Raw genomic sequence first — 72089 nt, forward strand, 5'->3', positions numbered from 1 at the left:
GCGGTGTCAGCTTGTTTGGGTACACGAGCTTCCCTAGAAGGAGATACCAAAGGACCCCCAAACTGGAGACATTTCCAACAGTCCCACACGCAGCCCAGGAACTGAAGGAGAATGAAACCAACTCTTGACTAACCAAGGGTGTTAGGCATTTGACTGCCCCTCTCACAGAATCAGCCCGGTGGGGAACACCAACCTGGGCAGCTTTGGAGCATGAGCTTTACGAAGTAAAGCATGGCTGCTTTTTGCAAAGCAGTTTGGCAGTCTGAATCAAGATTCTGACACTTGTGTATGTTTTGAGACAACAGTTTTAGTTCTCAGAATCTATCCTGATCAACAGTACAAAGATTCACAGGCCAGGATGTTTATAAAGGGAAAAAGAAAATAATAGGGGAAAGAAACTAAACTGCAGCAATAAGGAAATAGTTAAATTATGGTCTGTCTATTTATAAAATGGTGTGCAGACATTAAAAATCATGTATTTGAGAAGTAAGGGAAGATGTTCACAAAAGAGTGTTAAATTAAAAAAACACAGCCTACTAAATCACACAAACGTTATAATACCACAATGAGTACATGGGGGGAGAGGAGTAAATTCTGAGGAATCAAATTAAGGCAGCTTCCTTCTTCATATTTTTAGGAACTTGCAAATTTTTCTGCAAGTATGTATTAACAACAGCAATAATAATTATGGAAAGCTTACTGTGTGCCAGAACATTGCATAACATCAACCCACTTAATCCTCATAACTCTACAAAACAGGCACAGTTATCAAACCCATTTTACAGCTGAGGAAATAGAGGCTTGGAGACAGTTTCTCTGCTCAAAGTTATCTGGCCAAAAAAGGGTGGAGGCAAGACTTAAAGTCAGACCCCTGGGCGCCCGCATCTGCCTACACTGATCTATCACATTACCTCTCCTCCGTGATCAGCAAGTATGTAGGGTGTGTAATGCTTCTAATTAAAATTGTCCTTCTTTTCCCTCTGCATTTCATGGTATAAGGCAGTCTAGGGTGTTGAGTAGAGGAGATCATGGCCCCAAGGAATTGGACTTTGCTTTCCTGCCAAGTAATTCACCTTCTGTGCCAACGTCACCAAAACACTGGTGATCGGAACTTCTTTTCTGTGGGAGGGACATGGATTATAAAAGGTCAAAGAAAACTACTTTCCATTGTTAACGATTAGCTAATTCAGTAAATTATGTTCAGTACTTAGCACAAGGACTGGTCATTAGCGTTTATAAGGAGATTAAGCAAATAAGAATGTGTTTTTTTACTTTGGAATAAAACGAAATGGGAAAGAACTGCCCATTTCCCCCCCCTCCCACCCCCGACCCGCTGGGAAATCTAAATGTGTTTCTTTGAGAGTTGAAGCAATGCTCTCGGATGCTCTCCTGGGCCTGGGTGCCAGACCAGACAATGACCAGCTGTGTGAGGACTTGAGTGTACCACTCAGCTTCTTGGGATTTCAATTTCCTCATCTATAAAACAAAGGAGCTGGTCTAGACGATGTTTTAGTTCGTGTCTTGCTCTGATTGTCAATGTTTCTATGACAAAATCAGTTTAGAGGATAAGCCTATACCGTAAACCCCTAATATGAACCTTCAATGGCGAGCTTTCAAAGATGCAAACATGTGTGCCAGACCCTGTATGCCAGCATTGTACTGTACTGCTGTACTTTTCGGGGTACTGTACTGTCAGATTAAATTTTTTTTCTTTATTTTCTGTGTTTATTTGTTTTTATATACATATTATTTGTATGAAAAGTATTATAAACTTTTACAGTACAGTATTAGTGGCTCTCCTGCCAATGCAGGAGACTTAAGAGACCCAGGTTTGATCCCTGGATCATGACGATTCCCTGGAGGATGGCATGGCAACCACTCCAGGATTCTTGCCTGGAGAATCCCATGAACAGAGGAGTCTGGAGGGTTATAGTCCGTGGAGTGACAAAGCATCAGACATGACTTAGCACGCATGCAACCATGCACAGTACAGTACTATATAACTGATTGCATTAGCCGGGTGTTCACTGTCGTTGTTCAATCTCTAAGTCGTGTCGGACTCTGCAGTCCCATAGAGCATGCCAGGCTTCCCTGTCCTTCACTATTTCCCGGAGTTTGCTCAAACTCATGTCCATTGAGTTGGTGATGCCATCTAACAATCTCATCCTCTGTCATCCCCTTCTCCTCTCACCCTCAATGTTTCCCAGCAGAGTCTAGGCTAACTTTGTTGGACTTATGAACAAGCTGGACTTGAGAACATGCTCTGGGAATAGAACTCATATGTAGGTAGGGGACTTACTGAATCTGAAAAGCCAGGGAGACTATCAGACATAGGAATCCACCCCTTTCCATGAACCTTCCTCCTCTAGAAAGCAAGAGTCCCTTCCCTTCTCCCCAGCCTGCAGCCCCAGCTGAGATCACAAGCCTTAACCAAAGCTTGGTAGGCTAAAGCAGTCAAAGTGGGGTGATATGAAGGAGAAAAAGTGGAATCAGGGTGAGTGAAGAATTCTTGGGTGCTGTAAAGATGCTTGGGTTTCCCAGGTGGCACTAGTAGTAGGAAATGTGTGCTCTGCTTGGTCCTGTCTGACTCTTTGCGACCCCAGGGACTGTAGCCTGCCAGGCTACTCCTCACCTGCCAATGCAGTAGATGCAAGAGATGCAGGTTCGACCCCTGGGTCGGGAAGATCCCCTGGAGGAGGGCATGGCAACCCACTCCACTATTCTTACCTGGAGAATCCCGTGGACAGAGGAGCCTGGCAGGCTACAGTCCATGGGGTCACAGAGTCAGACAGGACTGAAGCATCTTTGCACACACACACACATAAAGAGGGTCAGATCACATTCCTACGGCAACCAGCTTGCTTTTCCTCCACATCGATTGATATTCTACTCACAGCGCAGAACACAGAAGAGTCAAGGCCAAACCCAAATGATGCTCCATAGAAACAGGCCAAGCGTGGGCCATTTGCTGGGCGACAGATCCCGTTATCCTTAATGTTTGGGGACAGGAGGGTACAGAAAGAGCAGCAGGGCCTCTGCAGTGTCTTTAAGGCACAAACACCCTTGTCAAATCTCTACAGGGTCCACCTGCAGGGACCTCAAACTGCCTAGAGAGCACTCTGAGCTGCCTGGCCCCTGCTCCACCAAACACTCTCTCCGCTCCCTATGTGAAGTCATTCCCTCAATCAGCAGCAACAATTGCGTGCTGAGCCAGCCAGGGCAGGTGCACACGAGACCCTACACAGTATACGAAGTTGGGTGAGTTGGAACTAAATGAAGGACTGAAGGCACATTTCCTTAACCAGAAGAGCACATGTTCCTCTTGTGCAAGTCCCTCCTGCTCAACTTAAAGGCTCCTTTTTAAAAAATTGAAGTATAGTTGATATACAATGTTGTGTTTGTTTCAAGTGTATAGCAAAGTGCTTCAAATATATATATTATATTCAATATATATAACTAAAATGTATATATATATTTGAATCTATATTTATATTTGAGTTCAGTTCAGTCACTCAGTCGTGTCCGACTCTTTGCAACCCCATGAACTGCAGCACACCAGGCCTCCCTGTCCATCACCAACTCCTAGAGTTTACCCAAACTCATGTCCATTGAGTCAGTGATGCCATCCAACCATCTCATCCTCTGTCATCCCCTTCTCAACCTGCCCTCAGTCTTTCCCAGCATCAGGGGCTTTCCAAATGAGTCAGCTCTTTGCATCAGATGGCCAAAGTATTGGAGTTTCAGCTTCAACATCAGTTCTTCCAATGAACACCCAGGACTGATTTTCTTTAGGATGGACTGGTTGGATCTCCTTGCAGTCCAAGGGACTTTCAAGAGTCTTCTTCAACAACACAGTTCAAAAGCATCAATTCTTTGACACTCAGCTTTCTTTAAGGTCCAACTCTCACATCCATACATGACCACTGGAAAAACCATAACCTTGATTAGACAGACCTTTGTTGACAAAGTAATGTCTCTGCTTTTTAGCCTGCTGTCTTGGTTGGTCATAACTTTCTTCCCGAGGAGCAAGCGTCTTTTAATTTCATGGCTGCAGTCACCATCTGCAGTGATTTTGGAGCCCAACAAATAGTCGGTCACTGTTTCCCCATCTATTTGCCATGAAGTGATGGGACCGGATACCATGATCTTACTTTTCTGAATGTTGAGTTTTAAGCCAACATTTTCACTCTCCTCTTTCACTTTAATCAAGAGGCTCTTTAGTTCTTCTTCACTTTCTGCCATAAGGGTGGTGTCATCTGCATATCTGAGGTTACTGATATTTTCTCCCAGCAATCTTGATTCCAGCTTGTGCTTCCTCCAGCCCAGCATTTCTCATGATGTACACTGCATATAAGTTAAATAAGCAGGGTGACAATACACAGCCTTGACATACTCCTTTTCCTATTTGGAACCAGTCTGTTGTTACATGTCCAGTTCTAACTGTTGTTTCCTGACCTGCATACAGATTTCTCAAGGGGCAGGTCAGGTGGTCTGGTATTTCCATCTCTTTCAGAATTTTCCACAGTTTAGTGTAATCCACAGTAACGCTGAAGAAGCTGAAGTTCTATGAAGACCTACAAGACCTTTTAGAACTAACACCCAAAAAAGATGTCCTTTTCATTATAGGGGACTGGAATGCAAAAGTAGGAAGTCAAGAAACACCTGGAGTAACAGGCAAATTTGGCCTTGGAGTACAGAATGAAGCAGGGCAAAGGCTAATAGAGTTTTGCCAAGAGAATGCACTGGTCACAGCAAACACCCCCTTCCAACCAACAACACAAGAGAAGACTCTACACATGGACATCACCAGATGGCCGACACTGAAATCAGATTGATTATATTCTTTGCAGCCAAAGATGGAGAAGCTCTATACAGTCAGCAAAAACAAGACTGGGAGCTGACTGTGGCTCAAATCATGAACTCCTTATTGCCAAATTCAGACTTAAGTTGAAGAAAGTGGGAAAAACCACTAGACCATTCAGGTATGACCTAATTCAAATCCCTTATGATTATACAGTGGAAGTAAGAAATAGATTGGAATTTTGTGACATTGTACAGGAGACAGGGATCAAGACCATCTTTGTGACATTGTACAGGAGACAGGTATCAAGACCATCACCAAGAATAAGAAATGCAAAAAAGCAAAATGGCTGTCTGAGGAGGCCTTACAAGTAGCTATGAAAAGAAGGGAAGTGAAAAGCAAAGGAGAAGAGGAAAGATATTCCCATTTGAATGCAGAGTTCCAAAGAATAGCAAGGAGAGATAAGAAAGCCTTCCTTAGCAATCAACGCAAAGAAATAGAGGAAAACAATTGAATGGGAAAGACTAGCAATCTCTTCAAGAAAATTAAAGATACCAAGGGAACATTTCATGCAAAGATGGGCTCAATAAAGGACAGAAATGGTAGTCCTAACAGAAGCAGACGGAGAAGGCAATGGCAACCCACTCCAGTACTCTTGCCTGGAAAATCCCTTGGATGGAGGAGCCTGGTAGGCTGCAGTCCATGGGGTCGTGAAGAGTGGGACACGACTGAGCGACTTCACTTTCACTTTTCACTTTCATGCATTGGAGAAGGAAATGGCAACCCACTCCAGTGTTCTTGCCTGGAGTATCCCAGGGATGGGGGAGCCTGGTGGGCTGCCGTCTATGGGGTCACACAGAATTGGACACAACTGAAGTGACTTGGCAGCAGCAGCAGCAGCAGCAACAGCAGCAGAAGATATTAAGAAGAGGTGGCAAGAATACACAGAAGAATTGTTCAAAAAAGATCTTCATGACCCAGATAATCATGATGGTGTGATCAGTCACCTAGAGTTAGACATCCTGGAATGTGAAGTCGAGTGGGCCTTAGGAAGCATCACTACGAACAAAGCTAGTGGAGGTGATGGAATTCCAGTTGAGCTATTTCAAATCCTAAAAGATGATGCTGTGAAAGTGCTTCACTCAATATGCCAGCAAATTTGGAAAACTCAGCAGTGGCCACAGGACTGGAAAATGTCAGTTTTCATTCCAATCCCAAAGAAAGGCAATGCCAAAGAATGCTCACACTATTGCACAATTGCACTCATCTCACACACTAGTAAAGTAATGCTCAAAATTCTCCAAGCCAGGCTTCAGCAATACGTCAACCATGAACTTCCAGATGTTCAAGCTGGTTTTAGAAAAGGGAGAGGAACCAGAGATCAAATTGCCGATATCCACTGAATAATCAAAAAAGCAAGAGAGTTCCAGAGAAACATCTATTTCTGCTTTATTGACTATTTATATTTGAATCTACATTTGAATGTATATTTATATATTTCATATATACATTAATTATATATAATATATATTATATATTATTATCATATATATATATATATATACTTGAAACCTATTTTGAACTGTGGTGTTGGAAAAGACCCTCGAGAGTCCCTTGGACAGTAAGGAGATCCAACCAGTCCATCGTAAAGGAAATTAATCCTGAATAGTCACTGGAAGGACTGATGCTAAAGCTGAAGCTCCAATACTTTGGCCACCTGATACAAAGAACTGACTCACAGGAAAAGACCCTGGTGCTGGGAAAGATTGAAGGCAGGAGAAGGGGATGACAGAGGATGAGATGGTTGGATGGCATCACTGACTCAATGGACATGAGTTTGAGCAAACTCAAGGAAATGGCGAAGGACGGGGGAGCCTGGTGTGCTGAGTCCCTGGGGTCACAAAGCATCGGACACGACTGAGCGGCTCAACAACAACAACAGTGTGTGTGTGTGTGTGTGTGTGTGTGTGTGTGTGTGTGTGTGTGTGTGTATGTGTGTGTGTGTGTAAAGGTTTCCCCAGTGGAAGAAGCTCCAACCTTCACAACTGGAGCTAGGAGCCGATGTGACAGTGACCTAGTCCCACTTTGAGTACCTCTGTCTCAGGATACCTCTGCCACACAGCCACATCTCCAGCATCATTGTTGTTCAGTTGTTCAGTCGTGTCTGACTTTTTGCGACCACGTGGACCGCAGCATACCAGGCCTCCCTGTTCCTCACCATCTCCCAGAGTTTGCCCAAGTTCATGTCTGTTGAATCAGTGATGCCATTCAACCATTTCATCCTCTGCTGCACTCTTCTCCTTTGCATTCAATCTTTCCCAATCTTCCCCCAGCATGTGGTACAAGAAAAGCCACATTCAGGCCACCAGACCATCAGCAGACCAGCCTAGGAGGGCAGTTTCCCTGATGCTCCTCCATGAGGCCACCAAGATGAGCATTGGTGTTGAGTGAGCCTCGGAGCCTAGAGAGGGATGAGGGAACCTGTGTTCCGTCTAGATCAGCATCACTATGAAGCTTGATTGGTTTTCCCAATCGACTCAATATTTCTGCTTGTCACTTAATTGCTGTATGAAAGTAGAAATATGTGTCTCTTTGCTGCTTCTTCCCAACAAGTAAAAAAGAGAAAAAATAATTAAATGAAGAGATTAAATAAAAGAGACAAAACAAACGATGTTTTCCTATGAGATGACTATGGATAGGGTGACTGTATGATTGTCAAACTAGAACCTTCTGAGAATGAAAGGGTGTCACTATTCACAATCACAGGAGGGCAACAAGCATAAGCCGACCAGCCCTCGAAAAACAAGCTGTGCAGAGAGAATGTGAGCCTCAGTGACCACGGTCCACATCTCTACTCTTTTCAGTGCAGCTTGGAGCATATTGGAAGGTGGTCAGAGTGGTGGTTGTCGGTTTTAATTGTTGTTGTTTAGTGCTAAATCTAAACTGTTAAAGCTGTGTCCAACTCTTTTGCGACTACATGGACTGTACCCTGCCAGGCTCCTCTGTCCATGGCATTCTACAGGCAAAAAAACTGGAGTGGGCAGACATTCTCTTCTCCAGGGGATCTTCCCGGCCCAGATTCGAACCTGAGTCTCCTGCATTGCAGGCAGTCTCTTCACCAACTGACCTACCAAGGAAACCCAATAATACTGGAGTGGGTTGCCATTTCCTTCTCCAGGGGACTTTCCTGATCCTAGGGATCCAACCTGCGTCTCCTGCTTTGGCAGAGAGATTCTTCACCACTGAGCCACCTGGGAAGACATTGTTTTTAATACTATCTATAAAAACAAGAAGAAAAAAGCAGGAGTTTTCCCTGGTGGGGGCAGAGGGAGGGTCAGTAAATGTATTAACAGGCAAAGTGGCTTCCTGCCATTTTCTCTCCTTTCCACATCCTGTAAGCTGTCAGAGACTCCTTTAGCTGGCTCAGAGGTTAAAGTGACTGGTTGCAATGCAGAATACCTGGGTTTGATCCCTGGGTTGGGAAGATCCCCTGGAGAAGGAAATGGCAACCCACTCCAGTATTCTTGCCTGGAGAATCCTATGGATGGAGGAGACTGGTGGGCTACAGTCCACGGGGTCGTAAAGAGTCGGACATGACTGAGGGACTTCACTTTCATTTTCACCCCCACCTTTAAAGTCCTCAAGCTCCCCGTTCCTCAGACCTTTCAAGCAAGGTGTCAAAGCAAATTCTCTTGGCCAAATCCTTTGCATTTTAACTGAGAACAAATCCCTAAGGCACTGAGTGACCTTGAGCAGCCTGAGGCCTCCGAATCCTACAAGGCACAGCTATACCCACCCAGGTCTCTGGGCAGGTGAGGCTGGTTCAGAATGAAAAAGCACCTCCTGTTCCTCACCTTGTCCGAGGGCTTAAACTGTCACTCTTGAGGACTGAATCTCTAGGATTAACTGGCTCTGGATTTTGTCGATTCAGGGTCAACAGGAGCCTGACACTGGGAACGGGATGATGTGTGGGCTTGCCATCCTTCCCCACACAAGAAGGAGCCATGGAAAGCATCAGCTCTGAAAAGCACCACCTCTGAGACCTCCCAGCGCTGCGAGGCCCACTCCACATTCTCCTCTCTCCTGTTGACGAAAAGGAAGCTTCTCTCGCTGCAGGCCGTGATGACAGCTGGGCAAACGGGAGCTCTGCTGCTGGCCCGATCTGCAGCCAAACGACAGGAGAGCAGCACCAAGAGAGAGCTTCCAGGATACTTCCTAATTGGGTGCTCGGAATCCAGAGTCTGCTAATAGCCGTTTACATACAACACCATTAAGTTGCATCGCTATAGAACTACCCGCCAGATGCAAAACAACCAGATTCACTGGTCTGTTTGCATCTGGTTGTACCTTCTCCGGGGCTCATGCCCCATTCGTTCAAATGGCTGTTTCCCCATCTGCTTAAAGGCAAGCGTGCAATACAGCCCCGAGGCCCTGGGGTGCCCTGTGCTCCCGCACGATGCCCAGAACAGGGTCGGGAGGGAGGGCGGAGCGGAGGTCAGATGGCTGCGGCTCTCTGCTTTTTATTAAAAACAACATTTAAAAAGAACAACCGTTCTATGGCCACCAGAGCATTTTATTTTTCTGCTGGGAGAAGACAAGCTCTCCAAATGTTTTATTCAGCAGAAAGTAGAACACTGTTATTATAAACTTTCTTTCCCAAACAAATTCCCTGAGCTTTATGCTGCCAGGAGCCCTCCTCTCCAGGGTCGCTCTGCCTTCACTCCCTGACTCCTGAGACCCTGCTGGGAAGCCTGCCGCCTGGCTCCAGCCAGCGGCAGATGATCTCCGGGGGGCAGGGGGGAGCTGCAGAACTCAGCCCTTCCCAGGAAGGTTCTGAGAAAACCCACAGCCTGTGTGGTACCCTTAGAAGGAAGATCCTGTTACCGTACTCACACCTACCAGGATTCTCTTCAGCAGCAGGTCAGAGTCTATTGAAGGCCCTGGGTGTCCCTATCTGCCCTGTCACCTCAGAAATTCTGAGTCAAACATCACCTCCCAAAAGCAGCCCTTAAGCTCGAGGACCCCTGGGTCCGCCAGGGGTCAGGGGGGAGTATTGGTCAATACTTCAGGGATGACAGATGGGGAAAAATAAGGAACATGGCTTACCCCAAATTCTGGAAGTTTCTGGATGGTTCCACTAACAGAAAAGAGGGCTTCCCAGGTGGCCCTATTGGTAAAGAATCTGCCCGCCAATGCAGGAGACTCAGGAGACTCGGGTTTGATCCCTGGGCAGGGAAGATCCCATGAAGGAGGAAATGGCAACCCACTCCAGTATTCTTGCCTGGAGAATCCCATGAACAGAGGAGCCTGGTGGGCTACAGTCCAAGGGATCGCAAAGTGTCAGACACAACTGAGCAACTGAGCACACATACACCATAGAGAGATCCTTGTTCTTAGCCTCAAAAGGGAAATGAAGAGCCTAAGCCTTTTTTAGAGGACTGGTGGGTCAACAGATGGATTCACCATGGGTTACCATTCCAACATCTCTGATAGAGTCTGGTAGAGGAACTATAAAGTTAAAAAGTCACGTCACGTCTCCTTCTTAAGCTCCTTCAGAGTGAGCTGTTGGAGGAGAAACTTTCATTATCGCAGCATTGTGCAAGGCCATCACTGGGTTTGAAAGCAAAAAAGAAAAATAGTGATGAATGATCTAGAGGGAGGATGTGCTAAAAGAAGTGGTCACCAGAGACAAAATGGGAGCATCAGAAATGGTGTAAGCCAGAAGTCCCTGGTTGCCCAGTGGTTAGGACACCCCACTTTCACTGCCAAGGGCGCAGGTTCAATCCCTGACCAGGGAACTAAAATCTGACAAGCCACGTGGTACAGTAAAAAAGAAAAGTGGTGACAGCGGTGATCACCAAATGAGATTCCATGTCCGAAGCTTTTCTATCATCTTCCCTGTATCACAGGGGAAGGAAGAGTAAGCTACATTTCTCAGCATCTCGTGTAGACACAGTTCTGGATTCATGTAGGGTCTGGGAAGACAGAAGGCTTTCCTGGTTGAGTTGGCAGTAAGTGGACTCCATTTCACAATGTCTGGTACCAGTTTGAAGGGCTTCCCCGGTGGATCAGATGGTAGAGAATCTGCCTGCAGTCCAGGAGAATGGGATTTGATCCCTGGGTTGGGAAGATCCCCTGGAGAAGGGCATGGCAATCCACTCCAGTATTCTTGCCTGGAGAATCCCATGGACAGAGGAGCCTGGCGGGCTACAGTCCATGAGCTCACAAAGAGTCGGACACGACTGAGTGACTAACACACAGGGTACCAGTTTGAAGGGCGCAGAGATATCACCAGTGGCTTCCTGATTTCTGTGGTTGATATGGTAGTAGATGTGTGTTCTCGATCTCTGTGTGATTGGTAGAGGCATGACCTCAAAGCTAAACACTAAAATGGCAGCTTCTGGCTCAGTTGGTAAAGAATCCGCCTTCAATACATGAGACCCTGGCTCGATTCCTGGATCGGGAAGATGCCCTGGAGAAGGAATAGGCTACCCACTCCAGTATTCTCGGGCTTCCCTTGTGGCTCAGCTGGTAAAGAATCTGCCTGCAATGCGGGAGACCTGGATTTGATCCCTGGGTTGGGAAGGCCCCCTAGAGAAAGGAAAGGCTACCCAGTCCAGTATCCTGGCCTGGAGAATTCCAAGGACTGTATGGGGTCGCAAAGAGTTGGACGTGACTGAGCCCCTTTCACTTTCGCTGGTTGTCATGCCTCCAGCCTTTCCAGGGATTTTGGAAAGTAACTAAATCCTTTTCTCCTTGCAATGCCATTTTCTTTTCTCCTGTGTACCCAGCTGCACGCTTTGTTTTCCAGCTTCCCTCGCAGCTGGCTGTGGCCTGTCCGCTGGGTGTGGCTCGGCGGGAGGTGAGCCATCGTGGACATCAGACCTGAGCCAAACCGCCGCCATCCAAGGCCCTCCATTCTGCTCTCCCTTTGTTTCTCTGCCTCAGGCAAGCGCCATGACCGTGGAAGCCATGGGTGGGGACACTGGAGCCCCAGGTGGGGGTGGGGGAATCTGCATCCCTGAGTCACGGTTTGGAAGAGAGGCATCTTGGAAGAGAAGCTCCGCCACATCAGGGCACAACCACCACTGCACGCTGGGGGTGGAGAAAGTGATGTTGCAGATGAGGAAGATGTTAGAGATGGAATAGCCAAGAATAAAATAGCAAAAGCAGTGTCCCCAAAATGAGGGAGGGGAAACCTGCTCTTGTGCTGCATTCCTAAAGCTGTGAGGTTTATCTAATATTGGCATTAGCATCAGCCAAGTTAGAAGAGGTTGTTATGTTTCTGCACTAAACTCTGACTGATAACAGCCACCGGGGTGAAAGCCAGAGTAAGTCACTGGTAATACTGACATGAAAACAATATATGCCACAACCAAAAGCAAACGAAGCAAAAAGTGTAAGCAAACAAACCAAAAGCAGCACATAAGCTGGCAGAATTCAACCAAAAAAGAGAGAGAGAGAGTTGGAGATCAGCATAAATTTCTCAGGTGGAAGGCTCAGGAATGAATTTCCCTTGATGTCACATAAACCCCACCCCTGCTCATTGCTCCATCCTCATCCTTTGTCACCCACCATATACACTGAACTGCAGAAAAAGTCCATAAAAGCCTCCACATAAACTTAGGTTTCTTAGCCCTTCAGTATTCCTGCAGGGATGAGGTCTAGAGAACCATCTCGCAGAGGAACACCTGGTTCCCAGGTGTCCAGGGAGGGCACCCAAGCAGAAGCCCCCTCTCTGGATGGAGTGGAGTCCATCTTTCTCCACAGTGGACCTCAATAACAGGGGCTGTTCCCTCAAAGGATTCAGGAGCAGATGCCGATCTCAGAGACGAGTGGGCACATCGCAAGTTACAGATGTGAGGCCTGGCAGCCCAAGTGACAGCTCAAATAGCATCGCCATGGATGAGCCAGGCCAGCTGGTCTGTTCCCCTGGCTGGGAGCAGGCCTCAGAAATGAGCCTGCTTCTCATTTTCTGATGCATCACAATTTACCCTTTTGTTGTTCCGGAACATTCTGAAGCACAGGGGGCTCATCATCCATCGTGGTGAGACATCTGCTTGTGATGACCGAGGGCTCAAGCCCAGAACATCCCAGCATCATCCTGGAGGCGGCCACACGCTCACCCTCCGCCTGTTCATGATCGTTGCCCTTTCACTGGTTCACAAATCAAGAAGAGAGGAAAACGCACTCTTAAGTCTGGCAGTGACAACAAATCCCAAAAGATAAATTCGTTTTATTAAGAGTGAAGCACAAAATAAATACTAACCCATGTTCTGAGAAGACAAATGTGCTTATTGACTCCAGCAAAAACTGGGTTTCCATTCCCTTCTCCAGAGGATCTTCCTGACCCAGGGATCAAAACCATGTCTCCTATATTGCAGGCAGATTCTTTACCATCTGCGCCGCCAGGGAAGCCCCAAGCAGGAGAGCACATCCATCTATGTTGGCCCCATCCGTGGGGCTTGACGACAACCAGCTTTCACTTAGGTTTTCAGTGGCTCAAAAGTGAAGGGAGGCAGTCTCAATTTCTGCTGCTCCTGTCAGTGTGGCTCGTGGAGTCCAAGGATAGAAAACATCAGCTCTGAGGACTGACCTTGAACATGAGGAGAAACAGAGTCCCAACAGATGGGGCTCCTCTAAGCCAAAAGGGCACCTGCTCAAAGAGTTACTTTGCCACAGATTTGTAGGGGAGAGGATGTAAACTCTAATCCCAATAAGCATTGTATCTTGTCAACCAATGACCACTTTGAATCTAAAATCCAAGAGGATAAACAGGGATAATAACTTTTAGTTGAAGGAAGTGTGTTAAGTCGCTCAGTCATATCCAACTCCTTGCAAACCCACCAGGCTTCTTGTCCAAGGAATTCTCCAGGCAAGAATACTGGAGTGGGTTGCCATTCCCTTCTCCAGGAGGTCTTCCCAACCCAGGGATCTGGGTCTCCTGCATTGCAGGCAGGCAGATCCTTTTCTGTCTGAGCCACCAAGGAAGGCTGCATGTGCCCAAAATGGAACTGAACGTTTTATATACTCAGTATCTTTTAATTCACCCAACAGGACTCTGAGGTAGGTGGTTTTATCCCATTATGCAGAAAATGACATTGAGTGTCAGAAAAATTAAGGAACTTGCCCAAAACCATACCACCTATGAGCAGCAGAACAGAGTCAAATCCAGTTTGGCTTGACTACAAATCGTGTCCTGTTAAACACATTGCTCCCACTATCCATCATTCTCAGGGGTCATCTGGATCCACATGCTGGTGACACAGGGGTAGACATTAGAGAACAAATCCCAAAAAGGGCTGGTGGAAAGCCAACTTCCAAGCTTGGGGGGCGAGGCCAGGTGGGTTTGATTGACGCTCTGAGCTAGACGCCTCTGCGTGCCGATTTCAAGCCATCCACCAGGGAACACATAAAGGCAGGAGCTCACCATAGCTCTTCACAATGCCCTGTGCAACCTCCTCCCAAATAAGAAAACACAGGGAATCCCGAGAACCACTGATAATGTCCAGCCAGGGGATATCCCTGGATATCAAACTAATTTGACCCCATTAGTTTTCTTTCTCAAGAGGAAACCGAAGAAACCGAAGACTCAAAATGCTTCTATGGTGCAGCTCCACAGAGACAGAAAGCAGCTCAGTAGTTGCCAGGGGCCAGGAGCTGAGGGGAAGAGCTGGCTACGAAAGGGTGCCAGAGAACCTCCGAGAGATGACGGAAATGTTTTCGGTGGTAATTATCATAGCCTTCGCACAACTGTATACATTTGTCAAAACTCATTTAATCACATACTTACCGATGGCAGATTTTACTGCATGTAAATTGCTTCTCAATAAAGTAGATTTAAATATACAACACACTCCCCCCCCCCCCCACACCCCCCGGAAGGATGCTGGCTGGTGAACTTCAGCTAAAATTTCCATTGTGTAGCTGCATTGCAGTAAACCCTTGATCCAGAATCCCTAGGTTGTTCAACCTACCCAGCAGGGAGATTTCCTGCAGGCTGATCACACTAGGTCCAGTGACAAGAAGGGTTAGAGCAGTATTTTCATGCAAACGCTTCTGTTGCCTTTTAAATAAGTAACTGTTTGCTAGCATTACCTTGGCTTCCTGCCTCCTTTCCTGAATCTTCAGAGGTCATCCTGTGTACTCAGTAAAAACATTCATCTGGAAAATTGCCTAGAGCCAGATTAAATATAACATCACTGTTTTTAACTTCTATCTCACATGACATACCTGTCTTTATCTTCATATCTTGTTGCATTTTGAAGGCCATACCTGTCTCTATGCTCAATCCTGAAAGATACAAAAAAATTCTTGCTAAAAATACTCACAACGCTTGGCATGGATTAAAAATAAGCCTTTCAGTTACACTCACTCCTCTCTCCCAGCCTATGTGTCCTTTCAGCTCTAGGTCACTCATGCCCCAACACATTCTTTTTAGTAAAAATATTTCTTTCCCCAGTGTGGCCAGTTAGGCTCTCTGCTCTCTATCCAAGACCTCCTATTTGGGGGAAGATCTGGCAGCTTCTGACCCAGGTTAATAGCCCAATCGGAAAAGGAGCATAAGCCACACAAATACAGTCTAACATTGGAAATAATCAGATCAGTCATGCAAATTAATAAGTACATAAGGTTATATCCCAGAGGAAAAGAGTGCAGGCTCATACAACAAAAACTGCCAGAGAGAATGGATTTTAAAGGGAAATGAAAACTTAAGAGCCGGCCCGGACTTTGGAGTCTTAAAAGCTATTGATGTTCTCTGCTCTTAGGTGTCCTGGCTTTTGGGAGGAAACCATTCTCTGAACCTCACAGCAAAGTGTGGACTGGTCAGAGGTTTCTTGGTAATAAAATAAAAGAGTGAAAAAACACAAAAGACAACACTTTTTCAAATCACATTTAATCATTTATTAAAAGGGGAAGAGTACAGCATTTAAGGAGCCAGTCTTATCAACGAGAACTTCTGAACATCAAATGAAAAGAGTCCAAGACCAGATGACAAAGGCATTAAAAGCACAGAAGCACACATACCTGCGAGGTTTTCAGACTGCACTGATGTACTACAAACTTTCAATGGTTTTTATTTTCACATTTCTTTCTCAAAAAAAATAAAATAAAATGTCATTTTCTTACAAGTTTCAGGCTTCAAGACAAAAATTGCATTAAGTCATTGATATGACTTAATACAAGTCTAACATATGCTCTAAGGGCTTTATAATAGGCTATCATTTTATCACTGCCATTTGCTTTTCTTGTGGTCTTAGAGTCGTGAAAGTAAAAGTTTATGATGAGACAAAAGAAAAGTAGTTTTGCTTATCTTATATTCATTCCATAAAAATATAGTTAATTTTTTTTAATTCGGGGTTGGGAGAGGGTGAAAGGAATTGATTTTAAGTCCAGTTCTAATCTTCTGAGCTGCCTTTGGAATGAAGTTATGAGGTAGGAGTCTTCTACTGACCCTTAAGTAGGTGTCCAACAGGATAAAAAAAAGCACAAGTGCCTCCCCTGTAGATTTATCTGGGACTGATTAGACAATTTAATGCCGAAAAAGAATTTTCTCCAGAAAACTCATAGCTTTCATAGATATAACACAAGCATGCTAAATTTACGTATCTGCTACATACCAAACAACATGCCAGGCACTACTAAGAAAAACAAAGTTGAAGGTTTGGACCCTCAAGGAGTTTCAGAAACTAATCTGCATGTTAAGCCCCAGATTTCTTGCAAGTATGGAAGAATCACCCAGGTTATATGAGAACTGGCCTTTGAACCCTTTTTTGTACAAAGAATCTCCAAAAGCCGTACAAAGTTCTCTTTATGTCCCTTAATTTTCAGATGTTACCTCACAAAGCTTTCCTTAGAACCATAATGCCCAAGACCTCAGACAATTCCAGATTAATTCAGTCTGAGAAATGAATCCCAGGAAGCAGATGGCTTCCAAGAGAGCTCATCCAATAAGGCAATGCACTGAGTCTCTAGTCTGGAAGAACCCAACTCCCAAATATTATAACTAAGCACATATCCTTTTGGATCTTGAGCCCTGACCCGTCTCCCCACCCCACTCCCAGCCCCTAAATAGGTGGAAAAGACCACATTTTTTTTTTTTTTAAGTAAAAATTTTATTTCCCTCCACCCTAACACATGAAAGTTTACTGGGGCAGTGGCCGGAAGACAAGATCATAATTCATAAGGTAACCATCATTATAGACGAAAAGCTTCTGCTCGAAAGGGTGGTAGTTAATACTTTGCACATTCTCTTGCATCTTCTGCATCACAATGCTAAGTTTGCCCTCTTTTCCTGTGTTTGTGTCATAAGAGTAGAAAATTTCTTCTAATCTGGTGCTGAGAGTACGCGTGGCATACAGAACGCCACACACCATGAACGTGTTAGTAACAGATGGTTTATATTGCTTGGTATGCCAAGTGTTGAGCACTGCAAGCGTGCTGTCATTGAGTTTACTAATCACAATGTTACCAGTGCTGGCTTCAGTTGCATAAATCACCCACAATCCATTCTCATCCATAGCAAAGTCCATGTCTTGCCAACCAACATTAGCGTATGAAAAGCGGTTATTATAGGCAGCATTAGGGAGAGTTTGGGTCAAATCAACGTTGTTTGTGGTCAGGTTAATTTTGGCCATGTTCTGGGAGTTGTACCAATTGACATACATGTTGTTCTTATAAACTACTGTACCACTGCCTTGGCCATAGTAAATTTGATTCGTTTGGGCATTTGTATATAAGAGCAAATCATCCTTTGTATTGTAGAGTCTATAATATCGCAAAGTTCTCCCATCTGTATCCAAAGGTGCCACCCAGTACAGCCCATTGCCTGGACTCTGGGGAGAGTAATCCCGACCCCAGGCACCATACTTATAGCTAAACCCTAGCCAGTTGAGCTGAACCACAGCTGGTTTGCTGATGTTCACCACACCACCATGCGCACAGCTCCCTAGAGGAACAAGACAAACAAAAGGACATTCTTAGAGAAAATGCATGACAATATACAAACAGTTCAATATTCTAAGAGCCAGAGCAATCCATACACATTTTTCTTGTCAACACCATGGTTCTGATGGAGAAGAGGCAAAAGCTACCCTTGACCTTGGTCTCAATGCAAATGTACCATCAGTTCTAAAAAGAACTATCTCCTCTTTACATGGATGGGCCTTCAATCTGGAAAATGGGAATAGTGGAACTGTGAACAACCACTTTAAAAAGCTTAAAAAAGGAAGACTTGGTGAATTTAACATATTTTCTTCTATGAGAATGCATTTCAGCAATATTATTTTATTTCATTTTCCTTATAGAGAAATCAAGAAAGCAAGATCACAGGAGAACGCCTTCCTATTCCCATAAAGCCGTACTTACAGTGGTGCTATTCACCAGGGCCGGGAGAATTGGGATGAAGGAGAAGTCGATCCTGGGCAAGTCTTTCTTCCCTTCCCGTCCCTCTGCCCTTCCCTGGTACCCCAAGGGCATGTCCACACCAGGTACCAATGCTGCCCACGATAGTCCCAGGAGAGGAAGTTTCTACTATGGCATTTTAAAGATACAGAACGATGGTCCTTGTCCATCCCAAACTCCCTAACTATCCCTTCTCCCTGGCAACGATCAGTATGTTATCTAAGTCTGTGAGTCTCTGTTTTGTAACAAGTTCATTTGTATCATTTCTTTCTTAGATTCCATATATAAGGCATGTCATATAATATTCCTCCTTGCCTGTCTGACTTACTTGGCTTGGTATGACAAGGTATACACTGCTATATTTAAAGTGGATAACAAACAAGGACCTACTGTATAGCACATGGAACTCTGTCCAGTGTTATGTGGCAGCCTGGAGGGGAGGGGACTTGGGGGGAAATGGATACGTGTGTGTGTATGGCTGAGTCCCTTCACTGTCCACCTGAAACCATCACAACATTGTGAATCGGCTATACCTCAATACAAAATAAAAAATGCTAAAAAAAGAAAAGAAAGATGGCCCTCGATGACCTCTAAGAGGTCCTCTAATGGTGGGATTTCAGCTTTGAAAAGTTACGAAAGTTGTTTTAGGGCAACATTGCCTTCTCTGTGCCCAAAGCGTAGATGACGTGGTGACCGTCTCGCTGCAGAGTTACAGGTTGGGCCTTGTGGCTCCTAAGCCATAGTCTGCTGTGCCGCAGAACGACAGGCCAGCACGTCATCGCTCCCATTCTGACGCTGTCATTGTCACAACGTGTACAATCAAGTGGGACCAGACTCACCATTCTGCTGAATCTACTTTCCCTAAAACACCCGGGTGAATGACTCCGGCTGGGCCTTTTGGCCCTGTGCAGGGTCCTCCCTCTGAAATGCCTGCCAACCCAGACATTTATGAGCCATAAAAGAATAGAATAAAAATCCTCCAGTATTTTTATAATAGCTATCTAAAGATTTGAACATACAGTTTCTGGAATCTTAATAAATACCCTTAAAAAGCTGACTAGAAATTTTATTGGAATTACAGAGGAAAGTCGACTCCAAGTACATTGGAGGTCATTTTCCCCCATCCTGCTGCCTAGAGCAGAGCAGGTGAGGGAGGAGGGGACAGAACCTGGCTGTAAATGCATGGAGGGATTCAGGGAACCACCGAGGGCACGCGAGGTGAGCTCAAGCCAGAATCGGAGCTCCAAAGAACTGCCTGATATTAACACTGCGGGGAGCAAGGGGGTGCAAAGCATCCACCTCCAAGCCTCCACCTCTGATGGCCACAGAAAGACCCATTCCTTCCCTTGTTAAATGCCTTGTCTCTCTCCCCTCCTCACTCAAGGACTGTTCAGAGGTGAAACCATTACTAGAAATCCTGCTTTTATTTTTCCAATCTGCTGGGGCTTTTTGGTCCCGGAATTAAATATGTGCTCCTTAAATGCTCTCATAAATCCGCAGTTGGTGGGAAAGCCAGCCAACCATACAACAGGTAGAGAAATGAAACTGCTCTGTACCCAACCTCAAATAATTTTGCATATCATTAAGCAGAACACAGTCGCGGGTTTATTTTAATAATGCATGCACCATTTCATAAATAAAAAAGCAACGCATGTTCAGCCAAGAGACTGCTCTCCACTAAAGAAATAATAAATAAAATTATAAAGTATTATTTCCTCTTCTAAAAGTGATCTCTCAGATGAATGCTTGTTTGCTTTTGTTTATGAAACAATGCGTGAATTATTAAAATAAAGTTAGCAGTGTGTTCAGTTTAATGATAACAAAAACTGTTTGAGTTTCCATATGCTACTAACCAGATTTTCTAGTTAAAATATCTTTCTGAGAACTTATTTATTCAACAACATTTCACCCTGAGGAAATGAAAGAAAGTCACTTTTTTCTTGCAGGTTAGAAGACTTAGGCATTGTTTGCTTAGTTGAATCTTGCCCTCCTGGAAAAGAAATACCCCAAACCAACAGCAACACAATATTTAAGGAAAACTTATGTGCTATAACAGAGTCAAGCATTTGATCATGGGATTAAATGTAATAAACTATTCTGTCCCAGAGGGGGAAATCCTTAGATATGAAGGATCCAAAATAAACTCTTAAAAATTACTACTACTACTACTACTAATAATAATAATAATAACATTTATCATTTCACAAATTGACCAAGAGATTAAAATTGTACCTCTTATAAAAATTCAAAAAGACACATGTATATGCAATGGAATATTACTCAGCCATAAAAAGGAAAGGGTCATTTATAGAGATGTGAATGGACCTAGAGTCTGTCATACAGAGTGAAGTGAATCAGGAAGAGAAAAACAAATATTGCATATCAACACATATGTGTGAAACCTAAAAAAAAATGGTACAGATGAACCTATTTGCAGGGCAGGAATAGAGATGCAGATGTAGAGGATGGACATGTGGACACATGGGGAGAAAGGGAGGTTGAGACAAACTGGGAGAGTGGGCTTGGCAGACATACACGACCACGTGTGAACTAGACGGCCAGCGCGGCCCTGCTCCTAGCGCTGGGGGCTCAGCTCTGTGCTCTGTGATACCTGGAGAGGTGGGGTGGGGGGTGGGGGGTAGGGAGGGCCAAAGGGACGGGTTCTCTGTGGACACAGAGCTGATCCCCTTCTTTGTAGAGCGGAAACTCATGCAACACTGTAATGCAATTATACCGCAATTAAAACATAAAACTGCACCTGGTATGAAATTTAAATCTCTTTTCCTCAGCCCACAATCGTTCCTAAACACTCTCATGTCCTTTCTGTTATCCTGCGTTTATCCTCTAACTCCTTTGGACTGTTTTTATAGCCCTGGCTCCCAACAAGAGAAGAGGAAATAAGACTAGAATGAAGTATTGTCAATGCTACTGATGTGGCCACAACAGTGAGAGAACAGTGATAAGGCTACGGCAGGCTTCCTCAACTCCTGGTTGCAAACTGTCCTAGAAACAAGGATGAAACTGATAGTCAGCCTGGTGCCCACCGCCAGCATAGAGCCTTGCATGCCCGTCTCATCTAGCCCAGCGAGAGACCCCATCCCCTACCCCGTCTACACTGAGCCTCTCCCCACACTGCTTTATCTCATACCCCTTCCCAGCCCATTCCTGAATTTCAAGGACTTGAGATACCCCATGTCTTTCCTTATTTATCCCAAATTTTTCTGCCACTGGAACAACAACTCACTGCCCAACCATGACCCAACAGTCGTGAAAGATCAACAAATCATTTTGCGTTTTCTGATGGAAGAGGACACACCAGAGAACTGAGAACAAAAGTACCCTTTCAGCTATTCCACAAGCAGGAAAGCCAGGATAATTTGGTGTTAATCAGGTTAGTGAGCTGTTGGAACTTTCTTATCACCCCAGGAATCACAGGTGCAAGCCCTCTCTCCATTTGGGCATCTGAGGAAGGCAGCCTGGTACAGTGAAAATGTTGCCAGACTGGTTCCGATTCCAATCCTGCTCCAACACGAGGGAGCTGAGGATCCTTGAGTGGCTTGCCTAACCTTCTGAGTGTCAGCTTCCTTGTGTTAGAAGAAAACATAATAATACCTACTCTGCAGAAAAGTTACGAGTACAGAAGACAGGTACATTTAACTCAATAAATGATCAGCATTATAATCACATCAAGTTACAACTGAAGGTTTACATTAAATAGTGGTTTCTGGAGGTTTATGGACCCATCCTGGTAGCCAAGTGCCCAGAACAGTACCAACCACACAGTGGCACTAAATTATGGAATGAAGAACTGTTTAGACCTCCCCAACTCACCTTTGTTGTTACGGTTATCATTTTAGTCACTAAGTTGTGTCCTTAGCTTTAATTATAAAAACACCAACTCTTTACCCGAGAATATATCTGAATGCTTCCAAGAGCCTGGTATTCACTGCACAGAACATAACACAAGGAACTCTCCATACCAGATAGCCTTGTTTGGCAATCACTTCATCATGGAAGTTATTAGATATTGCCATGGTATTCTGAAAATATCCTGGGAGGCCACAAGGTAAGACTTTAAAATACTCTAACTTGGTGTTTTGGTTTTTTTTTTTTAAGTTTCATGGTTAGCAGCACTTTTTAAAAAAACTAAAGATTATATACCAGCAGAGGAAACAAAGGACTTCCCACATGCCTCAGTGGGTAAAGAATCTGCCTACAATGCAGGAGCTGCAGGAGATGCGCGTTTAGTCCCTGGGTCAAGAAGATCCCCTGGAAAAGGAAATGGGAAACCCCTCCAGTATCCTTGCCTGGAAAAATCCCATAGATGGAGAAGCCTGGCAGGCAGCAGTCCATCGGGTCACAAAGAGTCAGACATGACTGACCACACTCAACAAGAGGAAACTTAATCTTGGATTCACCAATGCTCCCTCTCACCTGGGCAACTTAACTTGGAGCAAAGATGAGAATACAATTGACTTGTGAGACTCAGGCAATCAAAATGGTCATAATCATAAAATAATTAAGATGAAGTTGACTCTGAATTGTTGGATACAGGCTCCCCAATGCTCAGCTCTCCCCTAGGCTTGGGATTTTGGCCAATCAGCCTACATCTTTCATGGGCCATTTCCTGTGCACTTACTTTGTGCCAGCACAGAGCCTTGCATCTCCACCTATAACAGTGACGATCCGAGACGTTCGCATCCCATTTTCCTATCTACAGTCCTTTAGATCCAGGGAGAAGCACAGACAGAAACCAAAGTCGGTTGTTTTTAGGGAAAACAGCTAATGAGCACAAGGCCAATTATCTTAGATTAGGAAGTTCTATGAAATGAAGCAGAAAAGGATGCCATTTGTGGCATAAAGCATCTATAAAGCACATTTTATCGAACCCTAATGCTATGTATTGGTTCTCAGATCAAGCTGACCACGGGGGTAGCAAACGGCAGCTGCCTGCAGGGGCTAAGACAGCACAGAATTACTTTATAGCTGAAATTGCAACGAGTCTTTCTTTCTTTCTTTTTTTTTTAAATTCTCTGCAACTCTGCAGTGAAGAAAAGCAAACAGGCCAGATTTTAAAGTCCCATAATAGTGAGTAACTTTAATTAAAGTCTCCACAGGCTCACAATGTGGTAGCGCCTGGGGATTTTCCAATCCTGCATCATCAACCAGTCCAAATAGAAGGAGAGCGAGTGAAAGAAATTGATTTCAAAACATGACGAAAAGTCAGTTTAATATAAACATCATAAATATAATATGAACAGAGCTGGAGGAGGGCCAGGCGGCCTGGCAGGGATCCAGCTACAGCCAAGGTTGTGGGAAAGTGAGAGGGAGTCTGCGTCCAATTTGTTTAAACAACACAGCTGGGCTGGACTGGCTCACAAATGCCTAAGTGTTGAGGACCTGGGGGAAAGTTCTAGAAAAAAAAAAAGAGCTAACGAAAATAGGAAAACAGACTGACCATTTACTTTCTTCCTTAGATCCTAAGCAGTGTGCTTTCTCCCCCACCACCGGCCTTGAGGTGCTGACACCGGAGGTCCCCAGATGATAGGCAGGAAGGCGTCTGGCACCTCAGCCTCAGATCCATCACCTGTGATCTGTGTGACCCCAGGAAAAGCTGCACCCTCCCCACCACGCCCCCTCCTCTGAGACATGGTGGCCCCGAACCTTCTTTCCTGCCCTAAACCATCTTCATTCCAAGGAATGCATAGAAAACTGCCAGAAAAGTTATCCCATGAGGACAGTTTGCTGAGGTTTAAAAAGAGATGGGGCAGGGGGTGGGGTGGTGGTGGTGATACTTCCCTGGTGGTCCAGTGGCTAAAAATCCACCTGCCAAGGCAGGGAACGGGGGCTCGATCCCATATGGCATCGGGCAACGACACCTGCGGGCTGCAGTCACTAAAGCCTGTGCACCAAGAGCCTGTTCTCTGCACCCAGAGAAGCCTCGGCAATGAGAAGCCTGAGCCTGCAGCTGGAGAGTGGGCCCCGCTCACCGTGGCCACAGAAAGTCTCGCCCAGCAGTGAAGACCCGGTGCAGCCAAAAATAATATATAAACAAGTGAATGAAAATAAGTTCTTTCAAAAAATAAAAAGAGAGAAAGAAAGAAGGGAAAAAGGAAGGGACAGATGAAGGGAGGAAAGAAAGACATGCTCAGGTCGTATCGAGAGGGAGTCACTATTTGACTCCTGCCCTCAGGGAGCCCTTCAGGGCCCCGCAGACCAACCTCTCCTTTCCAACGACCTTGACACTGCTCATCCCAGACCACATTTAGCCTAGTTTATTACAGAGGATAGAACATGACCTTTGTCCCAGACCTCCTCTGCGTGTTGTATTGTGACAGAGTCTCAACCACAGAGGAAGGAAAGATAGGCCTCTTAACAACACCAAGAGGATTATAACAATGGCAGTATTTAATTAAATCCTTAAAGTAACCTATGACAGTGACAAGGATCCAGAAATGCATGGCCTGAAAGGAAGCAGCTTGTGACAATAGGAGTGAATGAGAATCTCAAGAGCTGTACGATGTGATGAACAGATACGGTCCCCACTCAGGCTGAGATGCTCAGGACTTGCAGAGAGAGCTTCCCTGGGACCCCGGCTCCAGGACTGGACGCTACGGCTTTAGTTCACCTGGAAGGATGTGCTGAATGGCACACGGATCTAGCTCTGCTTTTTTGCAGCAAGGTGTTCACTTTTAATTATCCTCATTAATGCAATGACAATCGCCAGTGTATAAAGGTCAGTCACAGAGCTGTGAGCTTCTCAAAAATTGTTTTGTGAATCCTCACTGCAATCCTGCAAGATTCCTAGTACTGTTCTTCCATTTTACCAAGGAGGAGATTAAGGATCTTTTTGCCGTGGCTATGTAGCTGGGAAGCTCAGGCCTTTGGCATCCCAATGCCGAGCTCCCGATCCATACAATCTGCCACTCCATTTAAGGAGGCAGTTCAGTTATAGGTGCCCATCTCTATGCTACACCTAACCCCCTCCCTTCAAGGGTGATTCCTTAGAGAAGGACACACCATTCCTGCCCTCCAAGAACTCGCAGTCTAAGGAAGATGGTAGGACACGCCTACATGGCATTGGACATGTGGGTACATGCTTAGTCATGTCTGACTAATTACAGCTCTTTGGGCAATAGCCTGCCAGGCTCCTCTATTCATAAAATATTTCAGGCAAGAAAACTGGAGTAAGTTGCCACTTCCTCCTCTAGGGCATCTTCCTGACCCAGGGATCAAACCTACATCTCCTGTGTCTCCTGCATTGCAGGCAGATTCTTGACCCATTAAGCCATTGGGCCATTCATTACATCCTCACTGAATCCTAGGACATGCTACACAGCATGTGCATTTAATGGGAGCAGGAAGGAGAAATAAAGAGGTGGAAGAAGAGAGGGAAGCTGGGGGAGATGGAAAAGAGGCAAGGAGGATTCAAAGCACGACCTGACTCATCAGATAAATGGGCCAACCAGCCCTTAGAGTCCTCAGGACAGTGGAAGTGATGCCATGCAGATTGCAGAAGTTTTCACCTGGCCCCCACCAACCAGTCCATCAGCATAGAGATGTTCTCCCTGCTAGCAAATGCAAAACGGTTATGTGCAACTCCGTGGATTTTGTTTTAAATCAACTCATCGTCCGCACTTCTCCTGCGTGCCCCAGAACGTGATTGTGAATAGAACTGGTAGGTGAGATTTAAAAGCACAGGAGAGTAAACGCAGAGTTGCAAAAATCCCATCCTCCCTTCCCCACCCCAACTTCAGCCCCTCCAGAGCCTGGGAAAGACAGCGCACCCTTACCTGGCGCAGGGGGCAGGGGGGCACTTTCGACCTTAGAGGCCTCGCATTCCTTGAGCCTCTTCTTCAGAGCCAGGATTTCTCGGCGAATGGCAAGGACGTTGTTTTTGTCCAGAGTCTCAAGCTGCTCTACCAGGAGAGTCATATTCCTGATCTAAGGAAATCAAAATTCAGAGCAATTTTCTGTTATCATGCAACTTTTTTCATAAACATTCCAGGGCTGAATTTGTCACTTAGGGAAAGGTTGCCGGAGAATACACCCAAGATTCTTCTAAACAGTTTCATTTGGAAGAATACATTTCATGGTTTAGTGTGAAAGCCTGTTGGATTGCAAGCCAACGTGTGTGACAAGAAGAAAATGGCAAAGATTTTAACAGCTGTAATGATGGAGAACAGGTTCCATCGAAGCATCCCCAAACGTCCATTAAAGTTCATCTCTGACAACTTTCCCCTGTAAACTCGTGTTTACTCATGCCATATTATAATTAAGTTCCTAATGAATGGTGAGGGCCAGAGAAAGCCTGAATCCTAAAACACAGAACTGTAATTCTCAATGCTGTTCCATGTCATGACTGTGCTAGGAAACTCCTCGCTGATGTAAATTATCCTAGCCTAATATGAGTGGGATGGTCTTTATTCACAGAGCTTAAAAGTCTTCAGAAAAACATACTTACAAGAAACTCCTTTAAAGAGACTTGCCAGTATGTGGAGAAGTGTTCCAAGAGGAATTAAAGATTTTATGCTCATTGGAAAGAAGAAACAGACCAAGCAAGTCCAAGATCAGGTAAATTGTGACTTTCAAGTCCCATGAGGATAAATCCAGAATGAAGAAGACCCCCTGATCTAGCTTGGCCTTGGAATTGTTCACACTTATGTATCATCTTCTTTCTAGAGATATTGCAAGTCATTTGGCTCTGGAGTGGGACTCTGACCACTAGACAGCACCTACCCCTCAGTTGGTATGTTCCCCATGTGTGTAATTTACTATTCAAAGCCAGGCATCCATCTAAAGTAGAACACAGGATGTGCCAGGTGGTCATGAACAAGTATAGAGTTAGACCTCTCCTGATCCTAGCACTTGCTCACCAAAGAGTGGAAGTGTTAGTCACTCAGTCATGTCCAATTCTTTGCAACCCCATGGACTGTAGCCCACCAACCTCCTCTGTCCGTGAGATTCTCCAGGCAAGAATACTGGAGTGGGAAGCCATTCCCTTCCCCAGGGGATCTGCCCAATCCAGGGATTGAACCTGGGTCTCCTGCATTGCAGATGGATTCTTTACTGTCTGGGTCACCAGAGAAAGAGACTTTGTTACTAATACACAAGCAGTGATTTCGTACCTCCACTTCCAACTGGTCGATGATCACTGTGCTTCCGGTAAAGCCGACCTTCAGCTGCTTGATCAGTTTCTCCATCTCCTTCACTTCCATCTTGATCAGCTCAAAGTCCAGTTCGGTGTAAGAAATGGAATCTTTTTCCATGATCGATACTCGGACAGTCAGGTTTAAGAGTTTCTCTTCATACACGCTGATTAATTGGACATACTCCTTTACCTGAAGGGCAAACAGCTCAAGTCAATTCTCAGGGAGATGTCACACAGCCTTCCTCTACTACCAAGTCCTCAGGGATTTGATCGTGGTCAATCTTTTTTAAGTAAAGCAAAGTATCAAAAATATATTTAACTACATACTTTTAAAAATCAATCCAAGTACAAACTAAAAAGAATTATTGTTACATGGGGAAGGAGGTGGCTTTTATACTTGCCTAGACTAAAAATAATTGTGCTTCAAATCATCAATCGCAACTACAATTTAATCTCCACTTTAATGTTTGAAGATATTAACTCTCCAAACTACAGTGGCTTGAATCAGGCTTCTGCCCACCCTCTTCCACTCAACACACATGCTCTAAATCAGGGTTTCACAACCTCAGCACTATTGACATTTGGGGCTAGATCATTCTTTTTTGTGCATTATGGGATATTTGACAGCATCCCCAGCCTCTAAGTGCAAACACCACCCACCCACCCCCAGCTGTGACAACCAAAAATGTCCCAGACATTGCTAGATGTTCCCCAGGTGTAAAACCACCCCCACCCAACCACCCTCTCCCTCCATTTAGAACCACTGCTTTAAATTGAATTATTTTCTGGAAGAGGGAGAAATGCTTTAAGAAGAATTCCCTTTTTGATTACCATATGCAATGAGTTTTGAATCCCTCTGTCTTCTACAGAGTACCATAAAGACTCAACCTACAAATTATGGTTTTCTCTGGAGTGTCCAGGAGTGGGATTTGCTGGATCATATGGTAGCTCCCTTTTTTTAGTTTTTTAAGGAATCTCCATACTGTTTTCCATAGTGGTTGTACCAATTTTCATTTCCACCAGCAGTGTAGGAGGTTTCCTTTTTCTCTACACCCTGTTCAGCATTTATTATTTGTAGACTTTTTGATGATGACCATTCTGGTGGATGTGAGGTGATACCTCACTGTAGTTTTGATTTGCATTTCTCTAGTAATTAGTGAAGTTGAGCATCTTTTCATGTGCTTTTTGGTCATCTGTATGTCTTTGGAGAAATGTCTATTTAGTAACCAACAAGGACCTACCATATAACACAGAAAACTATACTCAGTTTGAAATAACCTATAAGGGGAAAGAATATGAAAAAACAGATACATATGTATATATAACTGAGTCACTTTGCTGTGCACTTGAAATTAACACAATACTGTAAATCAACTATACTTCAATTAAAAAGAAAAAGACCCAACTTACTCCACAATATGTGAGATATGTGCTACTATAAAGTGCACATTTCATTAACTGCATCCTCATATTTATTCCAAGTTTTTTTCCAAGAACTGATTATTGCAATCAGACCTTTAAATTACACATTTGTTGCATATATTTGAATGTCTGATCATTAAGCTAAAATACTTCCAAAAATTCCCATGGTGGCTTAGTGTATAATTGGAATCTCCAAATGGATATTTCAGTAAACACAGTTGGTGGTTCTTTCAGTATCTGATCTCTAAAAGAAATGCCATGGCTTTTTTAAGGACCTGCTTGTTAAAAGTTGCCAGTTTTTACACTCTTTTAAAAATTTGAAGAGAAGTGATGCTTTTCCCCCAAACGGTGCTAATGTCAAGTTGCTGATCCACAGGGCCTGGATGAATTCAGAGCCAGATGTCAGTTTTTAATCCTTCTAATACCAAAGGCAGCCCTAACTTCTGTCATTTTAGCCCTTCCACTTAACCCCACTGTACAAATAGGGAAGACTCATAGGCCACAGACCTAAAGGCCTAGGGCTGCAGGCAAAGAGGATTTTAATGAAAGTTGAAAACACAGCCCTTGGCACTGCTAGTATATCTCCTCGGGCAACGGATGCTCACTGCCATCAGAAGAGGCTGATAAGCCTGGTGACATTTTGGTGGATAAGGAGGTTAAAAAAAAAAAAAACACACATATATATAAACCTAGCAAGTCTCACTCAAAACCACAAACGCAGATATAAGGTAGCCAGGTTTCAACTTCTCCAAAAATCAGGCATAAGATTTTCGGCTGTGAGAAAAACAATAATAATAATGAAGTGCCAACCCACAGCAGAAATGGAAGTTCGCAAAATGAATATTCTTGTTGGCATTTGGCCTTGCCAGCTCTTGGAACAAATGAAACACCCTCAGCTTTCCTGGAACATTTTGGTGGCATATCACAGCTGTTGTTCTATAAAAATGAGTGATTCAACTGTCATTTCTGCTAAATGAAATGTGGCTCTCCCAGATTCGCCCTGCACACCAAGGCCGATCCTGACGCTTGCTGCCTCGGAGCACGTGCGGTGGGCCTGCCCTGCTTCTGCCACAGAGTGAAGGGTCTTGAAAGGTCTGTTTAGGGAAAATGTTGAGGTTCTCTCAACTAACATTTCAAGAATAGCTCCAGGATGTTCAGGAAAATTGGAATCATCCACAGAGTTATATAAGGTGGGAGAGAATTTGAGAATGGGCCAGAAAGACTTCATGGTGTGCACTGTAATCAGTTAAAGAGATTATAAGTCTGGACCCTTTGCATGTACGGATCTCTAGTGTTGATATGGAAAGGACAGTTCTGGAAACATCCCAGCTCCTTCTGGAAGGTGCAGCCTCAGCAGAGGCAGCCCAGCTTGCCCAGGGTCATCTAGCCCTAAGGGGACACCTCCCTGTGTCAACATTTCTACTGCAGAGCTCCCCATCACTACAAATTCGAGCTTTAGATGACTCATCTATGCTTGTCTTCAAACCCTCAGCCCTTCATGCAGAGCTTTTCATTCTTCTATTTGTTATGCACATATCATATCTTTGCTGGATGCTGAGGATGAGACTCTATAGAACAACAACCACTGGGGTCTGCAATAGGTAAGAATGCAGACCCACTGACTAAAGAATTAATCTGGCTCCCGTTTCTGCCAGTTCCTCAAAACCTGTGATCTTCACCATAGCCAGATTATTCAAATCAAGTAAATGCACTTTGCCACATACTGTCATTTTAGTATATTTTTAACAACAAGATTAATTGAGTGTGAATTGATCATCAAGACATATGAAGTGAGACTGTGGAGCGGGATCCGCCTAAGCACAAATCAGACTTCTGTACTTCATGGGCAAATCCCTTAATTTCTCCAAGCCTCCGTTTCCTCCTATAAACTGGGGATAATGGTATCACACTTACAAGATGACTGCAAACACTAGAGATAATGTATATTAAGTGCCTGGTATAGTGGGTGCCCTATAAATTACAGCAATTATTAGAGAGACAGTGATTTAAGGTATTTTTTTTTCAATCTGACCTTTTAATTTATTATATTTCACTGCACAAAACATCGCTCAATCGATGTTGTTTGTTTATGGGTTGCCTAAATGTCTCCTGGGCTGCCTCAACTCTCTCATGCATGAGGGACTATTAGCAAAAGTGTCATATTAAATAACTTGCCCTGAAGACCATAACTCTCTAGAGAAAAAAAATTCTCCGCCGCCTTTTGTGCTGTCTCCTTCCTAAGTACAGTCACAAGGGGACATCTCAGAAACCACAGCAAAGCAAATGCTTTCAGCATCTTGTGCAGGGGCCATCCCTGTCTTTTCCGTGTCCTGACAGATAATGAATCAATGTCTGGCAGTCCAAATCCTTTTCTACTGGCCTGCTCAAACAGGCATTCCCCCAGGCCTCCAGACAAACGGGGATTTCCAAGGCAACCTAAGGACAGCTATAATAATTCACCTGGAACTCAAAAGCCCTCAGCTGAAGAGATAACTTTGGACGGGAAGCATTACTGACCTGCTGCATCTCTTCCAGTGTGCACAGCGCTTAATTGCTCAGTCGTGTCCGACTCCTGACCGCATGGACTGTAGCCCACCAGGCTCCTCTGTCCATGGGATTCTCCAGGCGAGAATACTGCAGCGGGTTGCCATTTCCTCCCCCAGGGGATCCCAACCCAGGGATCTTTGAATCTTGTCTCTTGCATCTCCTGCATTGGCAGGGGATACTTTACCCCTGAGCCACCAGGAATCACGTGTCTCATCTTAGAGGATGGTAACAGCATGGCCAAGAGGAAAGACAAATGGACTGATTCCAAGACCCAGATTCCTGACTTGGCGTAGCCAGCCAAGAGACCTTCACATTTATGCCTCTTTACCCGTATGAACCTCAGTTGATCCATCCCTACCATGGGGGAAAGAACACTGGCCTACCTGCCTTAAAGGGTTTATTGAGTAGAACCAGAAACATTCAGAAAAAGCACAGAGGGAAGTTGTTTATGTTACTGTTGTCATCCTTAGCTGGCACACCCTGAATCCATTATGTAAATCTCAGGGAGCAGGTCAATTCCTTTCTTAGGCCTCAGTTGAGAATTTATTTTAGGACCAGCTCCTGACACTTTCGGAACTGAAAGTTTCTTCATCTACTCTATACTTATTCCCCATCAATTATTAGCAAGGCAGATGCCTCCTGCCCCCCTCACAGGATTAGGATTATACATCCCAGATTCACAAACCTCTCCCTGGAGCAGCCTAGGGTTTCAAACAGCCCTTCACATCCCTGCCAGCCAAGAAGACATGCAAATCAGTAGCTTCCACTATTTCAAAGCAAATGACTCTAACTGAAAAGATCCTTACATAGGATTTTCCTCCACTTGTTATGTTTTTATGCATAACTTCTTATCTGTACTTGATTATGCTGGAATAAGACTATGAATATTAATGATTGGAATTTATAATTTAGTGCTGTGCCTTTTCTGCTGATTAATTCAAGGACATTTTATTTCCTAAGAAGCTAGGCTCCTGGAGTCGTCAAACACATTTTCCTGGACACTCATTTAAACTCAGAATATTTATCTACCAATTCAGGTTGAAAGCAGGGGCTCAGCCTCATTGGAATTTTGTCTTAAAAGATAACTAGGCTGGATGTTAAGGAAGCTGAGCTGAAATTTCTTAGAAAACTTATTTCGAATCTTGCAAGAAAGCCAGAGCTCCTTATAAGTTAATGGAGTGGTATTATTAGTAAACAATGTGATGATAGCCTAGTGTGGACTTCACCTGTGCAGAAAGCAGGAGCCTTTCTAACTGATTTTGACTTGGCTAAAAAGGTTAAAGGGGTCAAAACTGGAATGCTAAGTTCATTGTTCCAACCAGCTCGGAGAAGGCCTTATTCAGGGATATGATGTCCTCGGGCTGAAGAAAGCAGTAATCAGGGGTTCGGGAGGTTTCTACCAAGGCTGAGTGACCTACTAGATTCAAATTCCAGGAAAGTCTTCAATTTGAGGTTAATGCGAGATTTATCTGATATAATGTCCCTGCTGAGACAACAGAGGCTAACCCCAAGAAAGAGAGAGAGGCAGAGATGGAAGAGACAAAACAGGAGGAAGGGAGGAAAAGTGGGGAGAAGGGGAAGGTGAGAGGGAGATTTGGGGGAGGGGAGGAGAAGGAAGGGGAGAGACCATGCAAGAGAAGACCCAAAAGAGTGAAAAATGAAAACAAAATGAGAGAGAAGAGGAAAGGACTGAGGTGAGAGGGGAAATAGAAAGGAAGGGAAGAAGGAATGGAATAGGAAGAGGATGAGAAAAATGCAAGGACAGGAAGACAGAACCTAAGGACAGAGGAGAGGAAAGAAAAGAAGGCAAAGCTGGAAGAATGCACCAAAGAAGAAGACCGAAAGGAAGAAGAAACCACAAAGCCAAATAAAGTTTGCAGGGTTGAAATTTACAGGCTTCCTTCCAGCTTCCTGCACACCATGCTACTGAAGAGAGCTTATCCTGTGGGGCGAATCATCTCCACCCCGTCTTTGTCCTGCGGGCTCACCCCTCCTGCTATAAGGAACTCCATAGGTTACTGTGAAGCAAACGCTAAAGCGTCCATTAGATGCTAATGTGCTCCTTGAGAGAGTGAAGAGTGGCCGCTTACACAGCCCTGAAGAAAAGGCTGTTGTCTGTGTGTAACAAGGTATTGTTAGGAGAGGCAAAAAGAGTAAAATGCTTACTTTAGACAGCTCTTTCTCGAACTTCTTGGAGATAGTCTGAGCTGTGATTTCCAGGCGTTCCACTCTCACCACAGGAAAGGTGTTGTCCGGCAGGATAACGGAGCACTGGCAGACCCCACGGTCATCTCTGTTGCCGGTGAAGTTGGAAAAGGACTGCAAATACAAGGTCAACATCAGCGGTAAGCTGGGCAGTGAGCTCTTTGGCAAGGGGAGTGGCAGAAATTGACTTGTCAAAAGAGTGCTTCAGTTCAGTTCAGTCGTTCAGTCGTGGCCGACTCTTTGCGACCCCATGGGCTGCAGCACGCCAGGCCTCCCTGTCCATCCCCAACTCCTGGAGTTTACTCAAACTCATGTCCATTGAGCTGGTGATGCCATCCAGCCATCTCATCCTCTGTCATCCCCTTCTCTTAGAGGCTAGCAAATGGAACCCAATTCGTAAATGAACGGAGTCACAGAAACACCCCAAAGCTGTCACCATGTCTCATGGGCACAGCTCATTCAGTGGTCAGCCACCTCTCCACCTGTTAAGCAAACCATGTGGTTCACCTTTCCAGGGGAGTCTTAAAGGAAATTATTACTGTCCCCACATAAGGAAAAAAAACTAAAGTGATGAGAGGCCTAAGATTGAATTCTAATTCTGCCATTTACTGGATCTGAATTCTCTTCAAGTCTCCGTTTCCTCATCTGTCAAACAGAGATCTACTTCACAGGGCTGTCCCCAAGAGGAACCAAGTAATGTAAACCAAGTCCCTGGTACATGGTAGGTGATCAGTAAATGTCACTTTCCCTTTTCCTTCTGCTTACTCCTTTTCTTTCCTACACCTCTATGCCAGTCCCAACTCATTGCCTTCCAGTAGAATGAGGAAAACATCAAAGACAGGGGTTACAGTCAAGTTGTACAGTACAAATTCACATTCTCTCTTCACTTGGGAAAATATATAATTAATATCCTTCAAAATGGCAACAAACCAGCCATTTGTCACAAACTGAACAATGTATGAGTTTGAAGGTTTTGTACAAATTTTTTAAAGTTTTCCAGCTTACCACTTGCAGAAAAGTCATTTTAAAATATTTGATGTTTCTTTAATATATTCAGGCTCACACTTTGGTGCCAATGCATATTTTAAAATGACAGGTTTGAAAGATCCTGTTTTTCTTTTGTCCCCTTTGAACTTCCCCAAGGGGATCCCGACACAATTAACATTTTTTTTATTACTCCAATTGCTTTGCAGAGTAACTCTTGGCAGCCCGCTGACTGTGCCTTTCAATGATCTTCTCTGACGGCAAGCCCAAAGCTCACCTGTAGAACATCAGCCCGAAGGGTCTCTTTCTGACAGTACCAAGGGCAAAGTGATGGTTTTCAGAATTTGAAGAGATGCAGGCTACACTTCTCAAAGTTTCAGAGGTCATCTGGCTGTTGATGAGGTTGTGTGCTCTGTGATTTAATGTCTACAAACTTCCCTAATTGCTAAACAAGCTGAACCTGGATGCTTGTATAATCAAGATCTAGCCCACTAGTGACCCCTGGACCAATTAATTCAGTCTTTTGAAGTTAAATTGCTTGTTTTGTGTGTGCGCACTAAGTCGCTTCAATCATGTCTGACTGTGACCCTATGGACCATAACCCACCAGGTTCCTCTGTCCATGGGAATCTCCAGGCAAGAATACATGCCCTCCTCCAGGGGATCTTCCCAACCCAGGGATCAAACCTGCATCTCTTATGTCTCCTGCAATGGCAGGCAGGTTCTTTAACACTAGCACCACGTGGGAAGCCCAAATTGCTTGTTATTTTAACTAATCTTCTTTTAAGGTGAGCAAATTATATATATATATATGAGTGAGTGAAAGTAATTCAGTCATGTCCAACTCTGCAACCCCATGGACTGTAGTCAGCCAGGTTCCTCTGTCCATGAGGTTCTCCAGGCAAGAATACTAGAATGGGTAGCCATTCCCTTCTCCGGGGGATCTTCCTGACCCAGGGATCAAACCCACATTGCAGGCAGATTCTTTACCAGCTGAGCCACCAGGGAAGCCCAAGAATAAAGGAGCAGGTAGCCTATCCCTTCTTCAGCAGATCTTCCCGACCCAGGAATCAAACCAGGGTCTCCTGCATTGCAGGCAGACCTCTTTACCAGCTGAGCTACCAGGGAAGACAAATATATATATTTATTTGTACCCAAAACACTGTATGGTATGTTAATTCTTAACATTGGCCTCAACTTGTTTTGCCAATCACACCCCACTCCTGAAAACCTTGGGGAGTAAGAGGAAGGACAAGCAGGTTTATGCTAAACACTGGGGCTGGGAGGAAGGGAAGGGAAGGGTATTTACCAGGGACAAATAAGGACTAGACAGGTCACATCAGCAGCCTGTGGGAGAGGCCAGCCTCCCTGGAAGCCAGCTTTATCACTCACATGGAAGGTAGAAAGCCTCCAGTTAAGGGTGCCAAGGTTTTTACAGGAGGAACTCTATATCATAGGCCTTTGAAGAAACAGCTTATTATAACAACTGTCTACCAAAAGGTCCTGCATTGCATTTTGACAAGAGGAGGTCAGTTAGCTGCAGAAGACAGGGTTGGACCATTCTGAGAGTTCTTGAGAAAGCTCTGTCAACTCCGCATACAGTAGAGATCATCAAGCAGTTTCTAGACAATCTACTAGAAACCACCAGCTCACAACTTTTCGTCCTGAAGTTCACCTGAAAGGCAGGCAAATAATTATGAGCCCTGCTGACAGCCATCCCACTGTCTTGAATTGAACATCTCTGTCCTAGTGCTGTAGACTCCCCAGCTCCCATCCTGTTTATCATCAGCCCAGGGTACTCAACTGACATCACAATGGTCCATAAGTTTGATCAGTGTTTCCCATTAGAGATATTTCTGTTCCTTGCATTCAGAGATGATGAAACTAATGGTGATGGGTCTCCCTCCGTGGCAGATGCTTAATCTCTATGTGAGTATAATGTGGGGGATGGGCAGCAAAAATAAGTGCTTGGCCCGTTGGCCTTTGGAAGGGTACATGATCCACCCTGTGGACCCCACAGACACCTTACACTGATCAATTCTCACTTAAGCTGTGTTCAATTCACATTTACTGGCTTCTACAATTTTCCAGGCTCTGACTAAAGGAGACAAATAAGACCCAATTCCTGCCCAGTGAATCAGGCCCACTGTCATTATGAAATCCTTAGTGTCTCTTTTCTCAACAAGTCCCGTAGTCTGATGACAAAATCACCTGGCTTGTGGTTCTGACTCTGCCTGTTGCTGTGTGGGGCGAAGCGTGGAGCCTTACCTTGTCTGTGAAACAAGGACCATGATAGCACCCCCATCCCTGCTTTGGAGGGTGTTATCTGAGGCATCTGAAGTGCTCTGAGCACGCCAGGAGAAGGTGAGGTGCACATTTGTGATTTCAGGCTGCAATTGGCTCTAATTAGCAGCCAAGTCTAAGTGCCTGTAAGGATTCAGGCATAAAATAATGGTACTCAATGTTTTCAAAGTACAGAAAATGATACATTTGGAACTTGCTCAATGACAGTTATAAAGGGGTTTTCTACCACTTTCCAAAGAGCTCATCAAACTGACAGCCAGCCCTAGAAAACTGGGTTTATAATGGAAGTGACACCTAGCCTGCTCTAAAAAAAGAAGTTGGAGTCGCGATACTAACTCACCAGAGGCAGAGAAGTAAACCAGGAAGGAAATTAAAGCCTCTAAGTATAACTTAACGACCATTCGTTATCTACTTTTAAATATTTTTCTCCCTACCAAACAACAGACACTGTAGGTTTCTCTGTTTCTTGACTTATATTTTCTTTTCTAGTATTTTAGCTATAATCTTACCCAAAAGCTGGTTTCTAATTGGTGATCAAACTCTGACCTCATTTTTTAAAGAAAATGCTAACTAGGTCTCATTGTCCCCAGAAATCATTTAGTATCATGGAGTAAAATGATGTGGCTTCTAGCTACAAAGAAGCTTGGTGCATATTCATGGTTCTCAAACCATTCTTTTAAAATGAGCACTTTTCATCTCTGCTCTCTGAAAATAAAGAAAGCTGCATGGAGACAGACGGTGGAAAGCATGAGCAGCTGGGGTTTCCCAGGTGGCTCAGTGGGTAAAGAATCTGCCTGCAACCCATGAGACACGGAGATATGTGTTCAATTCCTGGGTTGGGAAGATCCCCTGGAAGAGGGCATGGCAATCCAGTATTCTTGCCTGGAGAATACCATGGACAGAGGAACCTGGCGGGCTACAGTCCACAGGTCACAGAGAGTCAGACACATCTGAAGTGACTGAGCACTGAGCATATGGACAGCTAAGTCTGAGCTGTATCAGTGGCTGCTTTAGTAACTTTAAGCCAATAACGTTATCTCATTAAGCCTCAGTTTTCACATCTCTATAATGGGACTATAAATTTTACTTACCTCTGCAGATTAAATAATATATATTATATACTTAATGTAGTCATGGCATTTATAAAAAGAATTCAGAGAATTTTATTGCTGCTTTTTCTATCTGAGCCCTATGCAAACCATTTGATAACTGCCTTGAGGTTATCAAATGGTTTTCATTGCCTTGAGGTTCTGATGGTGAAATGAAAAAAACAAAATCCTTTCCCTCCTCTTTTCCTATTGGCCCTTCCCGTTCAATGATCATGTAAGCAGCCACCTGAAATGTGAGTAAAGATCATAGAAATACAGAGGACAGAAATCACACCATAGCACAGAAAGCCTAGTCGTTACAGAGTAGGACTCCTACAGAAATATCCAGAGCTGATGTGGGCAGACGTGGAGGATGGAGCTGCTTCCCGCGCCTAACCTCTCACCCCTCTAGGCCTCTTCCCACTTCCTCAAAGGAGATCCATCCCCTAAACTAAGGTCACTGTACGTCCCAGTGACGTGGACCAGCTGCTGTGCTTACTCGGTCGTTTCCGACTCTTCACGATCCCATGGACTATAGCCCGCCAGGCTCCTCTGTCCATGGAATTCTCCAGGCCAGAATACCGGAGTGGGTTGCCATTTCCTCCTCCAGGGGATCTTCCCGACTCAGAGATCAAACCAGGGTCTCCTTTGTCTTCTGCATTGAGGGTGGATTCTTTACCTGCTGAGCCCTCAGACCAGTCCCTTTCAAGCCCTTGCTTGTTTTTCATTTGTTTGTTTGTCTTATTTTTTTGTCCCTGCTATTGTCATTTTGAGCTGGAAATGACTGTTAAGATTCCTTATAAGAAAGATTGAAAAGAGTTAGCACTCCTCCAGGGAAATACCATGTGTAACAGCACTTTCCCAAAGACCAGGGTCTCCTCCTCCTGCTCTGTTGCCCATCTCCCTTGCAAACAAGGCTCAGAGTCACTTTCAGGGCTCCAGCAGAAGCATCGAGGGTCCCTGATGGCAGCAAATCAACTAGACAAACTTTTTTGGAGCTTCTCCTGGCAGGGCTCATCCCGTTACCATTCGTATCTGGGTTAGAACACAGGCAACTTCATTTTTTAAGTCTCTCTCCACTCCGCCCCAATTCTAAAGTACAGTCAGTTTGGAGAACCTCTTGAAAGCTTAGATGCTTTCCCTAAAGCCCCCAGCTGGAAAACCAAAATGCTGTCTCTCTTGCTAACAATTTAATTATTTTACCCAGGGTTTTAATTCATTTTCAAGGCACCTGCAGTTAACAAAGGGAGTCATAAATCTTTTAGAGTGTTCAGGACTACCCATCCGTGAAATGATATTCAGGTCTCCAAAAATTCAAAGGAAGGGACAGAACGCAGTTCCTAGACTCTGGGGCCTCCTTACCTGGGACTTGGAGCTGGAGGTGGGCCAGGCAGAGTCAGGGGGGGAGCTGGAGCTGAAGTCCGAGGTGGGGAAGGTGGTGGGGGTGGGGAAGGAGGGGAAGGTGGTGGTGACCCCCCAAACTCTCATGACAGCCGAGTGGAGGAGGCCCAGGAGGACCAACAGACCGGGGAAGCCCGGCTTCATCTTGAGCTCTAAGCTGAAGTCCCTGAGTTGTGCAGGAGCCCCCGGGCTTCTTAAAGGACCCGGTGGGGATTCCCCCCCCCCCCCCCCCGCCCCGGCCGGTTTACAGGCAAAGAGGAAGCTGTCAGAGAGCACGTGACCACCCAGGAAGGTGAGGACACCCAGGGTCCTGAGTCATCTGCCCACTGGGTCCTGGGCCCCACTCTGCCAGCTGCCCTGAGACCTGGGTATCGCCTGCCAAATATTAACTCAAATGAGTTTGTTGAAACCCCATATCTGGCTTCTGACTTAACACTTCCTTGAAACAGATGAGATGAAAGTAGTCTTTGTGGATGAAACAGAGGTTGGGAGCGCCGGGAAAGAAAAGCAAGCCTCCGCACTATTCCCAGAAGCCACCTCTGTTTGTCCCCTGAACATTGTCCTGAATGCTGCCTTCCATGGACAGCTGGGGAACTCCATCTAGAGACCGTGACTCTCCCCAGGGACTCCGTCTTCACTGGTTACTACCCAGGCTGTCTCCGACCTCAACGCTGCACTGTATGCAGCTAAACAGAAAATCTCAACAGCCCCTCTAGGAAGGAGACGCCTGCAGTGAGTCCACCCTGGAAACCCAGTCAAGGACTCTCTGCTGTCAAGCACTTGCCCCTGTGAGCTTGACAGAGGAGAAAGGACCCAGGCAGGAAACTTCCCCACACCTAGACCGGAGGCCCATGTTGGACAGTTTCTTTCTCCAGAAGGTTCTCTCTTGACCTCCTTATCCCAGACCCTGTTGTGATCCGCATGGGCATTCAAGAGCTCAAGGTGTAATAATGAAACTGAGAAATAGGGGTCGTCTTCAGGCCCCACGTGCAGAGGCCCCAGAGGACGAGATGGCTGGATGGCATCACGGGTGCAATGGACATGAGTTTGGGCAAACTCCGGGAGATGGGGAGGGACAGGGAGGCCTGGCGTGCTGCCGTCCCTGGGGTCGCAAAGAGTGGAAATCACTGGGTGACTAAACAACAATCAGGGCCCATGTGCTCCTCCCCACCATCTCACACACCCTGTGACCTCCACCTTCTGCAGAGGAAGCAAGTGAGTTGGCCTGAATAATGAAAACTAGCTCTCTCTCCATAGTCAGGGACCTTAGGCAAATCCCTGAGTCTCCTAGTGTTAGAACAATTCCTAAGTCATTAGAATTTAATGCAACATTGTATAAGAAGTGGCTTCTCAGCTTTGAAAGAGTTAGTGTCTCAGTCCTGTCCAACTCTGTGGCCTGTGAGGCTCCTCTGTCCATGGAACTCTCCAGGCCAGAATCCTGGAGTGGGTGGCCATTCCCTTCTCCAGGGGATCTTCCCAACCCAGGGACTGAACCCAGGTCTTCTGCGTTGCAGGTGGATTCTATACCATCTGAGCCACTCAGATTTTTTTGCGTGCTTTTCTGGTTTTATTTTTCATTTCCTAACCCAGCTCAGTATGTAAAGTTGTTGGGTTCCAAAAGGGAAAGGAGGGCCCTGCCTCACTCCATCCCCACCCCTCCCAGGAGTGCTTTGGAAGACTGGGTCTGAGGGTTCTTTCAGCTCAGGGGCTGCACAAACTCAGAATGAACACGGTGCTCTTGTGAGAAACAGGATCTTAAACTCTTAGCACATTATTCAGATACGCGGGAGGGGATGAGCAGGAAAAATAAGAATGAATGAATAGAGAGTGAGGGAAGGAAAAGAGACAGGCAGGGAAGGTACACTCAAGGCACCCTGAGACCGCATCCCTGGCTGCCCGCCCCACTCAAGCCCTGACCCAAAGTGCTAACTAGACACTAACGCACACCAGTCCCCCAGGCTTTAGGGTCCACCCCACTCCCACCATCCAGCCTATCATGCTGCCTCCCCCGCGGAAACACACCTGTCCAGCCACAACAGACGCCTTCTGCGGCCAACTTTATACCCATAGTCAGGTGGACACGGTGATCAGAGGCAGTTAGAGCAAACCCAGGAAGATCACAAGCATTTTCCCAGAAGCTTTCGGGGAGCAACAGGGTCTGTCTACGTGATCTGCTCCAAGGCAGTCTGCAAAGAAGACTGAAGTCAGAGACAGGGGACCCATGACCTGGATCAGGAAGATGACCTGGAGAAGGAAATGACTCCCCACTCCAGTGTTCTTGCCTGGAGAACCCCTGGGCAGCAGAGCCTGGATAGCTACAATCCATGGGGTCACAAGAGTTGGACACGACTGAGCAACTAAGACACATCCAGGGCCAGCTGTTAGCGTATAAGAGGTGGACTTTTTTTTTCTTTCTTTATTGAAGTATAGTTGATTTATAAAGCATTAGTCTGAGGTGTACAGCAGAGTGGTTCAAATTTTTATATATTTGTGTGTACACGTATGTATGTATGTATATGTATATTCTATTCCATTTTCTTTTCCACTATAGATTTTTGCAAGATATTATAAAGTCCCCCGTGCTATATACAGTAGGTCCTTATTGTTTATATATTTTATATATAGTAGTGTGTATATGTTAATCCAAACTCCTAATTTATAAAATTAGGAAGAGTGTTTTGAAGCCCTTACCTCTCATATTCTGCCGTAGAATGGGTTGTCAGATGTAGCAAACAAAAATACAGGACACCTAGTCCAAAATTTCAGACAAATAACAAATCATTTTTTTAGTATACATCTGTTCCATGTAAGAGATTTGGGACAAACATATACTAGAGTGATTATAGATTGCTTATTTAACATTTGGTTTAAACTGGCTGACTGTGCTTTGTCTGAGAACTTGACTGCTGAAGGCTGCTGGCTGCACCTGGGCTGCGCCTCCTGGGCAAGGGTGGGAGACTCAAAGTTCACTGTTCCCCGTGGGAAGCAGTTCAGCCTTGGCCTCAGTGTTCCAGCCACTGAGATGTCTGACCCAAGACAAGAAAAGCAGAGTAGAAATCGGTGCGCTGAGCCTGTTAAGGGAACCACCGACCGAAACCACCTACCCTGGCCAGGCAAGGGAGTAACCACTTGCATGAGTTCTCTTCCAACAGGAGGTCCTGGCAAGGAACGCAGAACTCACAAGTTACCACCAATCGGAAGAACTCAGGAAAGGTCAAAAGGAGAGAGGCAACATCAGTCCCTATGTCTTACTAACCTCCCAAATTCCTTCTGGCTGGAATCCATCTTCACTGAGGGATGCACACGCCACCAGCAAGGACCCTGAGCCAGAATGAATGGCCAGAGACCACCCAGACACTAATCCCATCACCATAACGCCTGAGCCAGGGAGGCACGTAGAAGAGCGGTTCTCCTGGGTCCCCTCACCCTGCGGCTCTCCACCTGGGCACCTTTTCCCAAAGTCTCTTGCTCTGTTACGCATGTGTCTCCTCAGACAGGGCATTTCCAAACGTTAGACACGAGCCTACTCTTGGGTCCCAGAAGGCAACAAATCCATGACCGAGATGAACACTATGCATATGGAGACAGGGAGGAGAGCTTTTCTCCATCTCCCATCACACTTTCCCTCTTCTTCCTGCTTCCCACCAAAGCAAACGGCAAAATCTCCTCTCATTTGCTAGTAGCCTCTGTCTGTGGCTATAATGAGCTTTCCTTGTTCCTCTTTTCAAGGAGCATGTCAGTGCTCTTGTCAAAAAAAAATAAAATAAAATAAAATCTCATTAACAGCGGTAGCCGGTAGTCATGACTACCTTTAGGACCCTCTATGGCCAATCTTTTTAGAGACGCCTTTCCAGAGGGGTTGCATTCCTGCAGGAATGAGACAGCAATTCTCTCAAACCCAAGTGTGCCCTAGACAGGAAAGGCAGCCCCCCACACTGCCGCTGTGCTCACAAGCTGCCGTGTTCCTGTGTCCCTCTGTAGTTTGCAGATTCTGGGCTTTTTGGTAGCAGCAAAGGCACAAAAGCATTGGTGATGACTCAGTAATGAGATTATTAATAATAAGAGTTTGATCAGTTCCTCTGCAAATATCTTTGTCCTAAGAAGCAACAAGCCTCTTGGTTATCAGCACTGCAAAGCAAGCAGTGCATTATTTATAAAAATTTGTTCTGACACTGGACTGTCTCTAGAGTAAGAGGTCACTGAAATTCACTTGAGTAACAATGCATTCTTCGCTGACAGCTTGAAGGAAAGTTACTGTGTGTGCATTTCATTAGGGGAACTTCCTAAAGCTGTACTATTTGAAAAATTGCAATACACAGGAAAAACACCCATCTAGATAAAGCTTTAATTCAATTCCCCATCATTAAAAAGCAATGTCAAACATACCATGGTACTTTCAGAAGACAATGTCTTGGGGTATCTGATCTATAAAAGGACAATAGAGGCCATGTTTAGTCAAGTGACTGACCACAGAGGTTGTGTTGGGGTGACACTTTCCTTATCTGCTGACCCCATTCCCAACAACCCTCAAGTATCTATTAGCAATACTCAGAAATGATACATAAAATGTAATAATCAACTGACATCATTCAGGTACCCTCAAAAGAAGGTTAACAATGGGTGTTGGGCCTTCATTGACAATGTGTATCAAGCCCCACTCTGTACAAAGCCTCAGGCCCTGTGAAGATTTAAAAAGAAAGAAGAAAGCATAATTATTGATAATGAAAATATCTCATCCCTCAAGGGGAGGCAGTTTTACTTCAAAGAATATCCTAGAAATGAAAACAACAGATTGGACCCGAAACTAATTACTTGAATACCTAGGAGTGACAGGATGGATGATGGGGCCCCAGTCTGAGTGGGTTGATGTGGGAACATGAGCCAGGAGATGAGCTTCTTAAGGATGGAGACGAAGGATAGAGACCTTGTTGGTTTTGAACCTCCAGCACCTCGCCAAGTGCATGGGGCCTGGTGACCAATAGACATCTGCAACTGAAAAGGGACATATTTAACAAATACATGAGTGAACCAATGAATGAATGGGTTGATTCAAGAACTGTCAAGAATTGTGAATTTCTTAATTGTTGGAGAAAACGGAGTGAGTTCCCTGCCTGAGAAATTACAAGAGTATAAGAACTCAGGCAACCTGAACTCTCTCCAAGGTCATGGTGCTGGTCATGCCGCTGCGATCTCATGTAGCCACCCTCACACTTAGGTCAATTCCTAAGGTTGCTTCTCGTGCATGCATGCACACTAAGACTTCAGTCGTCTTCAGTTTCTTGCCACCCTATGGACCATAGCCTGCCAGGCTCCTCTGTCCATGGGATTCTCCAGGCAAGAATCCTGGAGTGAGTTGCCATGGCTTCCTCCAGGGAATCTTCCCAACCCAGAAGTCAAACCCACGTCTCTTATGTCTACTGCATTGGGAGATAGATTCTTGACCACTAGCAATACTTGGGAAGCCAAAGTTGTTCTTCAGCTTGACCCAAACATTCTAATTCCCTAAGCGACTAAACCACCACCACCAAGCATATCCTGTATCAGGAACTACACAGATTTGGCCATCCAATCATGGTTTAGAAAATTCCACCTTCAAAATACAGGATTTTCTAACCAAATGCTTGCTTTCTTAATCTGCAGCAAAATCATCAACATTGACTCAATGCAGAACCAAGCTAGTTCAAAGAGCAACTGACGGAAAGTTCTGTGCAAACGCTGAAAAGCAAAAGCAACAACCAAAAAAGTGTTAAAAGTTAACATATGCTAATTTTTTTAGGAAAAAGAAAAATTCTACACCCTCAAAAGATAAAGCTTGGACTAATAAGCCATGTGTTCAGTCACTTCAATTGTGTCTGAATCTTTCTGACCCCATGGACTGTAGCCCGTGAGGCTCCTCTGTCCATGGGATATTCCAGGCAAGAATACTGGAGTGGTTGTCATCCTCTCCTCCAGGGAATCTTCCCAACCCAGGGATGAACCCACATCTCCTGCACTGTAGGCAGATTCTTTACCCAGTGAGCTACCTGGGAAGCGCCTAATGAGCCACAAGTGTATTCAAAACTGTTTCCCTTAGGGATGTCTGTGTACAGTCAGGAAAAACCACCATCAGAGTCCAGTGGACACGGGAAGGACAGGATCCCAGACTTACCTTCGGATCCCCCCAGAGAGACTCTGCCCAGAGACTTGGGACGGAGGACTGGCCCCTAACTTCCTCTTGCTGTCTCCTAACCACTGCCTTCACTTCACCCCACAGCAGCAACTGTATTTTCCACACCAGTTGGATATTGTAAATCACCCCAGTCATTCTTTTAAAGGCTGGCTAAGTTGGTTTCTCCAACCCGAGGTGAAGCTTCCTCCTCTTGCTTATCTGCCCTACTGCAGAAGCTCTGCCTGCCTCTCACCCCAACCAGAGGTTATAATAGCAGCCATCCCATTTTCCCCAGCATTACTTGCCCATGTGCAGCCTCATATACCTCTCACGGTGAGAAAGAGGCATACTTTCTGCACGTATGAGAAGTTGTCACCTGGAAATTCTAATTGGGACCCCTGTCACTCCTGCAGCATTTTCAGATTTCGTCCCATCTTTTATTTTTCTGTTTCCATTACCTCCCTTCTTGAATCTTCTCGAACCCTGTAAATGGCAAGCCCAAGCAAGGTGTCAGAATTCTGTACTTAGAGACAAGTTCATGTAGTGAAAAGGACAGAGTCTAAAATACTGAGCAAAACTACTGGATCTACCAACTTCCTCGCTGAGTGACTTGGGACATGTAATCACAGCAGGACATGTCAACCCTGAGCTTTCAATATGGTAGCTACTAGCCATGTGTGTCCACTGAGCAGTTGAATTGTGGCTGGTACATACCTAAGTGTGTTGTAAGTATAAAATACACACTGGATTTCAAAGACTTAGTATAAAAGAAAAGAATGTAAAATATCTCATTAGTAATTTTCATACTGATCACCAGTTGTAATGGTAATATTTTAGATTTATTGAATTTAATAAAATATTTTATTTTAATTCATTTTACTTGTCTTTTTTTTTTTAATTTTTTAATGGAACTCCTAGGGGAAAAAACTGACACCTTATGGGGTTTACGTTATGCTTCTATTGCTATGATGGAGAAGTTTCTGGAGGTTACAGAAACATCGGAAGCTGTACCAACATCGGAAGCTGCCCCTTCCCACTGACAGGAGGTTAGTCAAGCAGGTGAGTTGCTGTCATTGGATTTCAAATTTAACATTTCTTCATAAGTGTTAAATGTTACAGACGTTCTCTCTAAAGACCTTCAAAATGAAATTATGGGGGTTTTTTGTTTTTTTTTTCTTTAAAGGTTTTATCACGTAAGAGAAAGGAAAACTATTTCAGAACCATTTGGGACAAAGGGAGGGAATCATGTTAAGAATGACTTCTAAGGGCTTCCCTGGTGGCTCAGTGGTAAAAAATCCACTGCCAATGCAGGGGACACGGGTTTGATCCCTGACCCGGGAAGATCCCACCTGCTGCAGAGCAAGCAAGCCCATGGGCCACAAATACTGAGCCTGTGCTCTGGAATCCGGGAGCTGCTACTGCTGAACTCACATGCCACAACCACAGAAGCGCGAGTGCCCTAGAACCCATGCTCTGCAGCCAGAAAGCCACTGCAATGAGAAGTCCATGCACTGCAACCAGAGAGTAACCCCCACTTGCCACAACTAGAGAAAAGCCCAAGCGGCAACGAAGACCAAGCTCAACCAAGAGTAAAAACAAATAAATAAAATCATACATAAAAAAGAATTACCTCTGCAAGAATGCTCACTTGGTATTTAATTTGAGCCCATATTTTTAAAAACCAAGAGATTTCACATGAATTCCTATGTTGGGAGCTTCTTTGGGGCAAAAGAAACTTCTGGTAACAGCAGATGTACATTCCCCTTATCAGTAAACCTAAGTGGCGAAGCAGCTGCCCCTTTAGACCACATGCCTATTCCCCAGTTGGCCACATTCCTATCAGTCACACCCAGTCTATTTCCTTTATACGCATGACCTATCTAGCCTGTATAATCCTTTTAGATATGCAGCTATTGTGCTAACGCTTTTAGATTTGATAAACCAGCTTTTCAGAGACAAAGTAAATTTCCTCAAAAAAAAAAAAAAAGAAAAGAAAAAGAATGTGGCAATTTGGATATTGCATTTCCCCTATTTCATCAGAAGAATAGCATCATGTTAGAATGTATTACCAAGGATTACATGCCATATCACTAAACTTAGATTTATGAGTTTTGGGAAACTATCAGAACACAATGAGACAAATTTCGAAACTGCAATTTAAACAGAACAAAATTTAATGAATCATAAAATGAAGCCATAGCCAAACATGTGCAGGAAATTTATGCAAATATGATCACAAAACTATCAAATAACCCAACCTCATCTATGATCATTTAAACATAATTGAAGTTGGCTCTTGCCTTGTCTGTCCTGAGCCCCACTTAACAGTCCCTACCCAGCTCAGCTATGACTTAAAAATAAGGCTTGGCCCATGTGGGCCCAGTGCAAAATGAAAATGTGGACTCCCTTGTTTAAAAATGATTAAGAATTTTAAGACATTGATAGCAAAGAGTAAAATTAAGTGTGAAGCCCTTGTAAGTAGGGAGCCCTGTGTGACCACACAGGTGGCATGCCCATGAAGCCAAACCTGACTACAGCAAGGGGCATCTAGCAAATTCTGGGGGTTTAAGAAAGTAGAGACATTACTTTGCCAACAAAGGTCCATAGTCAAAGCTATGGTTTTTCCAGTAGTCACATATGGATGTGAGAACTGGACTATAAAGAAAACTGAGCACCGAAGAACTGATGCTTTTGATCTGTGGTGTTGGAGAAGACTCTTGAGAGTCCCTTGGACTGCAAGGAGATCCAACCAGTCCATCCTAAAGGAGATCAGTCCTGGGTGTTCATTGGAAGGACTGATGTTGAAGCTGAAACTCCAATATTTTGATCACCTGATGCAAAGAGCTGACTCATTTGAAAAAACCCTGATGCTGGGAAAGATTGAAGGCAAGAGGGGAAGGGGACAACAGAGGATGAGATGTTTGGATGGCATCACTGACTCAATGGACATGAGTTTGGGTAAACTCCGGGAGTTGGTGATGGACAGGGAGGCCTGGCGTGCTGCAGTCCATGGGGTCACAAAGAGTTGGACATGACTGAGCGACTGAACTGAACTGAAGAAAGTCTTCCTGCATGCAGGCTAAATCGCTTCGTCGGGACTGACTCTATGACCCTTTGGACAGTAGCCCGCCAGGCTCCTCTGTCCATAGGACTCTCCAGGCAAGAATACTGGAGTGGGTTGCCATGCCCTCCTCTAGGAGGTCTTCCCAAGCCAGAGATCGAGCCTGAGTCTCTTGTGTCTCCTGCTTTATCAGGTAGGTTCTTTACCACGAGCACCACCAAGGAAGCCCCAAGAAAGTCTTCCTACAGGAGGTAAAAGCCCAAAATGAGACTTTAAACCTTATTTTCTAATCTGTATCATCTAAAAACGGACTTTGCAGCATCAGGTTGGAAGAGGTACTCTTTGAGCTCTCCCTGGCCTAATCAAACTGCCATTGGAAACCGGCAAGTAGAGCTTGAAGGTGCCAGCAATACCGTGATGAGAGGGACTCTGAACCTCCTCTAATCTAATCTTGCTTTTAAGAATTTCCAACTCTGGCGGCTATATAATGACATTTTACAGTTTCAACTTTTCTTACAGGATGTAAAGCTTAGAGTTAGAATGATGGTGACTTTGATGTCATGAAAATTAATATTTAATGAAAAGCTTCCAGGATTATTTGAAAAATAAGTAACATGTATAAAACATTAACCTGAATTTTTTTCAGTTCTTGCTTAGTTACAGCCCTCTGGTGACCTGACCAACCATTACCAAAAATAAGTAATCTCTACATAATCTTGACCGTGTATTCTATCTGATCCCCTTCCTTTAGTCAAACACATTGGTTATGCCTTACCTGTGTTTAGTTAAATTATGTTTTCTTCTGTTTTGTGTGTGTAGGTATCTGTAAGTGTGAATACACGTTTGGTGAATGCATGTTTGTGAATACATGTCACTTTGGGTCCTTTGTTTTAGCTTCTCTTTTAATTTATTTCTGCACTAGGTCTTAGGGCACTGGGTCTTTGCAACACTCGAGATCTTTGTTGCTGCACCCAGCACCTTTAGTTGCAGCATACACACTCTTAGTTGCAGGATGTGGGACCTACTTCCCTGACCAGGGATCAAACCCAGGCCCCCTGCATTGGGAGTCTCAACCACTGACCCCCAGGGAAGTCTCTGGCTCCTTATTAAATTCCCAATTCTTTCATTCATAGAAGGGAGAAAAGAGTAATAATAATACTTAGTTAGTAAAACCGTTCATTTATTCACAAATCTTTAATGAGCATGTCCTACGTGTCAGGCAATGTTCTGGATGCCAGGTGTTACAGTAACTAAAATGTCTACCTTCATGGGTCTAACATTTTAATACAAGACAGGCAATAAAAAATATAAATAAGTAAAATACATAGTGTGTTAGATGGTGTTGAGCGCCATGGAGAAAGAATACAGTAGGAAAAGGAAACAGGGAGATTCGGGGTTCCGTGTAGGAAGAAGGGGCTTCCCTGGTGGCTCAGAAGTAAAGAATCCGCTGTAATGCAGGAGACCTGGGTTCAATCCCTGGGTGGGGAAGACCCCCTGGGGGAGTGCATGGCAACCCACTCCAGTATTCTTGCCTGCAGATTCCTGTGGACAGAGGAGCCTGGCGGGCCACAGCCCATGGGGTTGCAGAGATGGACATGAAGTGAATGAGCATGCACTCGGGAAGAAGACATTTGAGTCAAGTGTAAAGGAGATGGAGGGAAGACATGCGGCTCCCTGCGGGAAAGCAACCCAGGGGAAAGCAAAGGCAAGCCCACAGGGCACACGTGTCACCTGGAATTGACACAACAAGGAGCTTAGGCTGGCTGGCGGGGAGTGAGGTAGAAGGGATCTGCCAGCGGCGGCAGAGAAAGTGCTGTATTGCACCGAGCTTTTGAGACCACTACAGAGACGTTGCCTTGTCTCTGAGCAAGCGGGGGTCATTTGAGGAGAGGGATGACGTGAGCTGGTTTCTGTTTGAGCAAAATCACTCTGATGACTCTTTGGAGATCAGACTGTCCTGAGCCTGTTGTCAGACTTCTGTGATAATCCAGGCAAGAGACGACGGTGAACAGGGCCGATGGACAGCAGTTGGAGATGGTGAGGAGTGGTCAAGTTCTAGATGAAACTTTATGTTAGAGACGCAGATGTCTTCTGTGCGCTGGAAAACCAAGAGAGGGGCCTGCTGTCTCTGGTCTTCACAAATGGATGAATGACATCGGCATTAACAGGAAGGAAAAAGACCACAGATGCAGCCTGTCTAGAGCGGAAGTTTGTGGACTCAGCTTGGGAATGTAAAGTTTTTTTTGAGGTGCTTTTTTGACATGTACAGGCAGTGGGATATACATAAGTCTGAAATTTAGAGCAGAGGTCCAGGCTCAGAGAATTGTTGGTGTATTGATGACATTTAAAACCATGGGACTTGGTGAAATCACCAATGAAGTTATTATAGTTTTTGTTTTTGTTTTTGTTTTTAGTGTCTTAGATATAAGACCTAGAAGACTCTAAGATTAAAAGTCAGGGGGATGTGGAGGTAACAAAGAGATGGAGAACAAACTGCTTTTGAGGTCAGAAGAAAGCCGGGCAAGTGTGACATTTGTGAAGTCAAATGAAGAAAGAATTTCAAGAGGGAAAGAGCAACCAACTGTGTCAAACAATCTAAATGGGTCAAGTAAAATGAGGAAACTGAATTGATGATTGGACTTAGCAATGTGTGGGTCAGGGTGACCCTTGACAGCACAGTTTTAACAGAGTAGTGGGCCTTGAAAGCATGATTAAGGACATTTAACAGTGAGAAGAAAGAAATCAAAGCCACTAAGTACAGGCAATTCAATCAGAGATTTGTTTAACAGGCATCAATAAAATGTAAGGACCAAATGAGGTACTACATGTGAAAGTGCTTTGAAATTATAAATGCACTATGTAAACGCTGGCTGTGATTATTAGAACCTGAATCTTCTGTGTTCCAAGGATATGGCTTTCAGAATGTCAGCCAGACTCAAGCATTTCTGTGCCCAGTTTGAGCCTTAGCACCTCAGAAGACTGTGTTCTCATCGTACTCACAGTTGTTCCAAGCAGTCACTAAATGTTCCCAAAGAAATCAGAGTTCAAAGACTCCACACAGTGACAAGCATGGTCTACTCAACTCCACTTCCCAATCTGGCTTTACAATTGCAATCACCCCCACACAGTACAGAGGGAGGGAAAAAAATCAAAGTTCTATACACAAAATGAAGCTACAGATAGTCTTTAAGAAAACAGGTCTTTGTCCTGCAAGGGTACAGAGCCTTGGAAAATTTCCAAATCAATCAACACATCTTAATTACGACATCAAGATAATATAAAATGAGAAGTTTCCAGTAAGAGAAGTGTCCTCACCCACTGCTAATGAGAGCAAATGCCCCTGATGGTTATTGAAGGGCACTGCAATTTTTCAAAATGAGCATCTGTCCTGTTCTCACTTGAGGGTGTCAAGTGAATATTTTATGACTGAAGATGTGGGCTAGATGTGCTATGTGCCTGCAGGACTGAGCCCATAGACTCTAGGCAACATATCTCACCCCAGTTTTCCCCATTTCTTGGAGATCAAGGTCTATTGGAAGACTGCCCAACTCAGAGCAGTCAACACAGGAGGACCACGGGGTCACGCCTGAAACAGAGTCAACTCTTATAGCAACATAAGCTAAGGCTGAGGTTGGAAGACAGTCACCCACCCTTTCTCTTTCCTATAAACCTATCCACCAATTCATTCACTCATGAATGTGCCAATTCATTCACTCACCCATGTGCCAGGCTATCAACTCTAGGCCACTACACTTCAAAGGAGATATGATACAACTCACAAATGCAAAGCCTCATATGTGATTGTAAATTTTCTAGTAGCCAAAGAAGTAAAAAAAAAAAAAAAAAAATACAAGTGAAATTAATGTTAGGAATATGTTTTATTTAACTCAGTACATAAGTCTTATCGTTCCAACAAGTGCTGTCATTGCTGTTGTTGTTGTTCTTGTTCAGTTGCTGAGTTGTGTCTGACTCTTTGCAACCCCACGGACTGTAGCCCACCAGACTCCTCTGTCCTCCAGTATCTCCTGGAGTTTGCTCAAATTCACATCCACTGAGTCGGTGGCACTATCGAAGCATCTCATCCTCTGTTGTCCCCTTCTCCATTTGCCTTCAATCTTTCCCAACAAGTAATCAATATTTTAAAAAGTTATAAAGACTATACAATTATTTTTCATTTTTTGTACTAAAATCTTCAAAACTCAGTGTCTGCCTTATACTTCTAGCACACCTCAATTCAGAGTACCCACATTTCAAGCACTCAGTAGCCACAAGTGGCCAGTGGCTAACAATATTGGCCAGAACACATCTAGGCACTGGGGATTCCACAAGGAACGAATCACAGATCTTGCCTTGGAGAAGCCTACAGAAATGGCGGGGTGGCCAGTGTTCAGACAAGTAAGCAGGCTATTAGAATTGTGCCAAAATAGAAATAAAGGCAGGGTGTCCGTGGCTTGCAGGAAAATAGCTCCTAACAGGATCTGAGTGAGCAGGGTCAGAAAGACTACTTCAGGAAGTGAGATGTTAGCTGAGCCCCCCAAAGTATGTAAGAATTAAAGGGGCAGAGAGGCAGAAAAAGGCATAGGCAATGCATGGCTAAGACTGCAGATTCTGAGAATAAGAGAGACTACAGCATGTTCTGGGAACTGCAAGGCATTCATTACCACCAGAAGTTGGAATCTGAGAAGGAGACTAAGAAGTCCTCCAAGTAAAGACAAACCAGACCACACAAAAGGCTCTGTGAGCCACAGTGAGAAGACTGGGATTCCTCCTGATGGAGATGGGAGTCCTTACAGAGTTCCTAGGAGGGGTCTTGGTTGCCCCATTTTCCAAGTTCACCTGCTCCAAGCCCATCTTTTTAATTGCGGACTGGTTAGCTCAGACAGGTGAGGGAAGCTGCTTAGCATTGCCAGCTGGCTGATGGCAGAACTGGAGAGCCAGACCCACAGAGTCCTTCCACAGCCGCTGCCGCTGCAGGATACAGGTGTGTCTGAGCAGAAAGGGAAGTGTCATTGCTCCACACTGCAGATGAGGTGCCAGAGCCCCTTGTACCAGACTGTGAGGCAAGACGGTCAGGAACTAACCCCACGCTAGGAAAAGGGGGAAACGGGGTTGTCCAAGAGGGGCACCACCTCACCCGCTGAATGTCTGGGTGGCCAGCTCTGAGTTCTCTTCACCCGCCTGATCCCACAGTTGGAGTACAAGAAAGTGTAAATGAGATCAGGACCAGCAGCCTGAGCCCCCACTGGCTGTACCTCCAGCCACCTTGTGAGGGAGGGCTGGCCCTGCCCAGAGAGGTAGCGGATGAGACAGTGGGTCTGGAATGTGTCCAAGTTTGAATACAACAGCATTTAAAATGGACGCAAGGTAGGCAAACTAAGCACCTAGACTGAGGCATTCTTGACCTCAAAGTGCCAGGAGTGTAGAAAGCCACGGGATAAATGTGTGTCTTCCAGTTGTGTCCATGTAAATGTTATCTAATTTATTCATCTATTTATTTATTTTGACTGTGTTGGGTCTTCACTGATGGACAGGCTTTTCTCCAGTTGCAAAGAGCAGGGGCTACTCTCTGCTGCAGTGCATGGGCTTCTCATTGCTGTGGCTTTTCTTGTTCCAGAGCAGAGGCTCTGGGCATGACAGCTTCCGCAGTTGCAGCTCCTGGGCTCTCGAGCACAGGCTCAAAAGTTGTGGCACACGGGCTTAGTTGCTCCTCAGCATGTGGAATCTTCCCAGAGCAGGGATCAAACCCATGTCTACAATAAAAGGATTGTTTACCACTGAGCCACCAGGGAAGCCCTGAATGTTGTTTTTATATTAAAACAAATAGGGGGGTACATTCTGGACTCACTGACTCACTTGGTGAATTTCTGAGCAGTGTCAGCCTTCACTCCATTTCTTGAGACGGCCTGGTGCTACAGCCTGTGATGTTCAGTTCAGTCACTCAGTTGTGTCCAACACTTTGAGACCCTATGAATTGCAGCAAGCCAGACTTCCCTGTCCATCGCCAACTCCCAAAAGTTGCTCAAACTCATGTCCATCCAGTTGGTGATGCCATCCAACCATCTCATCCTCTGTCATCCCCTTCTCCTCCTGTCTTCAATCTTTCCCAGCATCAGGGTCTTTTCCAATGAGTCAGTTCTTCACATCAGGTGGCCAAAGGATTGGAGTTTCAACTTCAGTATAGGCCCTTCCAATGAATATTCAAGACTCATTTCCGTTAGGATTGACCGATTTTATCTCCTTGCAGTCCGAAGGACTCCCAAGAGTCTTCTTCAACACCACACTTCAAAAGCATCAATTCTTTGGCCCTCAACTTTCTTTATAGTCCAACTCTCACATCCATACATGACTCCTGGGAAAATCATAGCTTTGACTAGATGGACCTTTGTTAGTAAAGTCTCTGCTTTTTAATATGCTATCTAGGTTTATCATAGCTTTTCCTCCAAGGAGCAAGTATTAATTTCATGGCTGCAGTCACCATCTGCAGTGATCTTGGAGCCAAAAAGATAAAGTCTGCCACTGTTTCCACTGTTTCCCCATCTATTTGCCATGAAGTGATGGGACCAGATGCCATGATCTTAGTTTTCTCAATATTGAGCTTTAAGCCAACTTTTTCACTCTCCTCTTTCACTTTCATCAAGAGGCTCTTTAGTTCTTCTTCACTTCTGCCATAAGGGTGGTGTCATCTGCATATCTGAGGTTATTGATGTTTCTCCTGGCAATCTTGATTCCAGCTTGTGCTTCCTCCAGCCCAGTATTTCTCATGATGTACTCTGCATATAAGTTAAATAAGCAGGGTGACAATATACAGCCTTGACGTACCCCTTTTCCTATTTGGAACCAGTCTGTTGTCCCATGTCCAGTGCTAACTGTTGCTTCCTGACCTGCATTCGGGTTTCTCAGGAGGCAGGTCAGGTGGTCTGGTAACCCCATCTTTTTCAGAATTTCCCACAGTTTATTGTGATCCATACAGTGAAAGGCTTTGGCATAGTCAATAAAGCAGAAATAGATGTTTTTCTGGAACTCTCTTGATTTTTCAATGATCCATCAGATGTTGGCAATTTGATCTCTGGTTCCTCTGCCTTTTCTAAAACCAGCTTGAACATCTGGAAGTATGCGGTTCATGTACTGTTGAAGCCTGACTTAGAGAATTTTGAGCATTACTTTGCTAGTGTGTGAGATGAGTGTAATTGTGTGGTAGTTTGAGCATTCCTTGGCATTTTTTCTTTGAGACCATCAGAGCAAGACCCAGATTCCCCCACAGCTAGTTTCTCCCATCAGGAAACTTCCACAAACCTCTTATCCTTATCTATCAGAGAACAGACAGAATGAAAACCAGAATTACAGAAAACTAACCAAACTAACCAAACTGATCACTTGTACCACAGCCCTGTCTAACTCAATGAAACTCTGAGCCATGCCATGTAGGGCCAACCAAGATGGATAGGTCATGGTGGAGAGTTCTGACAAAAATGTGGTCCACTGGAGAAGGGAATGGCAAACCAGTTCAGTACTCTTGCCTTGAGAACCCCATGAAAAGGCAAAAAGATATGACATTGAAAGATAAACTCCCCCCACCCAAAACAAGAAAGATAAACTCCCCAGGTCAGTAGGTACCCTATGCTACTGGAGAAGACTGGAGAAATAGCCCCATAAAGAATGAAGAGGTTGAGCCAAAGCAAAAGCAATGCCCAGCTGTGGATGTGGCTGATGATGGAAGTAAAGTCTGATGCTGTAAACAGCAATATTGCATAGGAACCTGGAATGTTAGGTCCATGAATCAAGGTAAACTGGAAGTGGTCAAACAGGAGATGGCCTATGAGGAAGGGAGAGCTTATTAACCTGCTCCTCAGGGTCAGGAAGATTAAGTGATTCCTCTAAAGATACCTGGGAAGTTGGTAGAGAAACCAAGTTTAGGACATACATCTTCTGATTTCTAGTCCATCAGAGTAGAAATGGGCAAGGAGAACCAACAACCCCATAGGAAGCTGGTTCAAGGCCACAGACAAGTAAGCTGGTTCACAGCCTACTTCTTCCACCATTATGGCTTAATGCTTTTGGGTGTGGATGTGTTTATAGCTTTAGGGCTACTGTTTTACATCTAAATATTCCCAGGAAGTGTTCAATCTTAAAATATTATCTATTAACAGAAATTATGTACCATCAGGAACGGGGCACAGAAAACGTTGGTAATGCGGGGCCAGGATGAGAGCCCAGGAGGGCACCCCTGGGCTCTGAGGGGGTGACAGGAAGGACAGAGGCTGGCTATGTGCCCCGCAGTTTCGTGGAACTCATCTGTAGCCACAGAGCACACCTTTGCGGAGCCCGCAACGCACATGAGGCAGTGTCTACACTGCATGGGACACGTGAAGAAGCACAAGGACTGTCTTCTGCCGTCCATGCTCAAATGTTAGCTGGGAGTGCATTAGTTTTCTGTTGATGGTATTAACAACACAAATTTATTGTCTTATAATTCTAGGGCAGATCACACTGGGCTGAAATCAAAGGTGTTTTCAGGGCTGGGTTCCCTTCTGGAGTATGTGTGTCCTTATCTTTTCAGCTTCTAGAAGCTGTCTACAAGGTCTCCCAGATGGCACAGTGGTAAGGAATCTGCCTGTCAATGCAGGAGACACAGGAGATGCAGGTTCAATCCCTGGGTCGGACATACCCCCTGGAATAGAAAATGGCAACCGGTTCCAGTATTCTTGTCTGGAAAATCCCAAGGACGGAGGAGCCTGGCAGGCTACAGTCCATGGGGTCACAAAGAGTCAGACATGACTGAGGAACTTCACTTTTACTTTTAAGGATCCTTGTGATTACACCGAGCTCATGTGACTAAGCCAAGATTATCTCATCATCTCAAGATCAGCTGATGAAGAATCTCAATTCCATCTGCAACTCTCATTCCCCTTTGCCTTGTAACACCACAGTCCAGCCCAGGGATTAGGACATGGATGTCTTTGGTGGGTGAGGGGAGCGTGACTGTCAAACACAGGGAGGTTAAACACTCAGATATAAAATTAGTTCTGAGTAAGGTAAGATCTGCACGGGTGATAAATGCCATGGAGTTCAAGATGGGAAAGATCACTTCCGTCAGGGGACATCAGGAAAGGCTCCCCAAGCCGAGGGGCTGTGTGATGGGCATGAGGTCCCAAGACACTCCATGAGATGAAGAGCTTGGTCTCCGTGATCCCACTCATCCGTCCAGTGCTGGAACATTTTGTCCCAGAGGCAGCAGCAGCGAAAGCAGCAAGAGAGGCAGAGGCTGAGCTCGGGCTGAGGGTGCCTGTGGAAACCGCAGGATCTCTGCTGAGATGAGTTCCTGGGGACAAGCCACAGCGGCCTTGGATGTCCCGCCAACAAGTGCAGCTTTGTCCCAGAGGCTCTGAGCAGCAATGGAAGGCTGACTAAGCAGCACATCCAGTGATGGTGGAGGGACTATGGGTACAGAGAGCTTTGAGGTGAGAAGGGCCGCATTTTTAACAACCCAGATGGAGGTGAAAAGGGAGGGGATGAGGCTAGTGGCAAGAGGACCAGAAAAATGGCCCAGACACATGGGCATCTTGCAGGTAGAATGAAGAGATGGGTGGGTTGTGGAGAGGTAGGCTAAGAGAGCCACACAGCAGTGATGATGGGTGAGGGAAAAAAAGAGGCATTTTAGGAACAGAATCTCGCGTGGGCAAGATCCTAGGAGGGCCGTGACAATGCAGGCATCAGGAGTTCTTGGAGGTGTGGAAAGAACTAATATCAATGATCAAGAGCAGTGTCATAAAGAGAGGGACACGTGGACTCAACATTGGGTGATAGCCTCTCTAGGGGTCTGGTGGAGGGAAGAAGACACTGAAGGAGAGGGAAGCAAACAGGCCCCACGGGTCATGCTCCCAGAGCAGGGCCGCCCTGCACCCGACAAGGTTATTAAGATACAAACAGCATATCAGGGAGGTGGTGCGGTAAATTGCTACCACCCACAGCACTTACTACCAGCAAGCTGTCCTTGTTTAGTCCTAGGCTATCAGGAAACAGAAAAACAGCCAGGAGGGCTCTGAGAGGCAAGAACAGTGGGTCAGAAGGTCCCAGCCAGGAAAGGAAAGCTTGAGAGAGCACCGCCGGCTTCCTTTCTCCACCGGGCAGGTCAGGAGGGTCGCCCACACTTGGAGGGGGCACTTGGGAGAGGACAGACTCGGGCTGAAGCCAGTTCCAAGGCTCCAGGGCCGCTTTCTGGTGACCCCATTGGCTGCTCTCTGCAACATCCTCTAGGTAACCGTGTGTGTCCACAGTCTCTGGCACAATGTCCCGTGTGCAATGGAGCTGCCGGCTTTGTGGTGTGCAAGGAGAGATGAAAGAGGAGACGGGCACCCAGAGCATTTCCCATCACGGTATTTCCCCACAAGAAACAAGGCCGTGGTGCAAGGAGACGTGCTGTGCTGTCTCCTTATATGGAACGCAAAGGTTGAATTCACGTGTGTTGCTACAGGTCAGTATAGAGGTTGCCCTCAAGGGTCAGGGCTCGTGACCAGAGGGGAACACAAGGAGGGCTTCTGAGGACCGAGAATGCCCTCTTTCTGGGTCTGGGACTGGATCCGTGAAGGGGAAAACTCAGCAAGCTGCGCTCTTAGAGTTTGTGCATTTTTCTGGGTGTATATTACATGCAGATGAAAGACTGCTATTTTCAAAACTGCTGTTGTGGAAATGCCCTTGCCCCTGTGTGAGAGGTCAGGAATGTTGAGTTAGAAAGAGGGGCAGTGATGCCAAAGAGAGAGAAAAAGTACACAGAAAGAAACCCTGGCCCTCCTGCAAAGGGGCCACGCCGAGCTTTTCTCCAAAGGAGGGACTCAGTTTGATGCAGGAAACCGCCAACTACACTAGGTCACTGGGTATAGTCAGGGTGACAGGCAGTTTTGGAGTTCCCTGCTTGTCATGTGAGGAAGGCACTGCAGACCCCACAAGGAGCAAGATGCTTGGTTCTCGGTACTGGTCAGTTCTATGTGCCAACTTGGCTGGGTTATGATGCTTAGTTGTTAGGTCAAATGCTCACCAGGGTGTTACTGGAAAATTTTTTTAAAGATATGATTAACATTTACAATCAGTTGACTTTTATCACTTAGACTTTTGGCTGAGATTATTTGTCACAATTAGTTGACTTAAGGTAAAAGCAGATTATCCTCCATATGGGTGGGCCATATCCAATCAGTTGAAGGGCTTAAGAGCAAAGACTTGAGGTTTCCCCTAAAAGAAGAAATTCTGCCTCTAGACTGAAACAGAAATTCTGCCTTGGGCTGACAAACGTCAGACTCTTTTTTGAATATACAGACTGCCCTACAGACTTTGGACTTGACAGCTCCCACAGTGCTATGAGCCAATTTATATAAATACTGGTTTATATGGTTCCTATTTATATTGGTTTACACTATTGGTTCTGTTTCTCTGGAGGTCCCTGATGAAGACAGTCTCCAGGGTCTCAAAGCATCTTTCTCAGGCCTCCTCTGAGAGTAGGCAAGGTAGGTACAGCTCTTCCATTTGAAGAGCTAGAGCCTATAGTGAGGGCCTCTTTCCTAAGAAAAAGGAAATACACAACCAGTCCAAGGATCTACATGCTGGCTTTGCCCTCTTTACTCTTAATTCAGCCAATGTCACAGGCACATTTTATTAGCACTGATAAAGAAGTTACGGGAGAAGAAAATATTAAGAGAAACCTACATGCTTCCGGTTTTTCCTGCTGGGCTTATTTATGTGGCTTTTTCAGACGGTCCCCAGAAACCCCCTATAGGCAACCACATTCCTACAAGTATATCTTGTTGTTGTTAGTTGCCAAGTTATGTCCGACTCTTGCTACCCCATAGACTGTAGCCCACCAGGCTGCTCTGTCCATGGCATTTCCCAGGCAAGAATGCTAGAGCAGGTTGCCATTTCCTACTCCTGGGAATCTTCCCTACCCAGAGATCAGACCCGAGTCTCCTGCATTGACTGGCAGGTTCTTTATCACTGAGCCACGAGGGAGGCCTGCAGGTACATCTAAACCCACCGAAACGCTGACCCAGTTAGATACAGCAGAGGAACTGGGGGAGACAAACACAGTGTTGGTAGGGCTTTAATCTTCTCCAAACCCTGAAATATTGTGGAGATGTTTTATCTTCCATTGCACACGGAGGAGATTAAAAAGCCGTGATAAATGGTGTGCTCTCCGGGAGGGAACGCCATATATAGGGCGATACATAATTTCCTGCTTCTGGTACCGTTCGGGATAATTGTCCTGGTAACGTGAAAACGGGAGGGATATTAATTTAGGATTAAAGCACAATTATAAGCCCTGTCATACTGTTAATTTCTTTTAAATGTTCCTCTGAATAATTCCACCTTTGCAAGATGGAATAAGCACACAATTAAAAACTGCATTAAATAAATGAATAACTAATTAATGAATAAAAAGAACTCTGAAAATAAAATGGGCCATGCAAATTCTAAACAATAATTTTAACAGCAGGCCAGAACTTAATCCTTCAGATCTTTGAATGAATTGCACTTGGATGCAGACAGATAGCATCTCCCTCTAGATTTAGCTCTCAAATAGCTATGTTCTGTGTTCATATCCTGCCCAGCAGCAGATTTAGGTGCAGGACACTGCAGGCAATGAGGGGGCTGTCTAATTGACCAACCTCAGCACCTCTCCAATCTTAACACCATTGCCTCATCCATAATGCCTGAAATTCTATACTTTCCTCTGTCCTCCGGCCAGAAATCTTACCAAGGTGATTCTGCCATTGAATAGGAATTCCATTAGAAAATGCAAATACTCCTATAAAGCCGAGAGGTGGATCATTTCTTAGCACATTGATATGAATCAATTTAATCAGATTGCTTTCCTCCTAACACCTCTTGGTGTTGGAGGCCAACTTCTTGAAAGAGTGGGATGAGAGAGAGAGGAGTGGTCATTTTGCAAGAAAAGCTAACGGTAAGTAGAGAACGGGAGATTCGACAAGTTCTGTAGTGTTTTGAGAGCCCAGGGAAGATGAGAGATAAGACACCATGGTGAGTCTTCCTTACATGTCCACAAGGAGCTGAGACTTGGATGTGCCATATGGGTGGGGAAGAAAAGGAGTGTGCTTATCCAAGTTGTATGTGCCAAATGAAGGTCATCACAATGATGTGAATTTTCCAGCTGAGGAAAACTGAGATCTTGTTAATAACCCAAGAGTACAGAGTAATGTGGTAAATGGGAGAGAAGAATTACAGGCTTTGTCCATCTGACTCCGAAATTCATGATCTTTCAACCATACCACACTTCCTCACAGCAACTTATCAATTAGATGTGATTGCTCTCATTTTTTAAATGAGCAAGTCAAGGCTTCTAAAGACTAAAAGAAGAAGGGAATCATTCAGTAGGCCCAGATGTGAAACATCGGGCTTGTGCAGTAACTGCAAATACTCAAGCCTCTCGTCCTGCAGGTTGAAAAGGAAGGAGACAAGGCTGAAATGTCGGTGAGACTGCAGGAACCAGGAAGAACCACTAGGGCTGTGCACAGATAAGAATCAAGCTTAGAGCCTCACTCCCAGGATCTAACAGGATGTCCTGACCTGGAAAGAAGTCAAGGTGCCCAGCCTGGGAGGGAGTCCAAGTCACACCTGAAACCCCTGTCTTCACTCTCAGACCATTTTGCTCTAACGGCCGTTGATAAGAGATGCAATTAACAGCTCTGTTATCAGGAGCAAATAGCCAATATAAAAGCCTGCAGTTATTAAAATTATCACTGAAGTCTGGAAGAGGATTAGAAGATAACCTTTTTCTCCAAGTGCCAGGAAAAAGGGAAAAGGCTTGGGAAAAGTGTCTAACTCCTACCCAAGGAGCGTTCTCATGAGGCCAGCGGCAGACATCAGAGTCCAGGCCCGCCTGGGACAGCGGGCGTGTGGCTCTGTGCGCACCTAGGAAGACCTTGCAGGAAGCCCTCGCAGGCTAGGAGCCCGCTAACAGCCTGGCCTGCCCCGCTGACCCCTCAGCAGAGCCTTCTCAGGGGCCACCGCCAACCCCAGTTGGTCCCTAGAGCCATCCTGCCATCAGCTCTGCCCTACCTGGCCCCCCAGCTCCAGTCCTTCCCCAGCTCTCCCTGCTCATTGACATCCTCGTCTCCTGGGGTCTCCACCGCTCAAGCTTCCCAGATCCACTGGGGAAAGGGATTCCCAGCAGGAGCCCCTCTTTCTCCATCAATCTTCACCCCCTGCTCTCCCCCAACCTGTATCCACCTCCCCAATCTCCTCTCCCTCCTAGAGCTTTCCTGACAAACTCAGAGACCCCACCACATCTCACTCTTGGCATTTGTCATGCAAGTCACAGGGCTCTGACAGTGCCTGGGTTCCGCTCGTGTCTTAAGTTCCCACTACATTCCAGACACTGACCAGTAACGAGCAACAAAGCACCGCCTTGGGCCTTGCAATCGAAAGCCTTTGAAAGCAGGACCGGGCTGTATTCATGTACCTAATCCCAGCCCCTAGTAGGGTCTCACATACACAGTAGGTAATCAAACAGCAATATTAAAGTTAAAAGGGTATAATGACAATTTACAGAGGTTTTTGATTACTGTCTTAAGATGCTTAAGTGTTAACAGCCAGAAGAGAATCAATAGGTTTTCCATTATAGATAATATATTTGCCTTTTAATGAGAACCATTAAACTCTTAATCATCACTGTTCCCCCTCCCCCCAATCCCTACACCCTAGGGCTAAGATTTCAGTTCTCTGAAGGCCTAAGAGGGAGATATTTGAAAGAGAAGCCTTTCCAAACCATACTAAATTATCAGTGTCCTAGGCTAGGCACATAAACCTAAAAAATAGGCCTTGGTGGTCCCATCTGGAGCCCCCCCTCACCCCCACTCCCCCCCACACATATCAGTTAATAGAATGCCCTATTTTACATTCTTTGGAAATCTAAAACTTGCAGCCCAAAGCCAAATTCAGCCCACAGATGTTCTCTAAGGCTGCACAGTATTTCATAGAATTTGAATTTCACACGATGCGTGTGTCAGTGCGCCTTGGACCTCACCACTCTCTATTGTTTACATCTGGCCCCAAGCAACAGATTTATGTTACTTCCTCTCACCCCCACCCTGAGAGGCATTTGGATTTTTCATTCTTGATTAATCTGTAACTGTTTAAAAACAATTTGTTGACCACAATAACCCCTTGAGCTAAGTAGGGGTTATTATTATTTCCCCTATTTTGTGGTTGAGGAAACTGAAGGTCAGGGAAGAAGTGAACGACTTTGCATTTTCAGTCACTGTTTTCTCAGGTCTATGTTGGTCTGATTTGTGAGGCTTCAATAGGCTAGGTTGGTAGCAATCAAAGGCCTTTAAGACATTGATGGCCTATAGGGTCCAGCTTCCTTCAAGGAATCTTAATCTGGCCTCCATGCACCCTAGAGGTTTTAGAGATAGTATTTCAAGGGTTCCACTGGCTTCTGAAAACAGCACACAATTTTTGTGGACATACATACACTGAGGAAAATGCTTGCAGCTTTCATTGGCTCTCAGGGAATGTTAGCAGGGCAGGGTGCCCACCTGCTTGGCAATTATTTCCTGGGGAAGATTTCTCTCCAACTCACAGTGTGCAAAGCCACCTGGCGGAGCTTAGGGGATTGCTGATGGTTTGCAGTTAACCGAGAAGAAGAACCATGATTTGCTCTTGCTGGCAGTCCCCCTGACTGTGTCTGGACTGGGGAGTAAGAGGGTAGCAGGGTGGAGGGATCTATCCAGCCTTTATGAATGTCTCACCTGGAAGGAGACTCAGGCCTTTCTGAATGATCCCCCTCTCAAAGAAACATGCAATATTTCCCAGAAGTAGAAGTAGGGAGACATAGTATCTTATCAAAATTTGTCAAAACCAACAGGAAGTTAAGGCACTGAAAATGTCCATAGATGGTACGAGCAGGCAAATCTAGGAAAAAGGCCCACACGGTACAATTCAACAGGCCTCACTGAAACAACGTATAAGGCCCTCTCTTCTCACTGGAGCTTCTCCCTAGACCCTGTCCCATTTCTCACCCTTGTAATCTTCATGATCCAGTTCCAGAGGAGGTCTACCCAACAAAAATGACTCCAAAGAAAAAATGTAAACTTGGTCCCACTAAAGTCTTAAGAATTAGTGGGGCTTAAAAATATCCTACTGTGCTTTTCTCCCATGGGCTTTGTTTTTTATGAATAATGAAATATAAAATCAAAGGAATGAATCTCTACCTGAGCTATTTCTGATATCAATCCACCAGTGGGTTGGAGTTAGACATATTTTGTTGCCTTTGTAAGCATATCTGGACAAGCATGGAAAAGGGCACCAAATATAGAAGATCTGGACTTGGAGTCAGGAGAACAATTATCTTTTATGGCAGGCTTTTTATAAGTTTCTTCTTAGAGAAAAGATATCTTGTCTTTTAAAAGCAGAGAGAGCAAGTTAATCTCTTTGGTTTAAAAATCCCTAAAGGAGTTCTAATGTTCTTTAGTGTCTAAAAAAAAATCTAAAAAAAGATCAATGAAAGTAAAAGCTTAAAAAAAAAAGATAAACAAAATAGACAAACTTTTAGAGAAACCAACGAAGAATAAACCAATAAACCAACCAATCTCATGTAAAGCTTGGTCTCAATAAAATAAGATGAAAGAAAGAAAGAAAGAAAAAGAAAGCTCACAACAAAGAAAATTCCAAACCAGATGTACCAACCAAACATTTAATAAAGAATTAACATCAATTCTCAAGTTCTTTCAAAAATAGAAGAGGAAGAAAATTTCCAAATTCATTTTATGAGACCAGCATTATCCTAACAACAAAACCAGACAAGGACACTACACACAAAAAAGTGACAGGCCAATATCCTTGATGAATATAGATGTAAAAAATCCTCAACAAAATATGAGCAAGATGAATTCAACAATACATTAAAAGAATCAAATACAAGGATTAAGAGGGATTTGTTCTAAGGATGCAAGGATGGCTCAACATCTGCAAATCAATACTGTGATAAACCATATTAATAAAGGATACAAATTATGTCAGCATCTCGACAGTCGCAGAAAGAGCATCTAACAAAATTCAAGTTCAATAATTTTTTCTCCAAACAAACCAAGTATAGAGGGAATGTACCTCAGCATGCAGGCATGCTATCCTCGGTCATGTCCAGCTCTCTGCGACCCCATGGACCATAGTCTGTCAGACGCCTCTGTCCATGGGATTCTCCAGGCAAGAATAGTGGAGCCAGTTGCCAATTCCTCCTCCATGGGCTCTTCCCAACCCAGAGGAGATTGAACTCTCATCTCCTAGGTCTCCTGCTTTGGTGGGTGGATTCTTTACCACTGAGCCACCTGGGAAGCCCATACCTCAGCATAATAAAGACCATATATGACAAATTCACATCATATTTAATGGAAGAAAGTTGAAAGCTTTTCTTCTAAAATCAGGAACAAGACAAGGATACCCATTCTCTCAACTCTTGTTCAACACAGTAATGCAAGGCCTAGTCAGGCAATTAAACAAGAAAAACAAATAAGAGGCATCCAAATTGGAAAGGAAGAAGTAAAATTGTCTCTATTTGCTGATGGCCTGGTATTATGCATAGAAAGGCTTAAAGACATCACAAAAAAATAAATAAATAAATCTGTTAGAACTAGTAAATGAATTCAGTGAAGTTCCACAATAAAAATATTAATATTCAAAAATCAGTCACATTTCTATACGGTAAAAGGAAATAGTCTCCCTTACAGTTGCATCAAAAGAAATAAAACACTTAGAAACAAATTTAACCAAGGAAACAAACAATAAGACATTGATGAAAGAAATTGAAGAAGACACAAATAAATGGAAAGATATTTTGTGGTCATGGATTGGAATAATTAGCATTGCTAAAATATTCATAATACCCAAAGCAATCTACAAATTCAAGGCAATTCCTATCAAAATTCTAATGGCATGTTTCACATAAATAATCTTAACATTTGTATGGAATCACAAATGAAAAAGTAATAGTCAAAGCAACCTTGAGAAAGAAGAACAAAGCTGGAAACATCTCACCTTCTGATTCCAAACTGTATTACAATGCTACAGTAGTCATAACAGTATGATATTAGCATAAAACAGACTATATACCAATGAAACAGAACGAGAGTCCAGAATTAAACTCATACGTTAAGAGTGAACTAATTTATAACAAAGGAGCCAAGACTATACAATGGGGGGAGGAAGTCTCTTCAGTAAAGATCTTGGGAAAATTAGACAGTCATATGCAAAAGAAGGAAACTGGACCCCTACCTTATACCATACACAAAAATCAACTCAGAATGGGTTAAAGACTGGAATGTAAGGTCTGGAACCATAGAATTTCTAGAAGAAAACATAGGGGCTATTTCCTTGACTTTGGTCTTAACAGTGATTTTATTTTTTCTTTTGGATTTGATGTCAAAAGCAAAAAAGCAGCTTAAGCAAAAATCAACAAGTGGGATTACATAAACTAAAAATTTCCTGGACAGCAAAGGGAACCATCAGCAATTGGAAAGGCAACCTATAACATGGGAAAAATTACTTACAAATTATATATCTGATAAGGAGTTAATATCCAAAGGGTATAAATCTCATACAACTCAAAAGTAAGGAAACTTCAACAACTCAATTAAAACCTGAGCAGAGGAACTAGACATGTTTTCCAAGAAGATATTCAAATGGCCAGTAATGAAAAGTGGCTCAACATCACTAACCATCAGGGAAATGCAAATCAAAACCACAGTCACCTCACACCTGTTAGGATGAGTGTCGGTAAAAAAGACAAAAATAGCAAATGTTGGCAAGAATGTGGAGAAAAGGGAACCCCTGTACACTGTTGATGGGAATGTAAATTGGTATAGCCACTATGGAAAAGAGTATGTGGATTCCTCAAAAAATAAAAATTGAACAACCATATTATCCAGAAATCTCACCTGTGGGTATATATCCAAATGAAATGAAGACATATTCTCAATGAGATATCTGCATGCCCATGTTCACTGAAGCATTATTCAAAACAACCAAGATATGGAAACAATCTAAGATTTGGTGTTTGTGTGTGTGTGTACGCATATATATGTATGTATATAATAGGATACAATTCAACCGTAAGAAAGAAGGAAATTCTGCCATTTATAACAATGTGGAATGAACTTGAGGATATTATGCTAAGTGAAATATAGACAAAAATAAATACTTCATGGTAGCACGTACATGTGGAATTTAAATAAAAAATAAAACTGTAGAAAAAGAGTAGAAAAAGGATTGCCAGGGGCCAGAGGTGGGGAAAATAAGGAGAAGTCAGTAAAAGAGTATAAGCTTTCAGCTACCAGAGGAATAAAGTCTGAGGATCTAGGGTAAAACATGGTGACTATGATTGATAACACTGTATTCTATAATCGAAATTTGCTAACAGAGTAGAACTTAACTGTTCTCACAAAAACAAATAAATTAACAAACAAATAAGGTGACAGATATGTCAATTAATAATGGGAGAAGTCCTCTCACAAAGTATACATATATTAAATCATCACAGTGTACATTGTAAATATCTTACAATTTTGTCAATTATATCTCAACAAAGCTGGAAAAAAAATTGTATGATTCCAACGTTTAGATCTTTCTCAGCCCTTGGTGTGCACACCCAATCCTTCTCCTGCTACTCCTCTATATGTCTGACCAAAATGCCTCAGGAGCTCAATACACATCTCAGAAGAACTGATTTCAGGGCTCTTCTACTCCCACCTTGCCCAATTTCATCCACCTCTGGGGCCAGCATTCCAGAAGCTTCCACATTCATCCTTTAGTTAATGGCACCATCATCTATATACTCACAGAAGTAAAACCCCCAGAGTCATCCCTGACTCTTCCCTTTGCCTCATTCCCACACTCAGTTCACAAACAAATACCACCGGTTCAACCTCCAAAACACGTCTGGACCCCAACTGCTTCCTATCACATCCCCAGCTATCTACCTGGGACCAGCCATCACTACCTGTGGTCTCCACCACCAAAACAGCTTTCTAACTGGTTTCCCTGCCTCTCCTCTCTCCCCGCTTCCTGTTCTTTCTCTACCAGTACTCCAAAGGTCTTTTTAAAATATAAACTAGGGATTTCCCTGGTGGTCCAATGGTTAAGACTCTGCTTTCAATGCAGGGATGCAGGAGACGGATGTTTGATCCCTGGTTGGGGAACTAAGATCCCACATGCTCCACGGTACTGCTGGAGGAAATAAATAAATAAAATAAACTGTACATTTCCTGTGCTTAAAACCCACTGCTCCTACCCAGACTCTTACCAAAGCCTATAAGACCTTACTTCTTCCACCTCTTGCCCTGTCTTCATCTCCCACCTACACTTGGGCAGTACACTTCCTCCATTGTACTTACCACTCTTTGAAATTGCCTTTTTCATTCCCTTAGTTAGCAAATACTTATTGAGCATCTAATATCTAGCTAGTAGGTCCTATTCCAAGTGCTGAGAATACAGCAATGAACAAAACAGATTTTTTTAAAATTTAAAAAACTTGCCCTTGTAGAACTTACATTCCAGTGTAGACAAACAGGGGAGTTTGTTTGACTTGTGTATTGACTGTCTCACCTGCTAGAGTCTAAGTTCCCAGGGAACCGGGACCTTGATTATCTTGATCACAGCTGCATCCCCAGCACTTAAAAGTGTGACTAACTGTAGATGCACAGTAAATATTTATTCAATGAATACATGAAAATTTTCTTGATTCAAGACTTTGTTCCCTGTTTAGAAGAGATATCCAATTATGCTTCTCTCTGGAAGTGTACAAGACACCCAAGAAGGCTCTCACGAGAAGAGGTTTCTCACACCAGGACTCACCACACCCTGGGAAAACTTAGGGTATCGTTGCTCCAACCACAAGCTTACTTCTGGGTTTGGACACATGGCCTGACCAAGAAGAAGAGTTGACTTTTCTGAGCCAGGGTGTTTCCATCTGTCCCTCTCCCTTGCAGGAAGTCAGGCAGAAACTTCCATTTGGCATCTCAGTCATGACACCCCTTCCCTTCCTCACCAACTCCTGAGACAAGAAATCTCAGCCAGAGCTCTGCTGCCTCTGACCCGGGGCCAGATCTGCCTCTCTCCCACAGGTTTGTTCAACCAGCATGCACAGTTTATCAACATACCCCATTTGAAGTGAATGGATCAAAACACATGGAGTCTTGCTGCTCAGTTGCTCAGTTGTGTCTGACTCTGCAACCCCATGGACTTAAGCACACCAGGCTTCCCTGTCCATCACCAACTCCAAGAGTTTATGCAAACTCATATCCATCAAGTCAGTGATGCCTTCCAACTATCTCATCCTCTGCCATCCCCTTCTCCTCCTGCCTTCAATCTTTCCCAGCATCAGGGTCTTTTGCTATGAGTCAGTTCTTCATATCAGGTGGCCAAAGTATTGGAGTTTCAGCTTCAGCATCATTCCTTCCAATGAATATCTAGGCCTGATTTCCTTTAGGACCGACTGGTTGAAACTCCTTGCAGTCCAAGGGACGTTCAAGAGTCTTCTCCAACACCACAATTCAAAAACATCAATTTTTTGGTGCTCAGCTTTCTTTATAGTCCAAATCTCACATCCACACATGACTCCTGGAAAAACCATAGCTTTGACTAGACAGACTTTTGTTGGTAAAGAAATGTCTCTGCTTTTTAATATGCTGTCTAGGTTGGTCATAACTTTTCTTCCAAGGAGCAAGTGTCTTTTAATTTCATGGCTGCAATCACCATCTGTAGTGATTTTGGAGCCCCCAAAATTTAAGTCTGTCATTGTTTCCACTATTTCCCCATCTATTTGCCATGAAGTGATGGGACCAGATGCCATGACCTTATTTTTCTGAATGTTGAATTTTAAACCAACTCTTTCACTCTCCTCTTTCACTTTCATCAAGAGGCTCTTTAGTTCCTCTTCGCTTTCTGCCATAAGGGTGGTGTCATCTGCATATCTGAGCTTATGAGATATGAGAACCCCATGAACAGTATAAAAATGCATGCTCAGTCATGTTCCACTGTTTTGTGACCCCATGGACTCTAGTCTGCTAGGTTCCTCTGTCCATGGGATTTTTCCAGGCAAGAACAGTGGAATAGGTTGCCATTTCCTCCTCCAGGAGATCTTCCCAACCCAGGGATCCAGTGGATTAAATCCATCACTATTTCCATCATTAAAGTCCCATGACCACTGCCACTCAGCTTCACTTTTACTTTGGACAATAGATTTTATCTACCCAGACTCCAGTTCAAGAGTGCAGATCCCTACTTCATAGAATGGGTTAAAGAAGTTAACTTTAGAAATAATGCTTAGCACCTTCTTCTGCCAGAGCTTAAAACACTTCATCGGCAGCATCTAATTAATCTTCGCCAAGTCCCCAAGAGGAGCAGGGGGGGGGGGGGAGGGGGGAGAAAGCTTTTATTATCCTCTTTGAGTAGCTGAGAAAATATGGAGAATCAGCATTTTCCATTACAGAGAGGATCTGGGTCCAAATGACAGGGCTGCTACCTCTGCAAGCCAAACACTGCCCATCACACACCACCCCGTCCCACCCTCGGAAGCGGCAGAAGTGGAAGGGATGCACAGCAGAAATCTCAAGGCTCCTCCAGCCGTGATGGGAGAAGACGTCAAAGACATCCCATATTGTGTAGCTCTGTGACTCTGAATTCCCCCTATGTCCTTGGGAAGCACCCGCATTCTTTCTTTGAGATGTAACAAGCTTTTGCACTGAAAGATTCTTTTTCATCTCTCTGGGAAGTTGGGATACCTGGAGACTGTGTTTTGATTGTGTTTTGAAATAGATATATTGACGCCCAATGACGGCTCTGCTCTCTGTAGTGTAACTCCGTCAGATCACTCTCCAGCCCCTGCTACGATATGCTCAGATCATTTTCACGGGGATGTCACACTCCCTCTCGGGGCTTCTCAGCAGCTGCCTGAACCCAGGGAGAAATGACTGACTGAACATGGGAGAAGGCAGAAGGGGAGACAGTGCCAGGCTTTTCTTCGTTCCCAATGAGAGCAAGGCAGCTGGAAGGTGGTGAGGAGAGCGTCCCAGGAGAGTGATTATGCTGGGAAAGCTGCTCTTTGGTGACACTTATCCCTTGCCTCTGTCCCCTTCATCTATTAATACTCCAAGCTGCTCCTGCATATCCCTGGAGGGTGGGGGCAATACTCTGGAAGCCCTTCTAGGTATGAGAGGTCACATAGCTCATACCTGCATGGACACAGGCATTGGTAGCTTAATAGGATCGTTTGTTCAGCCAGGGACAATTTAATCTGGAAACTGAATACTCTAACCTGGAGATTCTTGACATGGACCTCAGGAATCTATGTGCATGCATGCGTGCTAAATCACTTCAGTTGTGTCCATCACTTTGCAACCCTATGGACTCTAGCCTGCCAGGCTCCTCTGTCCATGGATTTCCCAGGTAAGGATAGTGTAGTGGGTTGCCATTTCCTTCTCCAGGGGATCTTCCCAACCCAGGGATTGAACCCAAGTCTCCTGCAGCTCCTGCATGGCAGGCTGATTCTTTACCACTGAGCCACCAGGGAAGCCCCAG

General features: G+C 44.6%; 1 protein-coding gene across 1 annotated transcript; it reads right to left on the reverse strand.

The window, feature by feature from the left end:
- Positions 1 to 15764: 15764 nt before the first annotated feature.
- OLFM4 (olfactomedin 4) lies at positions 15765 to 39395 on the reverse strand. Its single transcript, XM_065902157.1, has 5 exons — positions 39268 to 39395; positions 33492 to 33644; positions 27334 to 27546; positions 25999 to 26149; positions 15765 to 17750 (listed from the first exon to the last, which is right to left on the reverse strand). Exons 1-5 carry the CDS (start codon positions 39391 to 39393, stop codon positions 16948 to 16950), a joined length of 1446 nt encoding a protein of 481 aa, XP_065758229.1. The 5' UTR covers positions 39394 to 39395; the 3' UTR covers positions 15765 to 16947.
- Between the last annotated feature and the right edge of the window lie 32694 nt (positions 39396 to 72089).

The sequence above is a fragment of the Muntiacus reevesi genome, chromosome 11 (genome assembly GCF_963930625.1).
Source record: "Muntiacus reevesi chromosome 11, mMunRee1.1, whole genome shotgun sequence".
Classification (NCBI taxonomy): Eukaryota; Metazoa; Chordata; class Mammalia; order Artiodactyla; family Cervidae; genus Muntiacus; species Muntiacus reevesi.

What these genes read in the sequence shown, in the direction of transcription:
- OLFM4 (XM_065902157.1), bottom strand. Translation starts at nt 39,393, where the DNA reads ATGAGAGTTTGGGGGGTCACCACCACCTTCCCCTCCTTCCCCACCCCC. An exon ending in CCTCCAGCTCCAAGTCCCAG is followed by an intron (nt 33,645 to 39,267) that starts GTAAGGAGGCCC and finishes TTGTATTTGCAG; the next exon opens with TCCTTTTCCAACTTCACCGG. An exon ending in TCGAGAAAGAGCTGTCTAAA is followed by an intron (nt 27,547 to 33,491) that starts GTAAGCATTTTA and finishes TTTGCCCTTCAG; the next exon opens with GTAAAGGAGTATGTCCAATT.